Source organism: Pseudochaenichthys georgianus, chromosome 24 (genome assembly GCF_902827115.2).
Source record: "Pseudochaenichthys georgianus chromosome 24, fPseGeo1.2, whole genome shotgun sequence".
Classification (NCBI taxonomy): domain Eukaryota; kingdom Metazoa; phylum Chordata; class Actinopteri; order Perciformes; family Channichthyidae; genus Pseudochaenichthys; species Pseudochaenichthys georgianus.
In genome coordinates, this window is record NC_047526.1 from 5,263,833 (window position 1) to 5,335,921 (window position 72,089).

Below are 72,089 nucleotides of genomic sequence, written 5' to 3' on the forward strand. Positions count from 1 at the left end.
GTGCTGACAGGGAGAACCAGAGCTCGCATTGCGCGTTCCCGCGTGCGGCGAACACGCAGATCCACCTCCGCTTTCCCGAACCGGCTCCAAACCTGGGCAATCAGTTCGGGATGGAGGCTCCAGTCCCCTGCCGAGGACCTCCTCTGGACATGAGGAGGCTGAACAAAGGTCTGCCCCTTTGTTCAGCTCTCCAGGCACATACAGTGCTCTGATGGAGAGCACGTGCCCAAATCAACAGCCGTCTGGCTGTGTTCAGGAGCTGCACTGAGCGTACACCCCCCCTGGCGATTGATGTAGGCCGCCGCAGCTTTGTTGTCTGTGCGAATCAACACATGCTGATTCCGCAGCAACGGGGCAAAATGCTGAATTACTCTCCGTACGGAGATCAATTCCAGCACATTTATGTGGAAAGACATGTGAGCCGGCCACTGTCCTCCCACTGCCTGCGACATGCACGTTCCTCCCCACCCTGAGAGAGATGCGTCTGTGAACACCGATCTCGGTGTGACGTAACTCTGCCCAGGGGAACCCCCTCTGACAGGACGTGGGGACTTTTCCAGTATGTTAAGTCTGAACCCACGGACAGAGGGATGACCACCATGCGCATCTTCTGTCGTATGGGGTCGATGCGGAGGCTGATGAACCACCTCTGCAGTCTCCTCATGTGTAGGAGACCCAGGGGCATCACCACGTGACCTGCTGCCATCATGCCGAGCAGCCGCATCACGGAGAGTGACGTCACCACGCTGCGTGGTATGACACGTTGAAGGAGAGCTGTCAGCGTTTCCACTCTCTGCCGTGAGAGTCGTGCTCTCATGCAGGCTGAGTTCAATTCCACCCCAGGTAAACAATACTCTGGGCTGGAAAAGGACAGCTCTTTTTCCAGTTGATCATGAAACCCAGCTTTGACAGATGCAATATGAGTTGTACCGTCTGTAAAGCTGCTTCCTCCCTGGAGCGAGCCAGCAGCAGCATAAAAAAGTCGTCCAGTTAAAATAGTACTCTCATTCCTCCTCTGTGTAGCGGCTGCAGCGCCGTCTCTACACACTTTGAAAAAGTACGAGGAGCCAGGGAATAGCCGAACGGCAGACGGTTGTACTGGTACGCTATTCCTTGGAACGAAAACCTCAGGAATTTCCTGTGTTTCGGAATGATGGGCACATGGAAGTAAGCATCCTTCAGGTCTATAGAGGTGAACCAATCTCCCTGGTGAACACACTCTAGCACCTTTTTGACCGTCAGCATGTGAAAAGGTCTTTTCATTATTGCCTCGTTGAAAACTGACAGGTCGAGGATGGGTCTCATTCCCCCTGTCTTTTTCGGGATAAGAAAATAGCGGGAGTAATACCCCTGATTTTCTTCCTCCTGGGGAACCCTGGAAATAGCCTCTTTCAACAGGAGTTCCCGTAGCTCTGCTTGGAGCGCAAGACACTGTTCTCGGGATGTTAGGCATGTCACCTGTATCCCGTTGAACTGTGGGGGGGTGGAGGCGAACTGCAGGGTGTACCCTCTGCTGATCAGCCTGTGCATCCATCCGTCCATCAAACACAGGCACTGCCACGCCGAGACACACTCTGACAGCGGGCGCGCCTGTTCGAGATGTGTTGTGGTTGTCATGACGACGAGCCACTCCAAAGCCCTCGCCGCCGCTGCCCGTGAGGCAACCCAAGGTGGGCCCAGAGCGAAAAGGCTGTGCGGAGGCCTCCACACGCTGCGTATCACTTCGCCTCGCATCATGAGACGTGTACACGCTCAGAGGATGGATGGAGGTGTGTGCAGTAATATCCACATGAGGCGTTAACACTGCTCTCGTGGGCTTATTATGACCGTGTATAGGTGGCGTATCTCGGACAGAAGAATGCCGTGAGGTCTGTGGTTTAATAACCGAAGAGTCATAACCATCAGAAATCTGTCGCGAACCATGCCGCCTACTAATCATCAGATTGGAGGCAGTTGGTGTAATTATTGTGCTCCGCAGCTTATTAATCGATAGATTAAATAGCGCAGGCTTTTGTACCGAACCCGGCTGGCTATTAACCGACAGGTCATAGGCAGCTCCCAGGGTGGGGGATATGTGACACACATTTGTAACTGAAGACTCAGACCACATGTTAGGAAATAAACACCTTTTATTTCGATCACACTCCCCCCCAGACCGTCAAGGTCGGCTTTGTTTTTTCGGCGGCTCTCGTGGAGTAGACGCCGAACGGGAGTACCTCACTCCCTTCTTACCCCCCCTCTGTGGTGGGGGCCCGTCGGTGCGGGACGGTGCCCTGGAGGTGCCCTGGAGGTGCGGGTCGGTGCCCCGGAGGTGCGGGTCGGTGCCCCAGCCGCCGCTGACGGACGATTCTGACGCCTCGGCTGCTGTTGCTGTTGGTGTCTGTCCGTCTGCCGCTGTGGCCGGGAACTGGGGCCCGAACAGCCCGTCCGAGCTGATCGGAGCGTCCAGTAAGACCTTCCTGGCTGGCTCTGTGACCGCTGCCTGCTGTAACCAGAGGTGACGCTGGATCTGTGTCATCCATGCCGTAATCCTCGCCTGGGACACCGCCACGGCTGCGCACAGCGTGAGCGCCGTGCTGGCCGCCTTAGCGATCTCCTCCGACTCCTCTGGAGCCATGGTGGTGGATCGCTCGACCAACGTCACCACCAAGTTGGTCAGCAGAGCGATGGTGTTTGCCGCTGCTGACGCCTGGAACGCACACTGGTGCGCCCGGTCAGCCTGGCGGGCGACATACTGGTCCTTGGGGTCGGCCAACATAGGGCGCCGTCCGGCGACCAAGTTGGCCTGCCGTTAAGCTCGGTTCCAGAGCGGGGGTGGTTGGGAAAACCTCATCTGTGAAACCCTCCACCTTGGTGAAGGAGACAAAGGAGGCCACCGGAGCCCTCAAGCTCCTAGGGTTCGCTGCTGCACCTTCCTGATGCCGCCTAATGGCGGGGAAGCGCGGCCAGATCGGATCACTCCTGCCCGTCTGCACCCGGGAAAACACGCCCGCCATGTCGTCCAGAGCCACCCTCTCCCGTACTCGTGGAACGGGGAGACCTCTACATGCTGCTGCCTTGCCGATTATTTCCGGCAGCTCCAGCATGATGCCTCCCAATGCCGGTAGCGCCGTGGCCACGGAGAAGGGGACCACGTGCTCGACCGCCACCTCTGACTCTCGCTCCGACCCCGTCTCCCCCGTCCGGGGAAGAGGGGGAAGGGGAGAGCCGCATGGCGAGCCCTGGAGGGAGGCGGGGAAGGAGTCGTCCGACTCCTGCCCCCCACTCGCCTCCATAAACAGGCTGTCCTGGATGGGCATCTGCCCACCCCAGACGTCTTCCTCACCCGCAGCAGCTAGGGCGTCCGCCCTTTGCTTCCTGTCGGATGAAGGAAGACGCACACAATGAGGACATGCGACCTGCTGGCTGAGAGCCGCGTCCGCGTGCTCTGGCCCCAGACAGGCTGCGCATATCGGATGCAAATCATAGCTCCTGGCTCACAAGCCTGGGACCCTTCCGGTCAAACATGAAAATAAAAATGAGTGGATGTCACGTCCTGGCTCACTCGAGCCGGAGACCCTTCGGTCAGAACACGTGGAACGTGACTTGAAATAACCATGTAACACGACAGGACCTGTAGTGTAACGTGCCCCTGATCTTAGATTGATGATGCAATAGAATCCAGATAGAAACATGACGATGATATGTGAGCTGATATGCTAATGACACCACCACCAGTTATATGCGTGATTACCAAAGTTTTTTTTTGTTTTTTTGTTTTTTTATAGTATCATATGCATTTTGTATCTATTTATTTTTATATTTATTTATTGATTAATAAAAAAATAAAATAAAAAATAAGAATGTGTTTGAAGCCCTAAGGGGAGATAGTTCTAAGAGCACGGGATCCGGGTGAGTAGATGAGAGAGTGATGTTTAGGGAGTGGAGGGGTGAATGATCAAAAGAATCTCCCGCCATGTGGTTTCTGAAGCAGGGCGGGGATCTTAGGCCAGCTGCGCCTGGGACATACGGACCTCGGATGAGCATCGTTGCAGGCGCTGCAGATATGGAGGAAATGGCAGTTTGGGTAAGTGCAGACATTTTCGTTGAAGTTACGGCATATCTGCTTGTCTGAAGTCTGAAAAGTGTGTGGGGGGGGGGGGGCTCTGCATGCGGAGAGAGGCACGGAAGGGAAGAATTGGGCGAGGTGGCCCTGAGCACCGCAGCTGTTGCACGACATGACTTGGTGGCCGCTTGTGGACATGACGAGTAGCTCCGTGTCCAGTATGGACCAGTCCAGGCGGATGTTGGAGTGTGCAATGTGAAGCGCTGCTTTACATGAGAAGCTCTTGTGGGAGGAGTAAAATACGTTTTTCCCGTATTTCAGAAAAAGGTCGCCGATCAGAGCAAGATATGCATCTAGCTCTTGCCTTCTTTCCGGGTAGACGGAGCATATGACGTCACGGTAGATGCCGAAAGCAACCAGGAAATACCCTATGGAGAGGTCTCTGTTGAGACGGGGGTCTGCTGCCTTGAATACGGCAGTGATGCTTCCCCCTGTGGCGATGGATTTGTCACACTCCGGGGACGACAGGATGAGGCTAACTAGGTTAATGTCCTTCCCGTCGAGTATTTTTGCCCGAAGCCGGGGGGAAATATTCGCCATTTGGGGAATGTAAGACCTACCGGAAAGAGTGACTGGGAGGGCGGAAGCCAGGGAATGAGGGGAGGCTACACTGTGAGGGAATGTAGGGGCTTGGACTGGCATTAACCCCGGCGGCGCCATGGCAGGAAGCGCAGCCCTGTGAGTTGATGAAGTGGAGGCTCTGGCTGCTGCCCTTTCCATAGACTGAAGGCGAGCATGGATTTGTTGCATGGATTTGGCCAGGGATTGCAGGGTGTTGGCCAAGCTGGTATCTATGAGCCCAGGCTGGTTTAAGGTGGGAGGAAGTTATCTTTTTGGACGGATGAGCTCCTGGGGGGGGCGACTTCCTTGTCCTCTTACCCCCGGTCTGTCGGAGGGGCCGGCTGGAGCTGCTGGCGTGAGCTGGGGAACGGCGCCTGCTACTTGGTCTGAGAGCTCGCGAAGCTGGGAGAGAGTAAGAATGGGGGAATGCTCTTCTGCTGCAGTTGAAGAGTGAGGAGATCTGCCTCTGCTGAGTGAGAGCTGCTGCGGAATCCCGCACGGGTGCTCGAGCGCCGGTAGCTTGAGGAGGGGGAAGCTGCCTCCGGCGGAGCGTCAGGGCTGGGATTGTGATCCTCCTGGAAGAGTTCGTCCTCGGAATCGTCCGAATTGGACATCTTTGAGGTTAGATTTATCGTACGCGGAGGTTTGTTTGCACTACCGTTGCGCATTGACACCTGAAAGACAGCTGATAGAAAAGGGGAGAGCATATATAGAGGGATTAACAGGTGCGATAATTAGGCTTGTGAATGGAGGGAAGTGATAGGTTGGCTAAGGAGTGGCGCTCCCTGTCATCTAGTGAAGGGAGCGAGTATTGCCATGACGTGCAATACGAAGTGATAGGTCTTCCTGTCTGAACTTGCGCTAAGCTTCCTTACTCGTTATTCTCTACTAATAGTTCATTAAAGACTGTATATCATGGCTATTTTGCACATCCCTTTCAATATTTTCAAAGGTTTATTGACATATCATATACACAACTACGGTGTAGTTATGCAATGAATGAAACACTTGGGTCACAGGTTCCTCAACAGTGCATTACAAGACATCTATCAATATGTGTGTACCTCCACCATTAAACAGTCATATTCTGCACATTTCTTATACTATCTACATACATAAGAGTATAATTAATGTGTATAATATCAGTTAAAATAAGTGCTTCAACATAGTTAACATTGCAGGAAAGCAATATATTAGACGTTAAGTACTTTGTCAGGCGAGGCGAGGCGGTCAGCGTGGATACATGCAGGGTCGGATAACAGGCCAGACAGGATAGTCGAGGGACAGGCAGGATCAGGAAACAGGCAGAGCAGACAGGTCGGGGACAGGCAGGGTCGGAACCGGGTAGGCAATCTAGTTTTGAACGCGGGAGAGACAAGCATGAGGCAAAGTACAATCTGGCAAAGAGTGTGTGTAAGGTGCGGGTTTAAATACTGGCAGAAGCTAATGGGTGCAGAAGAGAAAGAGAGTGAGTTAACGAGTGGGTGTGGAAAACAGGTGAGACAGGTGAATGGAAAACTACTGGTGAATGATGGAGCAGACTAAGACATGTAACCTTCCTATGTGACTCAGGCGCATGCAGAACAGTAATTCTACCACACCTAGCGGAGGGGCTGAGGGATTTAAAGAAATCAAAAGAGACGATCTTAGTAAGATCTGCAATTGGGGCAGTAACCGTAGAAAACTTGACTGTGCCGCTTGTGATAAAGGATCCAGTAACTGGTCTCACAGCCCATAAATCCGTAGTCATATCAAATACATGTCCCACTGCTCTCCTTGGTAGGGATGTAATGTCAGTTTTGGGAATAGCAGGAGTTCCAACTCGAAATGGGATGAAGGCAATAAGAATCTTTGAGAAACTTAACAAGCCTGACCTGTATGTAGTGGATGGAGTGGGTCCTCCGACCTATTTTTACAGTTTTGACCTCATAACCCAGGGGCCAAGGGAGGTCACTAAAGCACTTTGGGAAAAGACCCTACAGGTCTCCTAAGAGCTCTCAAACCCCCTACTTGACCTCAACAAACAGGAGGACATGAAAATCATAAACTTAGTGTCAGACCCGGGCTGGGAGTCCCTGATTTACACTATGAAAATAAGTTTTTGAAGGAGCCATATGTCCAGTTAGCAATTAAAAACGTCTACTGGAGTGATGTTGGCTTCTGTGGGTTATCAGTTGGCCTCCCCCGAAAAGACAGAGCAGGGTTCAGAAGCTGGAGCATTGCCCACGTCGCACTGAGTAAGCCAAAAGGCAGACAGTGGCGAGAGGTGGGAGGATTTGTCTCCACATGTGCAAAGGATCATCTAATTTGAGATTCGGTAACAGGGAGACCTGGAGTTTTCCATTCCACAGATTTTGAATGCCTACAAGATTAAGCTTAACTGGCATACAATAGGGGAAAAAGCAGTGCATTTGTCCTCGCATGACAAACAATGACGAATGCTTGATTTCCACACACTCTCCTCATTAGAAGAGGAGCTGTTAGAACAGCTGCCTGAGGAGCTGTGGTCTCAAGGTCCCGCGGATGTAGGCAAGATCAAAGGCATAGAACCAGTAAAGATAACACCAAAAGGAAGTTTCAGGCCTTATCAAAGACAGTATCCCATTAAACCTGAAGCTGTAAGCGGAATAGAACCCGTAGTTGAGGCATTGATAAAATCGGGCATAATAAGAGAATGCCCTGATTCCCCGTGTAACACTCCTTTATTTCCTGTCAGAAAAGCACTCCCATCCACTGGCTGGAGGATGGTGCAGGACTTAGTCAGTAAATAAGGCTGTGATTCCAAGGGCACCGTTAGTGCCCGACCCACATACATTGTTATGTGAGGTAAAGCCACAGAGTAAATACTTTTCAATAATTGACTTAGCAAATGCGTTATTTTCAGTTCCCGTACATAGAGACTCTCAATTTTGGTTTGCTTTCCAATTTAAGGATAAAAAATATACTTACACACGTATACCACAGGGTTACTGTGAAAGTCCAACTGTATTTTCTCAAGCTATGTCTGTAAACGTAGCACAATTTGATCCACCTGAGGGCAGCCAAATATTACTCTATGTAAACGACATTCTGATATGCTCGAAAACAGTGCTTCTCAAACTTTTTCAGTAATGTACCCCCTTTGAAACATTTTATCAGCCAAGTACACCCTGACCGAACATTTTTGATCGAAAAAGCCTATACAAATAATTCCAATATAGTGATATTCCCTCAGTGTGTGATGTATTAACTCTTTCATGCATGCATTGCAACAAACTAAGGATATTTTCATTTTATGCATGAAAAAACAATAACATAAACATTTTTTAAACTGATTTTTCAACTGAAGTAATATCTGTTTAACAAACCAATGAACAAAATGATATATTATGCAAAACTATAAAATACAATACACACATGTGACATGTTTATATGAGGACCCCCTTGGTGGTTCTAGGAACATTTTATGTAAAATTGTGTTTTCTATTTAACTTATTGTACTAAGATTATTTTTGTAATCATGCATGGTATTTTTTTAATTACCATTTTTTCGTTTTTTTTTAAATCTCACGTACCCCCTGCAGTACGGGTCCGCGTACCCCCATTTGAGAATCACTGCTCTAAAACACAGGAACAATGTCAAAAAGATACACTGGCGTTGTTAGAATACCTATCAGAGCAGGGGCACAAAGTGAGTAAGAGCAAGCTACAACTATGGAAGTTGAAAGTGAAATATTTGGGATATGATCTGTCAAAAGAAGGTAGATCCCTTGATGATGCACGAAAAATAGCTGTCTTACAGGTTCCGAAACCACTGACAAAGAGACAGATGATGTCATTTTTGGGCGTGACTAACTTCTGTTGCAGTTGGATTCCTAATTACGCAGAATTAGTGAACCCTCTGTCAAGACTGATTTATGACCTGCCTATGGCAGCACATGACAAGCTACACTGAACAAAAATATAAATCCAACACTTTTGTTTTTGCTCCCATTTTTCATGAGATGAACTCCAAGATCTAAAACATTTTCTATATACACACAATAACCATTTCTCTCAAATGTTGTTCACAAATCTGAAAAGATCTGTGATAGTGAGCACTTCTCCTTTGCCGAGTTACTCCATCCCACCTCACAGGTGTGGCATATCAAGATGCTGATTAGACAGCATGATTATTGCACAGGTGTGCCTTAGGCTGGCCACATTTTAGAGTGGCCTTTTATTGTGGCCAGCCTAAGGCACACCTGTGCAATAATCATGCGGTCTAATCAGCATATTGGGGCTCAGGTATGTACTCAAAATGGATTAAAGTTTTTCCAACTAGGAATCCAGATGCATTGACAGTGGCGAAAGCATTGACAAATCACATAATCCCAAGTTTTGGAATTCCGGGAAAGATCTATAGTGATAATGGCACACACTTTGTAAATAAAGTAATTCAGGATTTGACAGCTGTATTTGGAATACAATTAAAACGACAATGTTCTTATCATCCACAATCAGCAGGGTTGATGGAAAGAAATAATGGTACAGTAAAAGCTAAACTAAAGAAGATAATGGCCGAGACAGGGAAAACATGGATGAGATGCTTAGCACCAGTGATGCTAAGCATGCACATCCTACCTAGTGCTAGAGGGCTATCACCTTTTGAAATGTTATATGGAAGACTATTATCTGCCTGAGTTAAAACCATTTGTAAGAGAGGACGAGGGTATGAGTGAAAACACAGCAGAGTATATAGCAAAAATGTTGAGAAGAAAAGAGATCACAAATGTTATTGTCCCCTCTGCACAGGAAGTACCTGACTCCACACAGACAGTGAAACCAGGAGAGTGGGTGTTCACGAGAGCGATAAAGAGAAAGACCTGGCACTCACCCAAGTGGGAGGGTCCCTACCAAGTACCCCTGTCTACACCTACTGCAGTTCGAGTGGCAGAGAGACCGTCCTGGATACACCTGACTCATTGTAAAAAGGTACATCAGTTGTCGTCACCTAACTGTGAAGCTGTCGAAACCTAAAAACAGAAGCTCGCCTCTACTGTGGTGAAGTCTGGCTACAAAGGGGGGTGATTCCAATAAGGGTGCTCGTCTCAAACCAGTGAAGAAACCAACAGAACCCAGTAGAATTTTAAAGAGTGGACGTTAGCAGGGAAACAGTAACGGGTCTGAGTGATAGAAACTGACGATGTATCAAAGAGAGAGAATTAGACCCTGGAATCCATTCAGATTGCCAGGGTTGTGTGGCATGAGAGGAACTATGACTATCATGGCAATTATTTCCATCATCACGACTGCACCATTCATCTGGTGGGAAATACAGGCCAGAGAACAGGCAAAACTAGCAATGAGTAATGACTAGGGGTGTAACGGTATCCGTATTCGTCCCGTACCGTCACGGTTCGGCACATGCAGTCACACGGCGAATACGCCTTTTTTTTTACGAGTGGGAAAAAAGTCTGTCCTTCAGGGCAGTATCCACTACACTATATATAATCCAGGGGGCGGTATTGCGCCTAAAAGCTGTTTGCCAGCCGCCCTTAAACAACAAATGAAGAACAAGAAGAAACAACAACAAAACGAACTAAATACAAGAAGAAGAAAAGTTAGTATGGCGATTTCAGATAACACACAGGAGCTAGAACCCACCTGCTTCTTTTAAATCAGCTGTGTGGGAACATTTCGGGTTCCCTGTGGACTACAATAACGATGAAGTGTGCGAGTGGTGGATCCGAAGAGGACGGTGTGTCGGCGTTGTTCGATAGCGGTGCGGTATGCTAATGGTAACACATGCCAAACATGCTAAATCATATCAGAAGGGATCACCCAGATTTGCCAATCACCGGAGCCCCGCAAAAGACAACAGCAGTTCAACAGCTGATCCCCGCTGTTTTTAAGAAGCCAAGAGACATGAGAGCCGTGAGACCAAAATCAATAACGGAAGCTTTTGGCATAATGTTTTTCAACGACTTTGCGCTCTTGAAACACTTTCTTATTATTTATGATGTAATATTTTCAAGACATTCTTTTTAGTTTTACAGCTTGATGAAACCTTTTTGTTTGACATCAGCCATTATAGATAATATGGCCATCTGAGTGTGTGGTGTTGTTTGTGGTTTGTTTTTAACTGTTTAATACAGTTAATTATTCAAAATGTCAGAGTTCCTTATTTTGAAACTGAAACTTGCACTACTGTTCAAAAATAAATAACAACAAACCTGGAATTAAGCATTTGGGACTTTTTTTTGCTTTTTCTTGTTGTACCGAACCGTACCGAACCGTGACCCCCAAACCGAGGTACGAACCGAACCGTGACTTCTGTGAACCGTTACACCCCTAGTAATGACATTACTAGGATTGTGGATTCCACCGGGGAAATTGAACACACTGCTGAGTCTCTAACTAACATCACGGTTCCACAAAATCAGACTGATGCACCTGACATACCGAGACCTTCTGGATACGGAAGTCCACAGACGAGGACAAGGGACCCACAAAGGTGGGTCGCAGGGTTGCACAATTTAACCTGCACCCTGGGTGAAACCTGTGCTGCTATATTTGATTTTTGCATAATTGCCCCCTGTACAGATGTGGCCCACGCTGAAAAGATAAAGTTCACTGACAAGTATCTCTGCATGGTTTATGAGAACACCATGTCTGGGAGATCTTGTGAGTCATGGGAACAGGCATTTTGGACCACAGCAGAGTTAGATTGGGGATACCAGGGACATGATTTTTGCGAAAAAATCGAAAGTCCAGACCCGACACTGAGGAGATTAGTGCTACCTATGCATTGCCAACGGTACGACTTTAATCCAGTACGACTAGTGATAAAAGATGTGAAAGAATGTGATGAAAGGGTGTTTACACTGGGGGCATATTCCGTGGGAACAGATCCAGTGGGTTCTTTTTTTCATAAAGACTGTACCTGCACCAGCTGAACAATCTGCACAAGTGGAAGACATGCCTACAACTGTACAACCAGCCTCACCAATAAGCTATTTGAATGTTACCTCAATCAAAAAATTGATAACTGTTGAAACAGGTTATGAAGACAGGAATGTATGGGTGGATAGGATGATTTACACTGCTGAATGCATTAACATAAATGACTGTTGCTTGCGCCCCCTCCAGACCAGTTTTAGGCACTGTTCCATTTAAGTCATCTCCCTGGGAGGATCCAGTGGGATTTGAATGTGCTTTGAAACTATATTCCTCCCCTGAACCGCCAGTAAATCCAGCATGCATTGCCTTACACTATGAGATGCCGCCATTGGAGATAGATACTCAGTATGTACCACCTTATTTCAGCCCTTATGCTGCTAACTACACTTGTTTTTATAGAGAGAGCGAACCGAGTGTGAGTGTAGGAGACCTGACTTGGTGTAAGGAGACACAATGTCATGGTCACAACAGGAGGGTACGAGGCGTCTTGGTTCAATAGACACACCACTGCTCGAGCTGACATGTGGTGGTATTGTGGGGGTAAGAGATTATTCCCCGTACTGCCCTTTAACTGGGCAGGTAGGTGTGCTTTGATACAACTAGTGATGCCGTTATATGCCCTACCAGTGAGTGCCAAAGACCTCCTAGATCCCGTCAGGGAGCCAAGCAGGATAGATAGCCGTAAGAAAAGGTCCGCCTACACGCCACCTGGGAGTTTTAACCCATCAATAAGGCACTTTCCCACAAAGTTTCCTGAGAACTTAGTTCTAGAGAACTCTTTTAGTTCTCTAGAACTAAAAGATCGAGTTCACACCGAAATTAGTTCCTGGGGGAGGATTAGGCAAATTAAGCCGCTGACGTCACTTCTTCTTCTGCTTTACTGGCAGGCCGCAAACAACTTAAAGTTGCAATCTGCCAAAAAAACGAGAGAAGAAGAAGAAGAAAAACTTCCGCTTCCGCTGTATGCGTCTGTTTACCTTCCGACCTCAGGTATGGAGTTGACTGAAGTTGTGGTTTTGGTGCTCGTGTTATACAGCTTCGTAACTGAGTTATTTAAGCCAATAAGTCAGCCACAAATACAGCATGTTGCGTATTGCATAACCTGTGTGAGCGTCGTGGTGATGATTACAGGGAGGAATGGACTGCCTTACCAGCGACAGCCATTGTCGAGGCTGGGGGGCAAAACACGCGCACAGCCCTTATGAGGCATCTGAACAGCATGTAAATTGTAAATTGACAATAAAGCTGATCTTTTGTACAGTGCATTTGGTTCTCTCTTTTATTTACCATAGTCAACAGACAAAATTACAATAGTGCAAACACACCTTAGTGCAAAGATAAAATGTCAGTATCAAAACAGTGTGGCAATATAATAACAAACTGCCAGGGGCCTATACTGCGAACCTGGTTCAACCTAACCTGGATATGTTTGAGTTAGCCGGTTGGCTTAATCCAAAACATACGCGCTCTCGCTAAACTGTCCTACGACGCTGGTTATCAAGTGGATCGCTCAAGCCAGCCGTGTCCTATCTAGTTAGGTGCGCGTTCACATAAAATGGGTGGTATCTGGAGCATTCGACCAATCACAAACATGGAGAAGCGCACTGACAGCGCAGCGTCATACTTCCTGAATGAAAAGTGAACTTTAATACTAGTCAAAAATGAAGAAGTTAAACTTTAAACATCCATGACTTAAACACTTTATCCAGGATAAAGCCACATAGCTGCACCTGCAAGGTGAATACAGCTGGTAAAAGAAAAAGTGTTTGAATGCGTACATTAACAGGTTTATGATATCACTGCCCCGTCTAAAACACGATCTGACTTCAATTACATTTGTCTCGAGTGTTTCGTCAACTTATGTGTTGCTTAAAATAATACTTCTGCATACAGTATGTGACACTGTGAGTGTTGCACGGCCAGATACGGCTCAGCTGACTCAGATAAGGAGAGATATGATACATTATGAAGTGATATGCCGCGGACTGTACTTAATGTACTCTGATCCGGTTACTTATGTTGTGGCCGATATTTAAGTAAGCTTTCTTAACGCTAATGTTATAATAGTCAGATTGCTCTGAAGATGGGAGGTGATATTCTATTAATGTTCACGTTCACACAGTCGGTGATTTTTGCCGGCCGTCTTTCCTGCGACGGCAGCTTTTCTGTATTTCCTTTCTCCTGTAATATGACTTGATCGCTTTAAACTCCGCACACTGAGCTCTGATTGGTCAGCAGGCGGTGCTTTCACTGAGTTGAGCTCTTAGCCTGCAACCTAACCTGGTCCCGACCAGGTTAGCTGCTTAGCATATATTACCATGGAGATCTAGCCTGCTAAAAAGAGAACCAGCTTCGTAGGACCGGAAAGCCGGAGTTTTCCCTGAATTTAGCCGGCTAAGCGAAAATCCTGCTTCGCAGTATACCCCCCAGGTGTGTCGTATGCACAGTAAATAGGCTCAGCAGTTAACACACCTTTATTATATATCCTCCTGAGAGGAACTCAGTACACTAACTCCTAAGATGTTCCCTTACTGATGTAAAGTAAAGGTTGTAACTGTTTGCAATAAAGTTGTGGGGCACTGAACTGTTCTTTTGAATTTTGATATATGATAGTAATTACTTGTCTTTCAAATTTGAAGGAGGGTGAGCAAGCATCTTGAGGAACATTCATCATTAACTCCTCCAAACAAAATAATATATATATTCAATAATAAATGAATATGTGAATCATAACAGGGATTGACAGCTGATAGGAAAAATTTGATTGTTAATATTATCATATTCATTCAGACAAACATCGATGAGACAGTTAATTAATGTACTTATTGCAGCAGTCTGCATAGATTTGGTACCCCTGCTGGTCTAAGAGTGAAACAAACTCATTCAGTTACAATGCATTAAATTATGTCTGCCACCTTATATATTTATATTTAAGGCTTTACTGATGGGCCACAATAATGTCACCTATGTTATTGAGTTAAAATATCAATATTGTGGCTTTCCAAGTTCACCTGGGGCCTATACTACGAACCTGGTTCAACCTAACCTGGATATGTTTGAGTTAGCCGGTTGGCCTAATCCAAAACATACGCGCTCTCGCTAAACTGTACTACGACGCTGGTTATCAAGTGGATCGCTCAAGCCAGCCGTGTCCTATCTAGTTAGGTGCGCGTTCACATGAAAGGGGTGGTATTTGGAGCATTCGACCAATCACAAACATGGAGAAGCGTACTGACAGCGCAGCGTCATACTTCCTGAATGAAAAGTGAACTTTAATACTAGTCAAAAATGAAGAAGTTAAACTTTAAACATCCATGACTTAAACACTTTATCCAGGATAAAAGCCACATAGCTGCACCTGCAAGGTGAATACAGCTGGAAAAAGAAAAAGTGTTTGAATGCCTACATTAACAGGTTTATGATATCACTGCAATGTTGTGGCCGATATTTAAGTAAGCTTTCTTAACGCTAATGTTATAATAGTCAGATTGCTCTGAAGATGGAGGTGATATTCTATTCATGTTCACGTTCACACAGTCGGTGATTTTTGCCGGCCGTCTTTCCTGCGACGGCAGTTTTTCTGTATTTCCTTTCTCCTGTAATATGACTTGATCGCTTTAAACTCCGCACACTGAGCTCTGATTGGTCAGCAGGCGGTGCTTTCACTGAGTTGAGCTCTTAGCCTGCAACCTAACCTGGTCCCGACCAGGTTAGCTGCTTAGCATATATTACCATGGAGATCTAGCCTGCTAAAAAGAGAACCAGCTTCGGATGACCGGAAAGCCGGAGTTTTCCCTGAATTTAGCCGGCTAAGCGAAAATCCTGCTTCGCAGTATACCCCCCTGATAAGCCCTGAGCCTGTTTTTCAGGTCTCAGGCTCGAAAATGACATTCCCAGAACAAATGACCATATCTTCACTTATAAAAAGGTTAAATTACGCATCTTTTTTCTCAAAGCAAGGTTACATCTGTGAGTTGGATGTAGAAGTGTCAGAATCAATATAGATGTTTTTATTTTAAACTAAATTCAGATTGATCACAGTAAAACAAATTAAGGTAACACTTTATATTAAGGTACACAAATTCACCATCAACTAGTTGTTAATTAACATGCATATTAGCAGTATATTGGCTCTTTATTAGTAATTATAAAACACTTATTAATGCCTTATTCTACATGACCATATTCACCCAGTACTAGGCCATTAGTTGATTGTTTTTCCTCAATAACCCTCTAATTAGGGCTTATTTGTTGCAAGTAAGGACGTTGTTGTACATGAGTTTTGGTCTTAATATGCTCTGCTCACTATGGGCCTAATAAAGCAGTAGTACCACAAGAATAGTAATTCTCCCATAATAACACTTAAAAAATATGATCTATTTTATGTAACAAGACATGAAACTAAAAGTGTTAATTGCGTCTAAATAACTCAAAATGAGGTATTACTGTACATCAGCATGTGTAACAGTTGTAAATATGCAGTTGTGTTTATTTGTAAATCATTTAGTATAATCACACACATTCTGTGTTTTATATTTAACAATTCTGTGTTCTTTATTTATTGATTGTTCAATACCTGACAAGGCCGGAGATGAAATATCTACATACATCGTATAAGAGTATAATATCAGTTAAAATAAGTGCTTCAACATAGTTAACATTGCTGGAGGTATGCACACATATTGATAGATGTCTTGTAATGCACTGTTGAGGAACCTGCGACCCAAGTTTTTCATTCAATGCAGAACTACACCATAGTTGTGTAGGCCTATATGATATGTCAATAAACCTTAGAAAATCTTGAAATCTTGAAAGGGATGTGCAAAATAGTCATTATATACAGTCTTTAATTAACTATTAGTAGAGAATAACGAGTAATGAATATACTTTATAGGGATGCTATTAATATCTAATAATAAAAATAATGAAATTCAATAACGTGCTTTAACCACTAGGTATCCCTTTATATCAGCTCTGCACCGTTATGGTGTAAATACAGCCTATCTACCAATTGGATCAAATATAAAAGTCAGCCGAATTAGTGTTGATACTTCAAGGAGACGTATTGTGTGAAAAGAAATGTAAGATGTTGTTTAATGGCTGATATATTTATGATCCACGTCACGTTTTCAGTTCCTCATGTTTGTCTAGAAGTCTTCTCATCAGGGCTCTATAGATACAGAACTACGGCAGATATGTAATATTTAATGCAGCCGAACCGTGTATTACAATGCCGTTATGTGATGACTTTCAAAGAGAAAAGCAAGCACACTGGGAATAAAGTATTATTTTATTTTTCAAAAATGTTTTCAGTCTGTTTCCGGTATTTGTTAAAGACGATGTGCTGTGAGATGTGAGACTGGAATTGCACAGGGGAAAATAACGTAGGCTATCTTTAGATGCGGATTTTGTTAAACTAATATGTTTGCGCTGTGGACCAACACTATACATTGACGGGGAAGGGGGTAGCAATAAAGATAACACCATTAAACAGTTACACAACATAACAGAAATAATATCGATAGCAGCGTCCCTAGCAACCACCTTGGTAACAATGAAAACGTCGCGATTACCTGTGGTAATCTTCGTAATAACTAGGAAAATAAAGATCATGTACATCCACTGCACATATAATCTAAAATAACAACTCATATTTCTCGCATCAAATGACATCAAAACGCATTTTAATGGCCAAACTAACTTTAAAATAGGCATTTTCCACTGAGAATAAAACGAAGTTCGGCCATGTTTTTTTTTTCTGCAGGGAGAAATTTGAAGATCACGTGACATAGACGCCAGCCATCGGAATGAATGGTGAAAAAAAACGGGGTTTGTCAAACAGAGCACATGGTGTAGTCCAAACGATAGCTGGGGATTCTGGGTAGTGTAGTGTCTTCTGCCATCCTTTACTCCGAAATAAACATTTGTTTCTCCGAATCGAAGGGGAAAAATACAAAAGCATTGCACACAATTTAAACCAATCAATGTTGTGTAATTAACAAGGATAATCTGGTGTTTTTTAGTCGATGAGTAGTGCAGATATCACTGTAAAATCAATCGACAGTAAGAGGAATACTTACTTCCGGGTGTACAATTCTCCGTTATCCAATGGGAATGGACGCTCACATTTCCTTTAAGGGCAGCCGACACAAACGAATGCCGTGCTTCCATGAGCGTCAAATCCCGCTGCAGATGGGAATACATTGCAATCAGTTGAAAGCTATTTGCGTCCCTTTATGATGCTGAAAGAGCCTAGGAGCTTCACAACTGGACGCCACGGACACTCCTGGACGCTTAGGGAGTGATGGTGTGTTGCGGAGGTCTATGCTGCCCTACAAAGGCAAAAGACCTTAACTTCGATTTTGGTCGAAAATGTGGACACATATCTTGAATAAATGTTGTTGTTTTTTGGGAGAAAACAGTGTGTGCTCTTTGCCGTAACTTCCAAAAAGCCTAGAGAAGCCAAGGCAGAATCCCGTAACACCAGTTACGGTTCTTTGTCTTTGTCTCACTGCACTCCAGAACGCTCAAATTGAGTTACGGTCCTCTGCTTTTGTTTTGATGTGCTTCAAATTGAAGTTACTGTTTTACCGCGCTGGAGTTACGGTGTTATGCCTTTTGTCATCAAAGCATTTGACACACACAGTATTTTGAATAAAATGTAAAGCAAATATTGTTGCAGTGGTTGTTTTAACTTATCTTTTAAGAATGGCTCATTGCTCTCGAGGTAAAATGTTGGTGGAGATGGCTTTGAAACGCAGACACCAAGATCAAGGTAAGAAAAATATTAGAATACAAGAAAGATAGATTGATCGATAGATAAATAGACAGATAGATAGCTAGATAGAGGGCCTAGCCAGGGGCGGCGGGTGCTGTAGGCTAGGGAAGGCTAAGCCTTAGCAAATGTTTGTCACTGCATGCTGGTAAAATAAAAATATAATGTATAATGTTTGTGTCTTTGACATTAGCACTGCTATGCAGTGCCCTGTACTACGAAGCCAGTTCAAACCCTGGATATGTTTGAGTTATCTAAACTAACCCTAACAAACGAGATCTCGACGCTGGTTAATATCAACTCGGTAAATCAAGCCAGGGCTTCTCTCACCAGCTGAGAGCACGTTCACGTGAAAGGGGTGGGGTTAGCAACATTTGACCAATCACAAACAGGGACAAGTGTACTGACAGCGCAGCGTCATACTTCATTAATGAAAAGTAAACTAATATTAGACAAATATTAACTTTAAACATCCATGACTTAAACATATAATCCAGGATACAAGCCACCTGCAAGGTGAATACAGAACAACTGGTTACAAAACAAATAAACTACCGAGTGTTTGAAAGCGTAACAGTTGTATGATATCACTGCCCCATCTAAGACACGAGTGGATCTGACTTTAATTACACTTGAGTTGAGTGTTTACTCAACTTAATGTGTTGCTTAAAATAATGCTTCTGCATACAGTATGTGACACTGAGTGTTGCACGGCCAGAAACGGCTCAGATAAGGAGATAATATCTGGCTATATTATGATATTATATGATAGATGATCTGATTGAATGTGATATGAATGATAAGTGCGACACGTCGGCGTCTTCTCTACATACAGCAGTTTAAACTGTATTTCCTTTATCCTGTGATATGACTTGATAGATTTAAACTCCGCACACTGAGCTCTGATTGGTCAGCAGGCGGTGCTTTCACTGAGTTGCCGGAGGCGGGCAGCGTCAGGTAAAAAAAAGTGATTTAGCCTTCCCAAACCTGAGCCTCACGCGCCGCCTATGGGCCTAGCGTAGGCGTAACGGAGCGTCCACACTACAGCTTCAAAAAAAGCTTGGAGCTGGGCGTGTCTGTAGCTTGGGGATTTTATTCCAGCAACACGACCAACAACCAATCACATGAATCTCCCGCCCCCGACATACAAAGCAAAAAATCCCGGGGATTTTATGGGAGCAATATATATATAAACTCCCCAAACAGGCGAAAACCTACCAGTTTCACCCACTGTCTCTGCCACCTCCCTCCATGCCTGTTTCCTCCGGTTTGTATCCCGGTAGGTGAAGAGGGTCTGGTCATACAAAACCGGGTGATTTGCTACGGCGATAGTTAGTTTCTCCTCCAACTTTTTTTGAAATATAGAAATGAACGGCGGGATATCTCTCCCAGCTTAGACGTGGTTTGATTGGCTACGGCTTGAGCTGTCAGATTTTCCGAAACGGGATTTGATTGGCTGGCGCTGGCTACTCCGGCGGAGAAGGCGGAGACGGACCGCTCTGCTACCCACAATTCAGTTCGGCGAAAAAGCGAGGCAACGTGACGTCACCCCATTCAAAGTGAATGGGCAGATTGGAGTTGTTGACGCTGTAGTGTGGACGGGCCGTAACAGTATCCCTCTGCTGACAGCCCGCCAGTATCATGCAGCTCGCGGATCCAGTAATGAGTGACCCGAGAGTAAAACTAAACATATCTATAACTAGTTTAGGTAGCCTAGTTTGAGAGGTAATTAAAATAGATAGGCTACGTGTGATATTCTAACCTGAAGTGTGTGTGTTGCTTCGCTCACCGCTGCAGGTGATCATGAAGAGCTGCGTGTCGACTCGTCAGCAGCAGCTGATCTTTCTCTCCCGTCAGATTAGACTTCACTCGCATTTATGTCCATATCGATCAGATCTAGCTAATTATATGAATACCTGCTTATTAAAAGACACCTAAACAATAACCGTCGCTATGCAACCGGGCAGGGGCGGATCTAGAAAAATATTCATGGGGTGGCAAGAGGGTGGCAGGAGAATTTCAGGGGTGGCATCCCCTGGCAGAAGTATATGCTGATTTAAACTCCGCAGTCATATAAATCAATGTTAACTTGGAAAGCCACAATATTAATATTTTAACTCAATAACATTAGGTGACATTATTGTGGCACATCAGTAAAGCCTTACATATAAATATATAAGGTGGCAGACATCATTTAATGAATTTTAACTGAATGAGTTTGTTTCACTCTTAGACCAGCAGGGGTACCAAATCTATGCAGACTGCTGCAATAATTAACTGTCTCATCGATGTTTGTCTGTATGAATATGATAATATTAACAATCATATTATTCCTATCAGCTGTCAATCACTGTTATGATTCACATATTCAGTGTTATTATTAAATAAACTATATTTGTTGGAGGAGTTAATGATGAATGTTCCTCAAGATGCTTGCTCACCCTCCTTTAAATTTGAAAGACAAGTAATTACTATCATATATCAAAAGAATCAAAAGAACAGTTCAGCGCCCCACAACTACATTACAAACAGTTACAACCTTGACTTTACATCAGAAAGAACAAACATTAAAGAAGTGACTAATGGCGCATTTCCACTGCAGCGGGTAGCCCCGTTTAAGCGTCCTGAACCGTCCTCAAGCGGCCAGGCCAGTTTTTGGTGGCATTTCCATATAGCCTAGTACCGGCTAGCAAGTACTTTTTCCCTCTTTTTCCGGCCCCATAAAATCGTGGTTCTATCAGACCAGGCCAGGGCTGTGACGTCAACACTCGACTGCTGATTGGTCAGAGAGAATCGTCACAAGATCGCGCGCGAGATCATCCCTCGCGTCACATATATATCAAGAAGCAAGCTTGCAGCATTTTGTAAACGGAGGAGCTACAAAAATGGCAACGTCGAAGAAAAGCACACCGTGGTCGACCGAGGAGGTGACGACGTTCCTACATCTCATTGGGGATGATAAAATCCAGCGGGAGCTCGACGGAACAACGCGAAATGTGAAAGTGTTCCAGGATGTCTCTGCACAGATGTCCGAACGCGGATTTTCGAGGACTTTCCTGTGATGTAGGGAAAACGGCAACGGCTTTACTGGAGTCCCTGCAAGGTACGCTCACTTCTAACAAAGAAGTCTATTTTATCCTTACATTAATGTTCGACAACCCGTGCTTTTATGGAGCCCCGAAGAGCTACATAGCTAGCTAAGGCAGATAGCCTAGGCAGATAGCCTTAGCTAGAGCTATTGTTTGCTAACACCATATGTGCCATTGTTTACGTTCAGTTTTTCTTTTCTATAGTTGTTGTTGCTATTTAGTATTGTGCTGCAGTAGTTTGTGGAATTAACAAGTCATTTTGCTGTTCTAGATGATTACATTGGGACTCGTGAGGAGGAACATTCCCGAACAACGGTTGATGGCAGTGTTCCGTCCACATCGTCATCGAATCCAGAACGGACCCCAGCCGAAAAATCGACACCAACTCAACCACCAACACCGAGTGCCATCACGACACCGCAGCGTGTGGTTCTAGGTAAGAAATAGAAATGGCAAAGCAACTGGAATTGTGTTTTGTTTTTTTAAACCTTGGATCATCCATCGTCAGTAATTAAAATAAGCTATACCACTGTGTGGAAATGCTCTGTTTCAAGTAAAGTCTTAGCTAGTAAGCAGCTAGTACAGTTGTGTGTGTGACATCCTATCATATACATATATTTATATTCATTATCAACAGGCTGGACATAATGTAATTCACTTTCACAATCATTGTAAACATCTAGGGCCAGAACTTTCTTTAGTTCACCTTACTGTTGTTCTGTTTATACATGTTATTCTTATATCCTTGTGTGACCTGTACCTGTCCTGTGTTTTTTCCTTATTGCTAATTATTATCTTATTGTCACCCAGGCAAGAGGAAACGAGGAGGAGAGGATCGGGCCCAGCAGGAACGGCACCATGACTGGGCAGCCGATGTGGCCCGTCTCCTCCCTGATACTTCAAAAAACCTTAATAGTTATTGTAAATATTATATATTTTTTATCTAGTTAATTTTTAAATGCAACATTTGTACTTCCTTGTTTATTTATTTTCTTTAAAATGTTCATTTTATATTTACAATTCCATGTATATTTATGCTGGCTGCAATACAGTTTTACATTTTTTATTTGTATTGTTTAATGGCATGCCTTTTTGATACAACATTTGTATTTTTATACTGCCATCAATAAAGTACTTCTTTGACTTATCTTATCTCTTGTTGATAATGAATGGCACCCAACATAAAAAAATCATAAACATACATGAATTTATAAAGCAATAACAAACACCATCAGTTAGGAAAAAGCCCCTTACTTTTATGAGATTTAAAGCAAGAAATTGAGTTTGCTAGCTTGAGGTCCTCCTCTAAAACATTATTACATGTTTATTTTGTAATGGTATTAAGAATACATGATAAATACATAATACATGTAGAAATTGCTCAATTGTAATACCCTCGTTCTACTAGACTCAAACAACACATTCCTTATATATTTCAAAGATGAGAGAACAAAATAAACCTATAACCCATTCAAGCAAGCTTTTAACATGTCTAGAAGAAAGATTGAGGTTATATTTAATATATTATTTTATGTTGTGGATACTTTAGTCTCCATCCATGTTTACAATTGTCCACACTATTTTACACTTGCATTTATGAATATAGTTTTGCTGTGTTTTACACTTTAGTATTTATGTTTATAGTTAGCTTTGATATTCGCTTAATTTATTAGAAAGATTTTCTTTTCATGATCTGATATTTCCTCAAATGTTCTTATTATGGGGCAGTACTTACTGGTGCTTGAAATTCAAATATTTACTAAATATTCAATTCAGATAACATTTGTTTAAAACATTTGACAAACACATGTATATGAAAAAAAAGAGATGTATTTATGTTCAATACAATGAATGCAATACAATGCATATGTAGGTATTCAGGTAGCACATCAAAGACACCTTGAGACACTGCTACCCCAGGCTCTGCTGCTGGTGCATTCCACCCATCATCATAGTCCTCTCCATGACTCTCGCAGACGTTATGCAGAGCACAGCATGTCAGCACCATGGATTTCACAATAAACAAGAACACGATCGCTTCCACATCCTCCATTGTTGTGTGTGTTTTGTGAGTTGTGTCGCATTGAAAATGACGCCACTGCAGTTTTACCCAGCGTCGCTCCGCCCAAAAAGCCGATCGTCCCGCCTACACTGCGTTGCTACCCCAGGTCCTAAACTGTAATGGAAATGCGCCACGGCCTCGGACGGCCAGCGAGGCAGCCCGAGGCCTGAGCGAGGACGCTTAGGGACGCTTAAACGGGGCTACCCCGCTGCAGTGGAAATGCGCCATTCATGTTTTTGAAATACTAACATAAAATACACATTCTGGTACTCTCTTGAGAAGAAAAATATCTATTACTACACGACATATTTAAAAAAATGAATGCCATTTTAGTTTTTTGTTACTTTGTTCTGAAAGCTGAACCTGCTGCTCCTCACTGAAGAGGGAAGAGGCTGTGTGAATTACTTTACATTGTGGATAGCCCCCATTGTTCTGTGTGTCAAAATGAAAGACAGCCCACACACCTATCAATCATCAAACCGTGGGGTCTTATTTCATTACGTGTTGATTTCTATCATTACGTGCTGCATTCACTTGCACTCGGACATTAGAGATTTTCTCTCATAAATGTCCGATGAGCCACAACTTTTTTTTCAAAACAAAGCTGCCAACTGGGGTGGCAGCAGGGGTGGCAAGGCATTTTTCTGAGGTGGCAGCTGCCACCCCGTGCCACCCTGTAGAACCGTCACTGCAACCGGGTGAGGCCACAGAGTATAGCGCAGCATTATGCATTTGTTTACATCCCCACCCGAACCCCGAGGCATTACCAAGAGATCACCGCACAATCAACCCATACAGGACATCTCTTTCTCCACATTAAGTGTTAGACATTATAATTGACTATTCTTGTCTGTCACACACTCTTCTTGTCTATCACATACTCTTTTGTCTGGCACATACTATTCTTGTCTGTCACATAGGCTAAGTGGCGCAGTACAGTAACTAAAGTAGGACTAAGCCAGTGACGTGCGGTGAGGTTCATGGCTGATGAGGCACTGACTCTTTCAGAGTCAGATTTACAAATATTCTATTTTGACCTTAATCAAAATGTTCTGTAATTTTCAAAAGCTTTTTTAGTATGATGCTTCGATTCATTTTAAACAGACCGTTCAACAAAAGGATACCCAAAATCTAAATATTGGATTGTTCTTTCTTAGTAAGATCCCATGTTCATTACAATTGGGGTCTTACCTTGATTGAAGATGAAGTCCATGCTATCCTTCTGGACAACAATCTCCATTACATTTTTGTAAAAGTCCTCCTTATCTTCCTCTAGTTTCAAAAGTCTAGTTTGTTGTTTGCGTCGCATCTACCGTCTCTGCGTAGAATAACAGTAGCAACAAGAACCTGTGGGCTCACTTGCGCCCCCTTCAGTGTGGCAGAGGTTATGGCTGCCTCCCCTGGTGCTTTTTTCATTGCCGTTGTATGATGAGACCAGCGAGCCTAAATATCATATATACGTGAAATAAGTTATTTAGAGACTATGGATGGCGAGGATAAATGTAATAAAGGGATCTACAAACATTACATTGGTGACATGCAGTGAGATGGTGCAGGCATGCGCTTAGGGCCCGCTTTCCAGCCAGTTTCTGTGGGGTGACGCATTCTGAGGTGAGGCAGAGCTCATCTGTGCCTCACCTCACACCACAGTTACTGTGGGCTTACGTGAGGCAGAGCTCGTCCCTGCCACACTTCTCATCGCTCCCATGTAGTTGTAGCGGAGCTCGGACAATTTGCTGATTTTGACTATAAAAAGCGATTGGAATCATACAGAAATCACACTTACAACACAGATCAGTGGAGAAATTTTATTATTATTACTATTTAGTTTTTCTTTAGTTGTTTTTCCGTTACATTGGAGTATGACAGGTGAGGCTCTGCCTCCCCTGACTGCACGTCGCTGGACTAAGCATACTGGTAGTTTCTGTGGACCTGTCTGCCCGTTTTGTGAGTGCACTGCGCGCGTGCGCACTTGTGTGGCATTGTTTGGGATGATCTAATTAAAAAATAGCGTCCCCCCAGTAAAAAAATCCCCACTACACCACTGGGCAAATACATACAGATTCCGCAACAGAGAGCAGGCTACACTACCAGTCAGATGAAGAATGGGACTGGCCTGAAGATACATCGACCAGAAGTGTAGATCTGCAGAAGGTGATCATGCTCCCACGAATGCCTGGTGTCAAGTCAGCTGTCTTCACAAGACGGATTGTGGCTTATCATGAAACCTTTGCGTCAGTTGGGAAAAATACCAACAAAAAGAATACCATCTCTGTTGTCTGGCACGAGGGGATTGCAGGGCGGAGTGCTGCAGAAATAACATCAGCCTATGCAGCAGCATTGGAGAAGGAGCGGGACATCAAGCACATTGTCTACTGGGTAGACAATTGTAGCTCTCAAAATAAAAACTGGTGCCTTTTCTCTTCACTTGTGTCCATAGTCAACTCACAGACCATCTCAACTGAAGACATCAGCCTTAAGTTTTTCCAGCCAGGGCACACATTTATGAGTGCGGACAGTTTCCATCATGGCGTGGAGCAGGAGATGAAGAGCAGACCAGGAGGAGTGGTCTATGATTTTGACGACTTCCTCTCTTGCGGCTTTCACACCAGCGCTTTTCCCTTTCTAGCTCCGAGCTAGAGCTTTTCTGGTTCAGCTCCGGTTTCCCTTTTCTGCTCCCGCTCTGTTCACACCGCTCAGCACCCGACTGGTGCTGCCGCTGCTGCGTCATGACGTCACCGTTTACTTCGCTGATTTGCTCCTCAACGGCATTACCGCGCTCACAACAACGGGGAACTGCATCGGGTCGATGATCGTGTTGCTTTTAATCACACGAAGCCAGATTAAATTAAATAACGACTTCTCCAACCTTATGCTTTTCTCCAGAGTGCCATGGTTCATTGTTTATTAATGTGTTTCTGCGGCATTTACCGACCGCTGCAGTGTTGGGAAAGTTCACTTTCTACATGAACTAGTTCAGTTCACAGTTCACACATTTTAAAATTAACTAGTTCAGTTCATAGTTAATAATTCAAAATGTTGAACTAAAGTTCATGGTTTCAAAAATGAACTAATTTATTGTTTATAGTTATTTTTTCAATACGTTGCTGCGAGCTATTATTTGTCAAAATGATTGCCACAACCCATATAGAACCACAGACAGCAATCAGAGTACTGGCATTTCCATAACGCTTTGCTGCCGCCCATTCAGTCCACACTAGTAGCAGCTGCAGCTTTCATCTCTACAGTATATTTTCAAAAACATGAGGAAAAACGTGCTGCTTGAATGGTCTTTATTAAGTATAATAATCTAAATATTCTTAAAGTACCAAAAGTGAAAGTAGTCATTGTGCAAACATATAACATAGAAACATGTGCCGACATAACTCTGTAGCTACTAACACAACACGAGGTAGGAACCAGGCTGAGGTATGAAACTAAGGTTGTACCTCAAAGTTCAATATTCAAAGTGCAAAACATTTAAACATTAATTATCTTTTCATTAAGTCAGTCGCATTCTTTTTTTTTCCTGACTAGTTTTCCCAAAGAACAAAAAGTTCTATAACTTGGGTCATAACTTGATTCAGCCCAAATATTCAGCCCAAATATTCAGCCCAAATGAATGAGGTAAAAAAAACCCAATAACTTAAAGAGTCAGTCAGAGTCCAAGGCCCATGGACAGTACTGCTATTACTTTCTGTCCAGTGTGAGTGAAAATACTGAGTGAATATCTGTCACCACTGGTTACAGTTCAAATAAATAACTAAATCACAAATAATAATTTGTGAAAATAAAAAAAGAGTCAAAAAGTGTGCTGGGGCAAGGACATTGTTACTTTCTGTCCATCCTGAAAATGCCTTATCTGAATGAAGATCCTCTGTCACTGGTCAAAGTGGTCTGGTCTCTCCCTGGTGGATCTGCTGTTTCGGTCACAGTGGTCTGGTCTCTCCCTGGTGGATCTGCTGTTTCGGTCACAGTGGTCTGGTCTCTCCGTGGTGGATCTGCTGTTTCGGTCACAGTGGTCTGGTCTCTCCGTGGTGGATCTGCTGTTTCGGTCACAGTGGTCTGGTCTCTCCGTGGTGGATCTGCTGTTTCGGTCACAGTGGTCTGGTCTCTCCCTGGTGGATCTGCTGTTTCGGTCACAGTGGTCTGGTCTCTCCCTGGTGGATCTGCTGTTTCGGTCACAGTGGTCTGGTCTCTCCGTGGTGGATCTGCTGTTTCGGTCACAGTGGTCTGGTCTCTCCGTGGTGGATCTGCTGTTTCGGTCACAGTGGTCTGGTCTCTCCGTGGTGGATCTGCTGTTTCGGTCACAGTGGTCTGGTCTCTCCGTGGTGGATCTGCTGTTTCGGTCACAGTGGTCTGGTCTCTCCGTGGTGGATCTGCTGTTTCGGTCACAGTGGTCTGGTCTCTCCCTGGTGGATCTGCTGTTTCTTGCTTCCTGTAAAAACAAAAACAAGATATGCTCTGACTGTTATTTTTATGCAGCTCACCTCTGCACACCAATATACTCATCTCCATTAGCAATACATTGTACTTCTATAGCCCAAAAAACAGGTCACAACAATAATATATATACCTTCAAATATTTTTGTTGGCATTCAAGATCAGCTGCTTCTCAAAGTTGTCATCTCCCAGCCGGTTTCTCCTGGGCCTGAATGAGATGAAAGAAGAAGAAGAAAGAATTAGAAGAGAAGGCATTTTAACATCATGATTATTGTGGCAAACATTGTAACAGTAATCTGTATTAAAGGAATTGTGTACTGAGGCCAATGGCAATTACTGAAATAATTAGATTAGGAATATAATCACAGCTCATCCCTACCTGAATATTTGACCACAATGCTGAAGAGCCTCTCTACCGGAGCGCTTGAGGGCAGTGCTGTGTTGTGTTTTATGAACAGCCTTTTGAGTTTTGGAAACTGCATGTACTCATCAAACCCATCTGTGGTTGGGGCATCCAAATAAGTGTCCACTTCAGATTTTTGAGGAACCTGAGGGTTTCTGTTAAATCTGAAGAATGAAGCTGCAGGATCTTTCTTGTTACTTTCGCCACTGGACTGGGTTTGACCTGAGTCTCTTGCATCCGAGTCATCAGAGTTGGTTTGTTAATTCCATCTCATTTGCATTATATTTTATTTAGGTTTATATTATATTGAGCCTAATTTGCACCATAATCACTAGATTTGATGTAGATAAATAGTAGTTATTATCATTAGTAACAAACTGATTTTATATTGTGATCAGCAACCAAGTGAGCGATTAAATGGAAGTTAATGCCTTTTGCCTTGGTATTACCCCTTGTTATTTTGCAGACAATGCAAAGGCAGAGTACAATAACTTTCGAAAAAAGGTCAAAGGTCAAGTTTGATCTCAAGATTTGTATGTAGGTATTTAACTTCATTAAAAAAACAAAGAATTGCCACATTTTCAATATTCTGCCTACAATTCATTTGGCTGGACAACAAAACAACTTTAACATCATTTTTCTCAGTTCTACACTCTGGCGAGTTAAGGTCTTTTGCCTTTGTAGGGCAGTATGGGAGTGTCGTAACTGTTATCTCTCTAGGGCTCTGATCTGCACTATACTCTTGCTGTCGTATACGGGTTAATTCCCCGTTGTAGGACACATAAAGGAATTCTGATTGTGATAGAAACAATATTATTCTCATCGTATGCTTTTTTAAATAATATGCTGTTTATTTGCTGAGACAGCCCAGCACATTGAGTCTGATTGGCTGGACTCTCTGCTCTTTCCAGAAAGTCCAGGAGTAGCCGTGGCTTGTTGTAAAGAACTGTGACTCATGCACCAAACAGGGAAAAGTGGCAGCACAGCATTCCACAAATTCATGTAACACTATACCTTTTCAATCAAATGTTTCTTTTGTTTTGTTATTTCCCTGAAATAATGTCCGTCTATTTACTGCAACTCACTGAGTGCTGTCACACGATCAGGTTGTGTTGGGGGACGTGCAGTTACTGTATATCTTTTATCCAGAGCACACTGAAAAAAATCAACATTGACTTTAAATGTATTATGTCAAGAGGTTCCACATAACTGTATTAGGTTAGTTGAAAGCAATAATATTAAGTTGAACCCATATCAACTTGTGTTGGTTTAAACGTAATATTATTGCTTTCAACTAACAAAATACAATTTTTTTTATGTTAACATGATTATTTGTTGATAACAAGACTAGGTTATGGTAATTCACTATAGATATGTGTTTTCAGTTATTGGCTGTTTGTTTGTGTGTTGTCCAATCAGATGGGCATGCATTGTGATAATGCATGGCCATCTGCACTAGTAAACAAAGGCAGCCTCCTAATCTAGCATATGAAATGTATTATCTTCATTATTTGAAGGTAAACCCAAATGTACATTGTTTGCCAACATACATGTGTATTGCATATCATAAACGTAGTAAGAGAGAATAAAATAAAAAAATAAAAAAAATAATGCAAATATCAAGAAATCCATCCCAAAAATGGAAATAGAAAATAGTTAATTTATTAAAATGAAAACATTTCCAAGGAATATGCAAAGGTTTGAATAATATGCAATGTTCAGAGATAAAGTCCCAACATAACAGGCTGTTGTCCTGATGGGCAGCATCCTCAGAGAGTGTCTTAAAGTCTTTAACATGTTTTTAAGAATCATTTTGAATTTCACATGAATTGGAGTTGGATACATTACAAACAAATCATCCATGGTTGTCTGTATAATACAGTTTGTTATGGATTGACAACAAAACACATTTACAAAACATTCCCATTCAAAAGGGAAGCAGGTATATTATAATATCAATGCAGTACATAGCAAACCTTCCTGGAATCAGTTTTAACAGGATATACTCCTCGTATGCGTTATTTTGCGTTTTTTAACTAGTGTAGTATAGGCAGATATGCACAGTGTCCCTGAGCTACACACTGTAGGTGATGTACTTGATATGATAAAGCTGTCACTCTTTTCTGCGGATACAGTAACTCTAGGGAAATCTATGTTCATCTCTGTCACCACATCATGTTTTGGACTAGAGATGGCTCGCCATTTGTTCAGAATCCTCTCCAGTGTTTCCGTGTTTGACTTCAAAAGCACTTGGTAGCACTTGGGAGAAAAATGGCAAAAGATGATGCCATAGCTGGATACTAGAATGGCTGAAGTCTGCACAGTGGTGCTACTTTCATTGTTAATGATATATACTGGGATGAAACACACCCATATAAACAAGTACATCAACATGCTGAAGATGATGTTGCCTGTCTCACTGAACTCCTGGGGAACCTTCCTCCCTTTGAAGGCCAAGAGGAAGCCAATCAATGCTAGCAGAGCTATGTAGCTCAACATAACACCAAAACCTATGTATGTGTGCCCCTCCCGACAATGGATTAAGTGTGTCATGCTTTGTGGTTGTGGAGGTGTGTCATCAACATCAGGAGAATCAAAGATCAGCCATAGCAGACAGATGACCCCCTGTAGCGAGGTTATCACGATGACGATCACGAGTGGCTTGTAGAGTTTATGTAGTCGCCTGCTTGTCAGCTGGCCAAAGGGAAGGAAAGCCAGGAAGGTGCGGAAGGCCTTGACGAGTACGCAGGACATGCACAGGGTGAAGCCCAGGGCATACATCATCTGGCGGGCCCGGCACAGATGAACGTTGGGCCTCCCCATGAACCATATCACACTCGCAAAGCTCACTGACAGACCGGCCATCATCACGCAGGACAATCTCACCTCAGCTCTCTTCATTGGCGGGGAATTTCTGTTCACCAGAAAGATAATGAAGGTAACAAACAAGAGCAAGATGCCAAACACTGCGGCTGCCGTCAGGATGATGGGAAGAGGGTCGCTCCATCGCAAGAAGGACTCCTGTCTTTGCTTGCATTGACTCCAACCCGTGAGAGACCACGTTCCATTGGGACACCTTTGGCAGGTACGCAGGTCTGTTCGAGATCAGAATCAGGATCAGAATCAGTTTCCTTAGAATGTACATTGGTATAAATGGTGCATTCAAAGACACAGAAATAATTATACGTAGCAAAACACTACTACTACTACTAATAATACTACTATAATATATGTTAAGACTATTGTAAAAATGCAAAACAAAGACAATATTTACACAAAATACAGTTAAATATAATACAATGGGACAAATACTATTTTCAAAGTGGAGAGCTTTGCGGATTTAAAAAGAGGTAGTGTGGAGCAGAAATGTGCAACATGTACAAAGGGTTGTGCAGGATTTACAATATTAAAAGAACAGGATATATAGATGGTTACAATAAGGCCATTATGGTTTATTTAGTTCTACAGGAGGTACACTTATCTGAAACAGCCCTATGTAATTGACGCAGCTTGATTCAGACAGCCAAAGCAACACCTGTCAGTTAATTGAACATAAATCAGTATCAGTTTCAATCAGGCATACCCCATTCAGCTGAAAAGGTCCCCGCTACACATAGGGTGCAATTGTGACAGCAGGATGCGTTCAGGATCTTCTTAAATGAACCGGGAGCGCAGCGCTCTGAGCATCTAGACAGAGGGATCTGAGACAGAAAACAAGAGAACAAGAGTCACTTTAACTGATCAGACTGTAGAGAGGGTCTACTTGTGAAAGCATTCTTTCAAAATGAGTTTTTGAAATATGCAAAAGGAAAAACATTGGTTGTTTTCACAAAGGACACTCTCCGTTCCCATATTGGATATTCATGGCCAAGGCCCAACCACAGTAACACACTTTAAAAATAAAACAGTGTCTAAAGTCTGCCTTAAAGGTAGGGTAGGTACGTTTGAGAAACCGGCTCGAGATCGCTAGAATTTGAAAATACACAACCGGAGAAAATCTGCCACTTCCTCACAGAGCCCCTCCTCTAACACACACGAACGCGCACGTGACCAATGAGGGCACGAGATAAGTTTGTGCCCCGATGGAAGGCTGACAGGCAGGTAGGCCATCCAATTCCGGATTGGTTGTACTTTTTACAGTGTTATGGTTTCTTCAGAGGACATTTGCTTTTATTTTTCAAAGCACTTAAGATATTCATTGCTATCGGGATGTTAAGAGCATTCCATGGAATATAACAAAAAGTGTATCTCGAGCCGGTTTCTGAAACTTACCTACCCCACCTTTAAGTGTCAGGGTCTTTGGAGGTCCATTGCACATGAAACAAACTAGGCCATGCAAGGTGACCCCATCACATCTCCAAATGTCTGTTTCCAAATGGCCTCTATCAAAGCCTGGAATACAATCCAACAAACATAGCTTGGTCCAGATACTACAAAGCAAGATTAGAGGGTGGGTGAGGTCATTTGAGCTAAAGCCAGAGTTTCCGTGTCAGCAAGGTGGTTCTCTTTTAACCTGGCTAGATCCCAATGGAAAATGCTTTAGACCTGGTTATGTCTACATTTACAGGTACACTATATTTATAGTTCACTTTGTCATTCATCATTATACGCTTACTTGCAAACAAAATACAATGTAGCTTTCATATCAAAAGGTCACCGCTTTGGATTATGTTTCATGCTGAAGTTGAATTTATTCTCTGCCAGCATTCTTCTCTTTTTTGTGGACAAAGGTCGCCTCAGTCATATTTAAGTCATTAGTAGGTGTCAACAATCTTATGGTAGAAGAGTCAAAGATGAACCAAATACCCCCTTTCAGGCATGAACAGTTATGCAAGAATATATCAACTTAAGATAGAACTTCAAATTTAACTAGTTTCACAACTCCATTACCATGTGCCTGATCACTATGATGAGTAGTGGACTGCAGTTTAAAGCTTAAGGCTGGTCAAGTCTTCAGACCCCCTGACCTTTTCTTTCCTAATTACTGTCTTGGGTAAGGACACAGAGAGTGACTCACCTGACACCTGTGGGTGTGAGAAGGCTGTGGACTCACCGTGGTGTTTGCTGTTGAAAACCAGATTAAATCTTTTTTTTCCAATTCTATTTGTTTATTGATGACATGGTAGTTCCCAATCGTTAGGAATCTTCTGTGGTCTCCATCCTTTTCCCATATGATCAGATTATAAGAATCTTCAAAATCACCATTTTTGTCGAAAATGAAACTGCTGTTTTCAAACTCAAACTGAACTTTCTTCAGTTCTTCAAGAAGCTGCAAAGTAAAGGGTGGAATGAATGTCAATCATAATTGTCCTTTTTCAGAGATCAATCGCAGTAGCATGCCGTTACCATACAAATTAGGAGGATCTACACTTTTAAATCAAAATCTGTTCTCATCTGAAGATAATATACATTCTCACCTTCCATGGTGGGAAGTTGATTTCTCCCAGGCACGAAGAACCGTTGCACTTCAGTAGCTTTTTGAGAGCATTTGCGGTGGCCCACACAGAAAGTCTGTGAAGGAAGGCGTCACTTGTGTCCAGAGCCGTTACAAGATGGTCATCATTTTGCTCTTGGGGATCCTTGACATTGCAAGCATTGTCAGCTTTCATTTTCAATTCATCAGGACTGGGACAATAGGATGGAGCTTTGTCTGAGAAACATTCTGGGGTGCAGTTAAATCTCAGGTTCTTGTATTCCTCAATGAAGTGGTTGTATCCTCCTGGAGTCACTGTTAGATTCTTGAGATATTTATCAAAGGATTCATTCTTGCCTGTAACAAATGTGAAGCCCAATATGTCCCCCACCTTGTTGATCCCTTCCATTTGAGCGATGGACCGGCTTCTGGACCAGACATCACTGGCGATCCAGGTCCTCGATGTGTTGGTCCTGATCATCTCCTTGAAGAGGGCCTCCACCAGCACCGGCTTGAGGATCAGCAGCACCACCCGGGCCGTGGAGGAGCGGATGCGCTCGGCGACCTGCTTGATGCGTTGGAATCTCTGTGAATTATCGAGGGAATCGGGCACCACCTCATTGTAGTTCAAGCACACGCTGTTTTCCTCGGCATCCTTGAGGAAGCTCTGGAAAGCTGCACTGCCGTATTCATCGTCCCCGTACACAACCCCGACCCAGTTCCAGCCGAAATAATGCATCAGTTGGCCAATCGCTTTGGTCTGATGCTTGTCACTGGGAATAGTGCGCAAAAAACCTGGGTAGCGCCGCTTATCACTCAGGTCCTGTGCAGAGGATGTGCTGCTCATCTGGTGATGAAAAATGTATTTCTTTAAATACAGAACCTTATTAATAATGAATTATTTGTTGAATTTAAGCTACCAAAAGTTCCTTTATATCCTCACATTTGCACCCAGCAAATGATGTTTCAATTTACCCACAAAATAAAGAACTACAGATTTAAGTAGGCAATAGTTCACGATTGAATCTTTTGCAACTCTGGAACAGGAATTTCCTTTGGTTAAATAATATCGGATCTTATTTGATATACTGAAACAATCTGTAATAGATATTGTAAAATATGTTTGAAGTCTAGTAGAAGATCGATGAGGAAATCATTCCAATTTAGTTGTGGTGGGTTGAGGGAACATTTGTCCCAGTATGTGCTTAACCTTAACCTCTTAGCAAAATGACTGGTGGTAAAAACAGGTAACCTCATGCCTTACCAACTGCAACAAATTCCCTCTGGTAACAGATACAAATAGTTTTCCAATCAGATTCCGCCCTGTGCAGCAGAGCTGCCCTCAGAAATTAATCGATTCTGCTGTTGAAAAAACATGTCCGATGATTATGATTGTCTTCCTTACTAACAGAGGCTAAACTAGCTATAGCCAGCAAATATCGCAGAATTAATCCAAGTTCAAATTCTGATATTTATTTCAAATCGCTTTTAACACATTTGGATTTGAAATGAAGGGCTTTAGACCCAACCCTTTGCCTTGAAATGATGAGCAGCTTTTCAAGTTGAATTGTGTACGTATCGTAATTAGTTATTGATTATTTGGATATTTTCAGTGTGTGTGTGTGTGTGTGTGTGTGTGTGTGTGTGTGTGTGTGTGTGTGTGTGTGTGTGTGTGTGTGTGTGTGTGTGTGTGTGTGTGTGTGTGTGTGTGTGTGTGTGTGTGTGTGTGTGTGTGTGTGTGTGTGTGTGTGTGTGTGTGTGTGTGTGTGTGTGTGTGTGGCAAGGAAGCCTGTTGAATCCTGTTCGGTTTATTTGTGTGTTACTGCTTCTTCTCGTATATGAGTAAATGTGATTGGTTGTTGTGATTTTGCTCTTGTATCTTTGGTATTGACTTGTTTGGGCCATATGCAATGTCTATCTGTTCTGCAGCATCCTGTTCATACTGAATATGAAAGAATATTTTTTAAAGAACACGTTGTGAATTTTGGAAATAATAACATAAAGTTAATCACAGACACAAATATTCAGGACTGCAGCGACACTTTATTCCCCCTCAACAATGGTAGCTGTCACTGTGAGAAATGGGTAGTTACCGCAAATGTTTGGAAGGCGGTCTAATTGGGAAGTCAAATATATTTCCAAAACTTAAACATTGACTTTAATTAAATGTATTGTGTGTTATTTCTCATAACTGCATACGGTTAGTTGAAAGCAATAATATTAAGTTGATATTTTATATGATATATATATTTTGTATAGTCGACGTTTCCGTTTTTTCAGTGTATTAAATGCCCACAATTAATTCTTGAAATGAATTAAAACAGTTAATGTAGCAGCAAAGTGCATTAGAAGATGGTTTAGAACTGAATTGGTGATAATGAATGAAAACAGAAAATAACTTACTGAATACTTAACAATAAAATGTTGCTAATCAGACAGAATGTGAGACTTACTAGAGGGATCATGTACACACTCAGCAGTCGGGCCACAGCGATGGACACCTCAGAGTTCTGAGCCCCTAAAATAATCTTCACCCTGGGCCTGAAGTCCGAGTAGTCACAGTTCACATTCAGAGAACTGTTGACAGCGAGCATGTACTCCACGTTCTGCAGCGCCGTGCTGGCGAAGGAGCACGTGTCGCACATCATGTATCCCAGACGCACTCCTGGGAGGAAGCCAGCCGCATTTATCTCCTCGATTTCATGGATCATAGCCAAGGACCTCATGAATGACCGCAGATCAAAACTGAAAATGTACAGTGTAGAAAAACATTAAGTGATCAAGAAAAAGCAGGCATATCTTTCTATAAATATAAACCTGTATTCACATTTTGACAAGAGGCATTTCAGCTTTATGAAGGAAGCTTTGAAAAGAGGTGTCGGGGTGAACCTCCAGCAAGAAGTTACTCAAGTACTGCATCATAGTAAAATGTTGAGTACTAGTACTTTACCTCAGAAATTCCATTTAATGCTACTATATACTTCTACTCCACTTAAAAGGGAAATAATGTTATTTTACTCCACTACATTTATTAAACAGCTTTAGCTACTTTTAACAAAATGCATCTCTAAAAGTTACTCTAGTGGACTAACCTTTTAAGTCAAAAAAGAGTCCAAATATTTAAATATTTTTATAAAAAGTCAATTAGAACTTTGTTTCTGAAAAAATGTAAACATTGACTCTAATTCAATTTAAACTTGAAATTAGGTTAGTTGAAAGCAATCATATTAAAGGTGGGGTAGGTAATTTTGGAGAAACCAGCTCGAGTGCGACCAGCTCGAGTGCACTGGAATTTGAAAATACACAACCGGAACAAATCTGCCACTTCCTTACAGAGCCCCTCCTCCAACACACACGAACGCGCACATGACCAATGAGGGCACGAGATAAGTTGGTCGTGCTTTTTACAGCGCTACGGCTTCCACAGATGACATTTTTTGATGGATTTTTTGTCAAAGCACTTAAGATATTCATTGTTAAGAGCATTCCATGGAATATAACAAAAAGTGTATCTGAAGCTGGTTTCTCAAACTTACCTACCCCACCTTTAAGTTGAACCTAATATGTGTTATTTAAACTTAATATTATTGCTTTCAACTAACCTAATACAGTTATACATACTTGCCACCCTTGGGACCTCAGAAATCGGGAGCATTTCCGCGGGGGGGGGGGGGTGCTAGTGGATCATCGCCGGAGCTGTATTAGATACATGCAACAATAACATGCTTATTGTAGTGATAAGTGCACTGCCTTGCGGCCTGTAGCACCATCCTTGATGGAGCATATGTGTGGGCTGGACCTGTATTTTTACAGGAAAGGGGTGAGCAGATGGTCGTGTTGTCGATTCTTGTTCAGTTTTCTGTGACAATCTTTCTCACCCTCTCAGACTTTGAGTTGCGCGCGCTGCTAAAGAGACCACACAATGGTGTAGCTGTATTAAAGTCTGAGTGGAAACAGTCCTGAGTAAATCTGATTTTGTCAGAAATCGGGAGAAATGCGGGAGAAATATAACCACGGGAGGAAACCGGGAGAGGGCAGTGAAATCGGGAGTCTCCCGCGAAAATCGGGAGGGTTGGCAAGTATGCAGTTATATCTCACAGGCTCCGCCCTCTACTGGACTCTATGGGTACTACCCCTTGACCTTACTCTGTGAGCGTTCACCTACTGAGATATCTTTAAACGTACCCGGCCCCTCTGGGCGGGCCTACCTGAGTGTGCGCGCAAGCCCACCCTTTATAAGGTGGCCTCGCCTCCTGACTGTCATCCTTTTCTCTTCAGCGAGCAGGATAAACAACTGAGAGCGAAAGAGAGAGAAGAAGATTGAGAAAGAATGGACAACTCCACCCACTGTACACAGAGAGTCCAGTAGAAGGCGGAGCCTGTGAGAGATATAACAATGGGTTACGTATTGTAACCCTAGTCATATAAATACAGGCGAAGCCCTCTATAGGGGTCCTCTCTGTCCTATGCTGCTCGCTGAAGAGAGGTGTAGGTTAGTTAATCAGGTTAATGTTATTTGTTTCATGTTTAGTCAAGTCTCTTTTTTCACCTGTCTAGTCCTGTCATTGCACTTCCTGTTTTATTTTGGTACGTACCTTTCCCTCTCGTTTCAGAGCTCTCCTTCCCTTGTGTGTCTTCCTCCCCATGTGATTGTCAGCCCCTCCCTTGAATGTTGGCACCTGTCTCCCATTAACTCTTGTGTATATAGTCCTCGTCTATTCTTGTCCGTTTTGCCTGTCCCTGTTTGTCTACACCTCCCTCATACTGTAAAGCGTCTTTGAGTTCCAGAAAAGCGCTATATAAATATAATTTATTATTATTATTATGTTGCCTGCCCATCTCTTCTTGTCCATGTTACCTGCCCGTTTTTAAGTCCACTTTACCTGTTCGTCTTTTGTCCTGATTAGCTGCCAATGCTTGTAAATGTGTTCATGTCTGTCTTGTTAATGTTTAGTTGTTAATTGCTTTTTTCTTCTCGTCTGCTTTTTAATAAAACATTTTTTTGTCTTTTTAACTGCACTTGGGTCCCGATTTTCCCCATCCCTGACACAATCATAAATATTCAATGAGATTTAGGTGGTATATCTTTGTGAAAATCTCATACATTTTTTAAAACTTTAAACATTCTCTGAGATTATAAAGTCATACATTTTAAAGAATCATCTTAAAACTCAAACTCTTCTAGTTTAAAGTCATACATTTAAGAGAAAATTACCCCAAACATTTCTATATGTTTCTCAATGAACCACATTGTTTCACTCACCCGTAGATTTGTGAATTTCACCTCAAAACATTTTTTTTTTTATATCAAGATTTAAGTAATTTTTCATGTGGGAGTCTTCTCCACTCCCTGACTTTTAATTATTTTACTCTTATTACGTACAATGGTCCAAATGGCAAAATAGCAGTCTATATCCAGTGGAAATTAAAAAACAACAGCATATCTTTTGCACAAATAAATAACACACACTGAAAAAACCAAAACGTTGACTTTGTTTAAGTGTTTTATGACAACATATTTCACGTATAAGAGTAGCATTTTGAAGCAATAATATTAATATTTTTGATTTAAACTTAATATTATTGCTTTCAAATAACCAAATACAGTTATTTGAAATCTGTTGACCTAATACATTGAATTAAAGTCAACTTTTCAGTTTTTTTCAGTGTATATTTAAAAGGCAAGATATCCCTTCTGAATATCTAATGGAACAAACATATGTGTTTTTATACTCACTCTGAGCAGTGGTAGCTTTCAGGTCTAATCCTTTTATCTGGAGCCTTCACTTTATGATGACACGGCATCAATATACCAATCACAACATCTCCAGAGGCCTGTGCTCCACACATGGAATGAGCAAAGTCACATTCCCCCCCACAGGCCTGCAGGCTGCTCAGAGCTATCAGGGCCGAGAGGAGACGGTACATCTTGATTCCCTGAGTGACAAAGTCTTTCTGGGATGTTTAGGAACGCTTGTCTCTCAAAAGGCACTTGGGAGGTGTAAGAATGTTAACGTGCAGGAAACCTGTTTTAAAGAGGTACTAGAAAAAAATATTGCTTCATCAAATTTCACCTCCAGACACGCCCTCATGTGCTGGCACAGGGAAGCAAAGTGACAAATAAAAAGTGTGGTTGGCACGATTGTTGGGTAGAATAGAGAATGTCTCTGTTGTTCCTGAAGGTCTGTGCAGAGGCCCTTAAAGTTAGTGTATAATGAATAAAGCAATCATTCAACCAACTGTTGGTTGACCACACACACACAGACTGTAATACCCCTGATGTGCAATAACACTGCCCGTAAACAAAACTTTGTCCAATATACCCTCATGTGCAACATACCCTTGTGCATTCACACTTCATTTTTTCTTCCAATTTATTTTCAATCTTTAAACAGTACCACCTACTGTTTTTATGGTAAACATTTCTTTTTACCATGGTGTACTCATCTGTCCTTTATTGTGTTTTTACTATTAATAACGTGTGTCTACTTTTATATGTAATATATACATACGTCTACTCTTTCTAATAAACTGCACCTTACTCTTGCTGTTGTAAATGTCCTCGTTGCGGGACAAATTAAGGAGTTCTGATTCTGATGGTTATTTTTTATCTCAATATTATTCTCATGACTGTTTGCTTTTTTAAATATGCTGTTCATTTGCTGAGACAGCCCAGCACTGAGTCTTCTTGGCTGGGCTCCTTGCTCTTTCCAGTAAGTGTTCACCAAGCATGCACACAACAGGAACAAGTGGCAGCACATCAGCATTCCACACATTCATTCATATTTCCACTGTACTACGACGCGGGTTATCAAGTGGATCGCTCAAGCCAGCCGTGTCCTATCTAGTTAGGTGCGCGTTCACATGAAAGGGGTGGTATCTGGAGCATTCGACCAATCACAAACATGGAGAAGCGTACTGACAGCGCAGTGCGTCATACTTCCTGAATGAAAAGTGAACTATAATACTAGTCAAAAATGAAGAAGTTAAACTTTAAACATCCATGACTTAAACACTTTATCCAGGATAAAAGCCACATAGCTGCACCTGCAAGGTGAATAGAGCTGGCAAAAGAAAAAGTGTTTGAATGCGTACATCAACAGGTTTATGATATCACTGTCCCGTCTAAAACACGATCTGACTTCAATTACATTTGTCTCGAGTGTTTCGTCAACTTATGTGTTGCTTAAAATAATACTTCTGCATACAGTATGTGACACTGTGAGTGTTGCACGGCCAGATACGACTCAGCTGACTCAGATAAGGAGATATATGATACATTATGAAGTGATATGCCGCGGACTGTACTTAATGTACTCTGATCCGGTTACTTATGTTGTGGCCGATATTTAAATAAGCTTTCTTAACGCTAATGTTATAATAGTCAGATTGCTCTGAAGATGGAGGTGATATTCTATTCATGTTCACGTTCACACAGTCGGTGATTTTTGCCGGCAGTCTTTCCTGCGACGGCAGTTTTTCTGTATTTCCTTTCTCCTGTAATATGAGTATGAATTGATCGCTTTAAACTCCGCACACTGAGCTCTGATTGGTCAGCAGGCGGTGCTTTCACTGAGTTGAGCTCTTAGCCTGCAACCTAACCTGGTCCCGACCAGGTTAGCTGCTTAGCATATATTACCATGGAGATCTAGCCTGCTAAAAAGAGAACCAGCTTCGGATGACCGGAAAGCCGGAGTTTTCCCTGAATTTAGCCGGCTAAGCGAAAAACCTGCTTCGCAGTATACCCCCCTGCTCTCACATTCCCGCATTATGTTTTGTGGGAACCAGTCTTTATTTGTTTCCCACTCTATCCAAGCTGCAAGTTTGGGGCAAGATACAATAAATAAAGCTTCTTCAGTTGGGTCCTTATCACAACTGATCAAGATGGCCAAAAGATTCTCTGCTCAGAGGGCCTTGCAAATGATTTTGGAAGAGAGAGAACCATTTGATGATGATGTAGAGGAAGAGGTTTCAGAATGTGAGGATCACATTTCTGAGAATTCTGAGTCTGACAGTGACTTTGAAGAAGAGGATGAGATTGAGCATCAGCAAGCTATACACAAAAAAGACGAGTCATAGGATCAGCCGGTCAGCGGGCAAAAAAACAGGTAGCACTTTAATTCATGAATGTGATCTAACAAATGTAAAATGGCAAATATTAACCATACAGTATATGCTGTTTATATTGCTTGTAATTGGGATGAAGTAAACATCTATTGAGCATTTCAACATAAAATAGTTTGATTGTGTTGAATTGAAGCCCAAAAAGGCAGCGGGTCCACCAGACCCACAAACACCCCCTGCGAGATGGAGTTCATGACTTTATGAGCTGTTCATGAGCACTCATGAAACATTCATGAACAACTATGTTCACTTGTCATGTTCATGAACCAACATTCTTAAAATGCTCATGAACCATTTTAAAGAGCAGTTCATGAGATTGTTATGAACATTGTTCATTCATATAAAGTTCCTGTGTTGCTCATGACAGACTTTTATGAGCTATTTATGAACTTTTCATGATCCAGCCAATCACAACATTATAATTAAAACCCCAAAAAGTTTGCATGAGCATTTCATGAATTTTGGATGATTGTGGCAAGTTCAGAATATTTTGGAATATTCATGAGCATTTTATGAACTTTTGATGATCAGTGTGATGTTTTTAAAATACCTCTTGAATATTCATCTACTATTTGAACATTTCTTTCTTTTTTAAAACTTTTAATCTTAAAACAAAACAATAGTGAATTTGAAACTGAACATTATCTGTATTTATTTTGGTGACATTCATATCATTTTATGGTTTATCTGTACTGTTTGAGAAGCAGTATGAGTAAGTAGCGCCAAGGTGGAACCTTTGGCAGGTGAGCAGTGACATCTGGGTTACCTTAGGGGGGACACTTCCGCCCCCTCCTCAGAAGCAATCCAGACGATCAACCGGATCCTGTGTATAATTATTGCTGCTCCACTTTTCTGTTTTCTACAGGTCAGTACATGATGAAAATGATCGATGTTAACTTGTGTGAATTAGATATGATGTTGGAGATGTTTAGGAGAGTGTGTCAGAAGGTTTTGATCATGTTTGACATAGTAACGGTATTTTAAAAATACTAAACTGTCGGCAACAATAGATGCCATTTTCGCGGGCTTCAGCCGCACCTGGGTAAATGTGACCTGAGCGAAGGCTCGCAGGCAGGTTATCTGCTGCGCACGGGTAATATGTTTTGTTTACCTGAGTGTAGTCTTGCAGGCACATTGCCTTGTTTTTTGTTTATTAACATTGACAGTGTATTTTTGTGATCTCCATAATATGTTATATTTGGTAAAGATAGATATATTGATAGAAAGTATTATTTGATAGCGTTATGTGTTTATAGATAACAACCTGTCCTTCACTGCAAACATAGCTGCTACAACCCACTGCTCCAGATACACGCTTTACAACATCAGGAGGATGCGTCCCCAGCTGACCCAGAAAGCGACGCAGGTTCTGGTCCAGGCTCTCATCATCTCACGCCTAGACTACTGCAACTCCCTCCTGGCTGGTCTACCTGCATGTGCCATCCGACCTGCAGCTCATCCAGAATGCAGCGGCTCGTCTGGTCTTCAACCTTCCTAAATTCTCCCACACCACGCCGCTCCTCCGCTCCCTCCACTGGCTTCCGGTAACTGCTAGAATCCACTTCAAGATAATGGTACTTGCGTACCATGCTGCGAATGGATCTGGCCCTTCCTACATCCAGGACATGGTTAAACCGTACACCCCAGCGCGTGCACTCCGCTCTGCATCAACCAAACGGCTCGCTGCACCCTCGCTGCGAAGGGAACCCAAGTTCCCATCAGCAAAAACACGTGGGTTTGCTATCCTGGCTCCAAAATGGTGGAATGAGCTCCCCATTGACATCAGGACAGCAGATAGCTTACACACCTTCCGGCGCAGACTGAACTCATCTCTTTCGACTCCACTTCGAGCAATAGAACTATTAACAAAGCACTTACCTAAAGCCAGTTGAGTAGCACTTGAAATGTTTTTGCTCTATGAAACCTGATGTACTTATATGATTCTGTTTTCTTCAAGTTTGTATTTTGTTGGTCGAACGCACTTATTGTAAGTCACTTTGGATAAAAGCGTCAGCTAAATGCAATGTAATGTAATAATTTATATTGACTATGTTGAATTTCTCCTTGAGATACCGTAATTGACTGTGACAGACGGATAACTTAAATGGAGAAATGTGATGTTTGTAAAGTTCAGCTATTTGAATGTAACTGTGTACTTTGAATTTTGAATAAGAAGCATTCCAGACGATCAACCGGATCCTGTGTATAATTATTGCTGCTGCACTTTTCTGTTTTCTACAGAAATCATTTATTGTTGCTGTGGTACCCAAGCTTTTGGGACCCGTAACAAAAAATGTTTTGCAGCTGAGTGTCAAGAACTGCTTCAAATAGTGATAGGATTAATTGTAGTGCTCCACCTGTATACATGTTTGTTTGTTTGTTAATTTGAGTAAAGTTCCATTGTGATTGACATAATTGTTGTTTTCTATGGTTGCCAATTGACCCACAGTCAATGGTTCATGTACATGAACAGTTCATGAACAGTTCATAGCCAGCCATTGAATTATATTCAGTGACTGGGTATGAACTGTTCATGAACGATTCATGAAGTTGTTATGAACAGTTCTTGATATGTGCATGAACAATTCTTGAAATGTTCTTGGTTGAAAACTGAATATCCCAAACATTCACTGAAAACTCCATTTCATGAATTGTTCATGAACCTGCCTAAAACCATATTCCATGAATTGTTCATGAACCATTCCAGCACAGGAGTTTCATGAGTAGTTCATGAACTGCCCTAGTGCCATTTAATGTTCATGTCACTTTCATGAACAGTTCATCAACTTTGTTATGAGCTGTTTATGAGCTGTTCATGAATATGATTCACTAATATTTCATGAACTTTTCATGACAAGTTCATGAACAGTTCACTATCATCTCACTGGGGACTGGCTGAGTAACACAAATATGAACACCACACAAGGGTTAAGTTATGTTGTGACAAATAATCATTCATTCAATGTTGAATAAAAAGCTTTCTGGGTTCATGTTGAGTGTTGACACTGTGCAACCCAGTCTCATGGCATTTCGTGTTCACCAACACGATTTTTAATCTATTGATTCGTGTTCACCAACACGATTTGCCCCTTTTTTTCGTGTTGCACAGCACGATTTTAAAAGCAATGTATTTCTACTGCCTGCAGCACGTCTTTTTCTCCGGTCGGGTCGTGGGAGACCGGAAGCTGTGTGGTTCATAAAAACATGTTCTTACTCAATATCAAGCCACAATTATTAATAGTTATTATAATTTCAGACTTTTGTTGCCGTCTGTGAGGAAAATAAATGGGGCTCAGAGCCTCAGGATACGGAAATCTGTATTTTTAAATATTTCTTCCTTCTAATTTGTTATTCTTTTCAAAATAACACACTGTTATTTACTCACCAATAACACACAATTATCCTTGCTTTTATTTATTGGTTTAATTCCATAATCTCTGGCTTTTTTGGTGTCCGTCAGGAACTGAATTTCAAAATAAAAATAACCGGAAACAGACGTAGGCCTATGAGGGAAATTTCGAGCATCATTGCGATTGTCAACATTTCTGAGTTTAGGATGGCCGAAGACACTGCACTACCCATAATCCCCAGCTATCGTTTAGGACTACAGTCCCCTTAAGGTTACGCAGAGCTTCAAACAGCTGTTTGAAATGGAACGAAACCACGCCAGACTATCCAAAACTGGAATCGAACACCCCCCCAGAACTACACATGCTGGCTATTGTGTTTCGCAAAATGTTCTATGGGACGTCTCTACTGAACGTTTTCGTTTTTCCCACAATTAGAAGTTGCCAGTATTAAACACATTGGTGTTATCAAATGTAAAACATATAATTAATAAATGGGTGAAAATCGCTTGTGTCCATAATGCGCAGCATTAATATATTGCTACTTTGTAATTCTACTCCACTACAATTCAGAGGTTAACCTGGTATTTGTACTCCACTGCATTTATTTGAGTTACTTTGCAGATTCTGATTAATTATGTGAAATATAAACAACCCTTAAATCAGACTTTAGTTACACCTGAGTAAAATTCAGGGAAGGTGATTGTCAAGTGCCAACAATCAGGAGAGATATTTGATAGTTGGTGCTTGAGAAGACTAAACATGTATCTGCAATTTACATGAATGGAAACAAGTAATAAAGTATATTCATTACTCGTTATTATCTACTAATAGTTAATTAAAGACTGTATATTATGGCTATTTTGCACATCCCTTTCAAGATTTTCAAAGGTTTATTGACATATCATACACAACTACGGTGTAGTTATGCAATGAATGAAACACTTGGGTCACAGGTTCCTCAACAGCGCATTACAAGATATCAATCAATATGTGTGTACCTCCACCATTAAACTGTCATATTCTGCACATTTCTTATTCTATCTACATACATAAGAGTATAATTAATGTGTATAATATCAGTTAAAATAAGTGCTTCAACATAGTTAACATTGCAGGAAAGCAATATATTAGACGTTAATTACTTTGTCAGGCTTAATATTTATCTGTAGATAGATACCCCCAAAGACCTTAATCTGTTATTTAATGTTTAAATAAAGGTTAATCCGTTTTTCTGTTTTGCACCTCCTCCTATTAATATCTTTGTACATCCTGCACTAAACTGTTTTATTGTAGAGATCACTTATAGTATCTTCTTGATTTTTATATTCTATATTTATACTTTCCCCCTATGAAAGTATGTACTCTTAATATTTTTTTAATCAAATATAACACATAAAAACAATAATTCAATAACGTGCTTTAACCACTAGGAGGTACACACAAGGTACATACAGCCATAATAACTTTGTATTATTAGTGTGTATGTACAACTAGTGCTGCGTACCTGGACTCACATTCAGGTTCAGGTCCGGACTCAAGTCCAGAGGTTCAGGTTCAGTCCGGACCTGTAAAAAAACACCTGTAAAAAAAAACACTTTTTTCCACTTAGTCTACAAATGACTTATGACAGCAACTACAGTGAACTACTACAAAGTTCAAACATTTATTTCATTTACCAAACTAAAGTAACCAAACAGTCCCTGAGCTGACTGAGCCTATCCCTAAAACTTTGCTGAATGGTAGAGTGTAGAGTAGACTATACGCATTACACTGTTACACAGCTACTATACAGTATACACTGTAGTGACTGTACAGTCAGAGTGTACTGTACTGTCTGTACACCATGTCTTTTCTACAACTCTACATGTTTACATTATACAGTACATACTACATACATAGTGATGTACATACATACTGTTAGAAATTAAAATCAATGTTGATATGGCGTAATTTTGAATTAAATACACTATTTAATTTAAATCAGTTTTATTCTGAAAATCCGGAAGTTTACACTATTTACTTAATACTTTTATTCTGAAAATTCTTCACTTCCGGTTAGCATTAGCATGTGGCGAAATGCTACGTCTTCAAACCGTGAATCGAAGGTGAAATGACATGTGATGTTGTACACTGAGCACACTGGGATTAGCACTCATTTATTGACACTGAATAACGTTTATCAGGGAATGTTTAAATACCCACAGACACCAGAATATACGTAAGTGCTAGTTTTTTTGCGAGTCCAAGTACTGGTTCCTGACGTTCCGGTTTTAACCGGACTTGAACCGAAACTTTTTACAAGTCCAGTACCGGTTCGGCGTACCGGTACGCAGCACTATGTACAACATCTGAAGATGTATAGTTTTATTCATGCTTTCACATCATTTTACAGCATATTGCTATACTATTTCAGACTCAGTATTTACATTCTTACATTCAAAGAAAATCAGTAATATCTTTAACAACTACAGTCCTTTTCTATCAGCTGTGCACCGTTATGGTGTAAATATAACCTATCTATGAATTAGATCAAATGTAAAAGTCAGCCGAATTAGTGTTGATACTGCAAGGAGACGTATTGTGTGAAGAGAAATTGAAGATGTTGTTTAATTGTTGATATATTTATGATCCACGTCAAGTATTCAGTTTCGGCGGCATTTCTTCCAGTTTCTCCAAAGGTCTTCTCATCAGGGCTCTCTAAATAAAGAACTACGGCAGATCTGTAATATGTAATGCAGCCGAACCGTGTATTACAATGCCGTTATGTGATGACTTTCAAAGAGAAAAGCAAGAGCACTCGGAATTAAGTATTATTTTATTCTTTTAAAATCTTTTCCGGATTTCATATAATATAAACACCAAATCCCAGCATGCATTGCGGCTAACACATCCAATCAGCGAGCTTAAAACCATAGCTGAGGATCTTGGGTAATCGCTCAAAATGCCTACGTCTGTTTCCGGTTATATTTATTTTGAAATTCCGTTCCTGACGGACGCCAAAAAAAGCCAGAGATTATGGAATTAAACCAATAAATAAAAGCAAGGATAATTGAGTGTTATTGGTGAGTAAATAACAGTGTGTTATCTTGAAAAGAATAACAAATTAGAAGGAAAAAAAGATTTAAAAAATACAGATTTCAGTATCCTGAGGCTCTGTGCCCCATTTATTTTCCTCACAGACGGCAACAAAAGTCCGAAATTATACGATTTAAAATAAAAGCAATAACTGTGGCTTGATATTGAGTAAGAACATGTTTTTATGAACCACACAGCTTCCGGTCTTCCTCGACCCGACCAGAGAAAAAGACGTGCTGCAGCCTGCAGGCACGAAAAACACATTACCAGTAGAAATACATTGCTTTTAAAATCGTGCTGTGAAACACGAAAAAAAGGGGCAAATCGTGTTGGTGAACACGAATCAATAGATTAAAAATCGTGTTGGTGAACACGAAATGCTGTGAAACTGGGTTGCACTGTGATAATGAATAGCTCTGTGTTTCAGGAGGATCAGGATGGACATTTGAGATTGATCAGGACAAGGATGCCCTCTGCTGGCAATTTACATGTCTGTCTGTGAGGGGCTGACTCAAAACCTAGTGCTGGCGGGGGTGACTGGGGAGGTGTGAGTGGGGGTGCTGTTGAATCTGTGATAGGTGAAGGGTGTTGGCTTATCAAACCTACAAGGAATTTGCTTTGGTGTCTGGTGGTGCGGACATAAACAATCTAAGAAAATAAGTTGCAATAGTAGGTCAAAAATATAAATATGATAAAAATAAGTATTTTTGAGAAACTATTTAGCATTAAAAGCATTTGGTAAAGAATGAACATGACAAATACCACATTATCTTCAGAAAATGCGGGTAAGTACTAAAAACAAATAATAAGAGGTGAGTCTGCTGTGTACAGAAATTCATTTCTGAAAGGGATGTAAAGATATTAGGTCACATACAGTAGAGAAGCCATTGAAAACATTTTTGAAATTTCAATACAAATATTAATATTAAATAAAGGAGGTACTAAAATCCAATATAAAAACGTGTGTCTGCACTCAACAAAAATTGAAACGTTGACTAAAATAAATATAGTATGTAAACAGATAACACATTATTGCATTAGGTTAGTTAAAGCAATAATATTAGCCTACGTCTAAATAAAAAACAATAGGTTCACCTTAATATTACTTCAACTAACCTAGTACAGTTATGTCTAACCTGTTGACATAATCCATTTGATTAAGTGAACGTTTATTATTTCAGTGTGCTGTGTACAGATTAGTTTTCATTTCTGAAAGGGATTTAAAGACTTGAGGTCACACAATAGGGAAGCTATTTAAAAATAACACAGAATATTTCATTAAAATATTAATATTAAATAGAGGAAGTACCTAAATCCAATATAAAGAGGTGTGTCTGTTGAGTACAGACTATTATTTCTTTAAATACAGTGTAGTATGTTGAAGACATACACTGTCATGTAGTGTTTGTCCTGGTACAAACACTACATGACAGTTAAATGAAGCTTAGCGCAAGTTCTTTCACACTGAGGCCCAATCCCAAACCACGCCCTACACCCTACCCCTACAAACTACCCCTCCGTGATGGAGTGAACTCCGCGGAGTGACACTCGCAGCTCAACGAGGCTCCCTCCTGTCAGATGGAGGGAGTAAATACAGCAGCAAGCTTTGGGTCAAACTCCCCTCTCTCCGGCAGAAACAGGAAATGCCGTAACTGTATGTACGCATACCTTGGAAGTTTACTGACATTAATGGCGCGTTTCCACTGCAGCGGGTAGCTCGCTTTAAGCGTGCCGAGCCATGCGGGGCCCGTTTTTGGTAGCGTTTCCACTTGGCCTAGTTTTGGCCCGGGGCTACTTTTAAACCTTTTTTCTGGCCCGACTAAATCGTGGTTCTAGGGCCAGGAACAACCAGGCTGAGTCGGGCTGAGTATGCTAAACTAGAGAGAGAATCGCTGGCAAGGGGGCTACAACTACAACAAGATGAACATATTTGACCGTGATTTAATTGTAATAAACGTTTCAAAATGATGCCGAAGTAGCAACATACTGATACCAGTTAGTAAAAACCATGAAGTAATGCTTTGACAAGTCTGCAGACAGACGGCAGGCGAGAAACCCTTTTAAAATCCATCCATCTTCTCCCGCTTATCCGTGGTCGGGTCGCGGGGGTAGCAGTTCCAGCAGAGAGCCCCAAACGTTCTTTTCCCTGGCGACATCAACCAGCTCTGACTGGGGAATCCCAAGGCGCTCCCAGGCCAGCGAAGAGATATAATCCCTCCACCTGGTCCTAGGTCTACCCCTTGGTCTCTTCCCAGCTGGACGTGCCTGGAACACCTCCCTAGGGAGGCGCCCAGGTGGCATCCTAACTAGGTGCCCGAACCACCTCAACTGGCTCCTTTCGACGCGAAGGAAGAGCGGCTCAACTCCGAGTCCCTCCCTGATGACCGAACTTCTCACCTTATCCCTAAGGGAGACACCAGCCACCCTGCAGAGAAAACCCATCTCCGCGATCTCGTTCTTTCGGTCATGACCCATCCTTCATGACCATAGGTGAGGGTAGGAACGAAAATGGCCCGGAAGACAGAGAGCTTTGCCTTCTGGCTCAGCTCCCTTTTCGTCACAACGGTGCGGTAAAGCGACTGCAGTACCGCTCCCGCTGCTCCGATTCTCCGGCCCATCTCACGCTCCATTGTTCCCTCACTAGAGAACAAGACCCCGAGATACTTGAACTCCTTCACTTGGGGTAAGGACTCATTCCCTACTTGGAGTGGACAGTCCATCGGTTTCCTGCTGAGAACCATGGCCTCAGGTGCTGATCCTCATCCCAGCCACTTCACACTCGGTTGCGAACCGATCCAGTGAGTGCTGAAGGTCGCAGACCGATGAAGCCATTAGAACCACATCATCTGCAAAAAGCAGTGGTGCAATTCTTAGTCCACCGAACTGCAGACCCCCTCCCCCACGACTACGCCTCGAAATCCGATCCATGTATATTACAAACAGGATTGGTGACAAAGCGCAGCCCTGGCGGAGGCCAACCCTCACCGGAAAATTGTCCGACTTACTGCAGAGGACCCGGACACAGCTCTCGCTTTGGGAGTACAGAGATTGGATGGCCCTGAGTAGAGACCCCCTCACCCCATACTCCCGCAGCACCTCCCACAGTAACTCCCTGGGAACTCGGTCATACGCCTTCTCCAAGTCCACAAAACACATCTCAGCCGGATAAGCGTACTCCCAGGCCCCCTCCAGGATCCTTGCGAGAGTAAAAAGATGATCCGTCGTTCCACGACCAGGACGGAATCCGCATTGTTCCTCCTCAATCTGAGGTTCGACAATCGGCCTGACCCTCCTTTCGAGTACCTTAGAGTAAACGTTCCCGGGGAGGCTGAGTAGTGTGATGCCTCTGTAATTGGCACACACCCTCTGATCCCCCTTTTTAAAAAGGGGAACCACCACCCCGGTCTGCCACCCCTTCGGTACTGTTTCCGACTTCCACGCAACGTTGATGAGACGTGTCAACCATGACAGTCCCTCAACACCCAGAGCCTTCAGCATTTCCGGGCGGATCTCATCCACCCCCGGGGCTTTGCCACTGTGGAGTTGTTTGACGACCTCAGTGACCTCCCCCGGGAGATTGGTGTTGATCCCCCGTCATACTCCAGCTCTGCCTCTAACATAGAGGGCGGAGTTGTCGGGTTCAGGAGTTTCTCAAAGTGTTCCTTCCAACACCCTAACACTCCATCAGTTGAGGTCAACAACTTCCCATCCTTACTGTACACAGCTTGGATGGTTCCCTGCTTCCCCCTCCTGAGGTGTCGGACAGTTTTCCAAAACAACTTTGGTGCCGCTTGAAAGTCCTTCTCCATGTCTTCTCCGAACTTCTCCCACACCCGCTGCTTTGCCTCTGCCACGGATGAGGCTGCTGCCCTTCGGGCCTGTCGGTACCTTGCAACTGCCTCGGGAGTTCCCCGGGATAACAAATCCCTGAAGGCCTCCTTCTTCAGTCGGACGGCTTCCCTGACCACCGGTGTCCACCAGGAGGTTCGGGGGTTGCCGCCCCTTGAGGCACCTAGGACCTTGAGACCACAGCTCCCCGCCGCGGCTACGGCAATAGAGGCTTTGAACACCGACCACTCTGGTTCAATGTCCCCAACCTCCACAGGAATGCCCGAAAAGCTCTGCCGGAGTTGCGAGTTGAAGGCCTCCTGAACTTGGGCCTCCTCCAGACGTTCCCAGTTCACCCGAACTACACGTTTGGGCTTACCAGGTATATCCAGAGGCTTCCCCCGCCACTCGACCCAACTCACCACCAGATGGTGATCAGTTGACAACTCCGCCCCTCTCTTTACCCGAGTGTCCAAAACATACGTCCTCAGGTCCGATGATACGATAACGAAATCGATCATGGACCTTCTGCCTAGGGTGCTCTGGTATCACGTACACTTATGAGCATCCTTATGTTCGAACATGGTGTTTGTTATGGCCAATCCATGACTAGCACAGAAGTCCAGTAACAAACCACCACTCCGGTTCAGATCAGGGGGGCCGTTCCTCCCAATCACGGCCCTCCAAGTGTCTCCATCATTGCCCACATGTGCGTTGAAGACTCCCAGCAAGATTAAAGAGTCCCCTTCAGGAGCCCCATACAAGACTCTTTCCAGGGTCTCCAAGAAGGCCGTATACTCTGAACTGCTGTTGGGTGCATAAGCACACACAACAGTCAGAGTTTCCCCCCCGATAACCCGCAGGCGTAGGGAGGCGACCCTCTCGGCCACTGGGGTAAACTCCAACAACGAAGCACCTAACCTGGGACTTGTGAGTATCCCCACACCCGCCCGGCGCCTCACACCTTGAGCAACTCCGGAGAAGAATAGAGTCCAACCCCTATCCAGAAGTAAGGTTCCCCCGCTCCTTTTAAAATGCGTGCTTTCTAAATGGAGCTTGGCTAAGCTAATGTTATATATGCTCCGACCGTCCACACTCACAACAACGGCCTATACAGACATAAATAAACCAGCGACTGTATTCTCCATGACACAGGCAATCTGTGGTTTGTACTTGTTTAACTTGTGTCTAGTTTCTGAACAGATATGAGGAGCTGTGAGCTCTGAGTGCTAAGAGCTAACGGCTGTGTTGTTTTTCTGGGGCTCTCATTGAAAATGACGTCACGGCTCCGCCTACACTGCGTTACTATAGTAACTACCCCAGTTCATAAACTGTAATGGAAGCGCAGCATTAAAGTGAGCGGGCCTAATAAGGCCTAACCAAACCGAGCGAGGCCTGCAGTGGAAACGCGCCATTACATACCTAGTTCACCTGGCTCAAGACATTTTTTTCATGAAAAATACAACAATTCTCAAGTGGTGGCTCATCAACCCAGGAGCCACCACTTGAGAATTGTTGTATTTTTTATGAAAAAAATGTCTTATGTCCATCTTTAGAAACTCTGAGTCCGCGGCTGACCGTTTAAAGTTTAAACATTTTCACAGAGGAGAGGTACGTACCTGTCAGCCAATAAAACACGTGTATTTCCATGCAACTCTCCGATTGGTCTGGTGCAGAGCCCTAGAGAGATAAGAGTTACGACACTCCCATAGACCTCCGTTGTAAAAAATGGCGGCGCCTACATCCGGGGTATGGACATCGAAATAGTTCCAAATATTGTCATTTGGGCGTTGGACCTCATTCACTTACATTACGGCGCGTCGATTAGTTCCAGAGGTAAGTTGCTGAAATATCGAACTCTTTTGAATTGTCAACTGTCTATATTGTATCAGAGGCCCTTTATGATGCTTATACTGGTCTTCATTTGTATATGCACAGCGTAATTATCTATATTTTATCTTGGTTGTTACAACCAATTTTGCTAGCATTGCCAATTTTGCTAGCATTGCCTGCTAGAGCGCGACTTCGTCAGCTTTGAAGGTAAGATTTCAGTAATGAATCGCTAGCAGTTTATATATCAATGATGCTGGGTAACTAACAAGCAGGATTTAGATTGATTGTGTTTTTATTGTTATTTTGGTTTTTATCTGCTGAACCTGACCATGTCAGCCATCCTTAGTCGGCTTTTTCTGTATGATATCAATCAATCAATCAATGTTTATTTATATAGCCCAATATCACAAATGTTACATTTGTCTCAGTGGTCTTCACAGTGTGTACAGAATATCAGTATGACAATACGACACCCTCTGCCCTTAGACCCTCACATCATACAAGGAAAAACTTCCAAAGAAAACCCAGTTTAAAGGGAAAAATGGGAGAAACCTCAGGGAGAGCAACAGAGGAGGGATCCCTCTCCCAGGACGGACAGACGTGCAATAGATGCCGTGTGTAAATTGAAAAGATAATACATTTGCAAAATAGGTTATCCAAATGTTTGGAAATGCATGTGTGTATAATAGGAAGATGAATCCACGAGGATATCCATCCAGGACCACAGCCACGGCTCAAGATCCAGCGCTCGCGATCCAGGACACAGGACCGCAGGATCATCCATGACTCCGGATCCCAGCGTATATAGACACCAAAAAGAAAGACATTTGGGGAAGCTGGGTTAATCGGAACATGAGAGTACACAGGTATAGACAGAGAGGATGTCCCCCGACAAACTAAGCCTATATCAGCAAAACTAGGGGCTGAATCTAATCAGCCCTAACTATAAGCTTTATCAAAAAGGAAGGTCTTAAGCGCACTCTTAAAAACGGATAGGGTGTCTGCCGCCCGAACACAAACTGGAAGCTGATTCCACAAATGTGGAGCTTGATAAGAGAAGGCTCTGGCTCCCATTGTACTTTTAGAGATTCTAGGAACAACCAACAACCCTGCATTCTTGGAACGCAATGCCCTAGTAGGACAGTAGGGTATAATGAGTTATTTAAGGTAAGATGGCGCCTGCCCATTAAGGGCTTTGTAGGCGAGAAGAAGAATTTTAAATTCTATCCTGTGTTCTATAGGGAGCCAGTGTAAGGCAGCCAGAACAGGAGTAATGTGGTCCCTTTTCCTAACTCTGGTTAGTACACGAGCCGCAGCATTTTGAATCAGCTGAAGCGACTTGACTGACTTCTTGGTACTCCCTGATAATAAAGAGTTACAATAATCCAGCCTAGAAGTAACAAATGCATGGACTAGTTTCTCTGCATCGTTTTGAGGCAAGATATGCCTGATTTTTGCAATGTTACGTAGATGGAAGTAGGCGGTCTTTGAAATTGATTTTATGTGGGCATTAAAGGATCAATCCTGATCAAATATAACACCAAGATTCCTTATAGTCTCACTGGAGGCCAAATTAATGCCATCCATAGTTAGTATATCTTTAGATAATTTGTTTCGTAGATTCTTCGGGCCAAGTACAATAACTTCAGTTTTGGTCGTGTTTAAGGTCATCCACGTTTTTAAGTCCTTAAGGCAGTCTTGAATTTTATTTAGATGATTAATTTCATCAGGCTTGATTGATAAATATAGTTGAGTATCATCCGCATAACAATGAAAGTTTACAGAATGATTCCTTATAATATTGCCAAACGGAAGCATATATAATGTGAACAAAATAGGTCCGAGCACTGAGCCCTGTGGCACTCCATGGCTAACTTTGGTTTGCGTGGAAGATTCATCGTTAACACGTACAAACTGAGAGCGTTCAGATAGATAGGACCTAAACCAGCCTAAAGCAGTTCCCTGTATGCCAACTAAGTGCTCTAGTCTTTGCAATAGGATATCATGGTCGATAGTATCAAATGCAGCACTGAGATCGAGCAAAACAAGAATAGAGACAAGTCCCTTGTCTGAGGCTATTAGAATATCATTTGTGAATTTAACCAGAGCTGTCTCTGTGCTATGATGTGTTCTAAAGCCAGACTGAAAATCTTCAAATAAATCATTGTTTTTTAAGTAATCACACAACTGTTTTGCGACCGCTTTCTCAAGAATTTTTGAGAGGAACGGAAGATTAGAAATAGGTCCATAGTTGGCTAAAACCTCTGGATCGAGGTTGTGCTTTTTAAGAAGCGGTTTTATCACTGCTACTTTGAATGATTGTGGAACATAGCCTGATAATAAAGACATATTCATAATATTTAATAAAGAAGTGCTAATTAATGGAAGAACTTCCTTCAAAGGAGGTGAGCAGCATTGTGTTGAATGACATGCCACTTAACATATCTGAAGGGAGACTGGAATACTATATATATATATATATATATATATATACAGTAGTTGGCTAAAACCTCTGGATCGAGGTTGTGCTTTTTAAGAAGCGGTTTTATCACTGCTACTTTGAATGATTGTGGAACATAGCCTGATAATAAAGACATATTCATAATATTTAATAAAGAAGTGCTAATTAATGGAAAAACTTCCTTCAACAGCTTAGTTGGAATTGGGTCTAACATGCACGTTGATGGTTTAGAAGAGAGAATCATTGAATGTAATTGTTCAAGGTTAATGGCTGAAAAGCATTCTAGTTTACTATCTAGTGTAACATTAGAACTTACGCTTCCGGGAGCTGTTGATAACACTATACTGGTCAAAGGTAAGAGGTCATTAATTTTGTTTCTAAGAGTAACAATGTTATCGTTAAAAAAGCACATAAAATCTTTACTACTGAGTGCTATGGGAATAGAAGGCTCAATGGAGCTGTGACTCTCTGTCAGCCTGGCTACAGTGCTGAAAAGAAATCTTGCATTATTCTTATTCTCATCTATTAATGAAGAGTAGTAGGCTGCTCTCGCTTTACGCAGTGCTTTCTTATATTCATTGAGAGTAATATGCCAAATCAAACGAGATTCTTCAAGTTTAGTGGAACGCCATATCCTTTCAAGTTGTCTAGACTTTTGCTTTATTTTGCGGGTTTCGGCATTATGCCATGGAGCTAATCTATGTTGTTTTATTTTCTTCTTTTTCAAAGGAGCAACAGAGTCTAATTTTATTCGCAGCGCATCTATAGCACTATCAACAACATGATCAATTTGGGGTGGTGTACATTTTGTATACGTTTCCTCCCCTACATGCAGACATGCTATCGAGTTAAGTATTGGTGGAATCTCTTCCTTAAATGTGGCTATAGCACTAACAGATAGGTTTCTGCTGCAAGAGCTTTTGACTAATGCTTTGTAGTCTCGTAATAGTACTAAAAAAGTTACTAAGAAATGGTCGGATAAAGCAGGATTATGCGGTTCGACTAATAGTTGCTCAATTTCAATACCATAAGTCAGAACAAGGTCGAGAGTGTGATTATAGCAGTGGGTTGGTTTATTTACACTCTGACAGAAACCAACAGAATCTAATATAGAGTTAAATGCGACAGTAAGGCTATTTTTATCATCGTCAACATGAATATTAAAGTCACCTACGATAATTACTTTATCTGTTTTAAGAACCAAAGTTGATAAAAACTCAGAGAATTCTGATAAGAATTCTGAATAAGGACCTGGTGCACGATACACTGTAACAAATAAGATTGGCTGCAAAGTTTTCCAGGTCGGATGCGTAAGACTAAAAACGAGGCTTTCAAAGGAGGTATAATTTAATTTTGGTTTAGTATTGATAAGTAAACTTGAGTCAAAGATTGCTGCAACTCCACCTCCTCGGCCCGTGCCTCGACCAATATGAGTGTTGACATGGCTGGGTGGAGTGGCCTCATTTATGCTGACATATTCTTCATGTCTCAACCAAGTTTCAGTGAGACAGCATATATCAATATTATAATCTGATATTAAATCATTTACCAATATTGCTTTAGATGCTAGAGATCTTATGTTTAAGAGACCACATTTAATCTTCCTGTTTTGTTGCACTGTAGTAGTTGTTACATTTACTTTTATTAGGTTATTATGTATGACACCTCTATTAGGTTTTACCTTAAATTGTCCTTGGGCAGACACACACACCGCTAATATTGGGTATTTTATTGGGTTCGGGATTCCTATGGATGACTGCCTAGGAGAGAGCGCAGAGAAGCGTGTAAGACTGCGACTCCGCCTCCTGGTCTCAACTCCAGTTTGTCATGGATTAAGTCCACAAAGCCCTGAAATGTTTGCCGAAATGAGATCTGCACCTTCCAAAGTAAGATGAATGCCGTCTCTCTTAATCAGACCAGGTTTTCCCCAGAAGGCTGTCCAATTATTTACGAAGCCCACATTGTTTGCTGGGCACCACCAAGACAACCAGCGCTGAAATGATGACATGCGGCTATACATGTCATCATTGATCAGATTGGGGAGGGGACCAGAGAAGATTACGGTGTCCGACATTGTTTTAGCATAACTACACACCGACTCCACATTAAGTTTGGTGCATTCTGATAAACGAACATCATTACCACCGACGTGAATAACAATCCTACCGTATTTATGTTTATTTTTAGCCAGCAGTTTAAGATGCGCCTCAACGTCGCCCGCTCTGGCCCCCGGAATGCATGTGACTGTGGAGGCTTCGGTCTCTAAATTCACGTGTCTCATAATAGAGCTACCAATAACCAGAGTTGGCTTCTCAGCGGGTGTCTCGCTGAGTGGGGAATATCTGTTCGATACGTGAACGGGTTGGTGGGGACCTGCGGGTTTCGCGTTATGCCCCTTCTGAACAGTCACCCAGCCTCCCTGCTGCTCGGGAGTTGCCGGGGGACCGCTAAGAGGAGCTACCTTTTGCCGGTAGGCACATGCTAACATGGGCTTTACTTTAGCTGAGTTACTTTCTAAGATGCGGAGCCGGGCTTCTATGGCTAAGATTCCCGCCTCCAACCTAACAACTATACTACATTTAACACATGTATCCTTACCAGTAAAGGAGACCGGGAAGTAACCAAACATGAGACAGGAAGAGCAGGAAATAGCACCAGAGGGAAAGAGGGAAAGAGCCATGGCTAGCTATCTAGCTAAAGTAGCTACCGTTAGCAAACCCGAAAAGAGTGTAGGCAACTGTGGAGTTACAGTTACAGTCGCTAAGAGAAGGAGAGTTGTGAGTGCTTAATCTGTAGTAACGTGTGATTACAACGTCAGGCAGTTGCCGCGATCAAGAGTTTTAAAACGATCGATTAAGTTTAAAGAGCTTACGAAATGAAGGACAATACTGTTCTTATTACGATAATATATATACTATTATTAATGGGAAATCATGTAATTCATGACAATATGCCCGCAGTATTTATAAATCGTGGTTTATTACAACTTTCCATGCTCACTTCCGATGTTACACGACACGCACGTCACGAGTAGAACACCTGTTGAATAATACACTACCTCTGTGGCTGATGTCGGACTCTGGAGACAGAATCGAGTGACAGACAAGACTCATTTGGCGGAGATCCGATGCGGCAACAGAACACAGACTGGTATACATTTGACTTTAATTCATAGAGATTCTCAAAAAATAGTAAATAAATAATAATACATCGTAATGTAGCAGGCAAACTTGGCTCAGGCAACAGAACAGAGACTGGTATATACATTTGACTAAAATTCATAGAGATTCTCAAAAAATAGTAAATAAATAATAATGACTCTGTTGAAATAACCAGTTTAGATACATGTAGCTGGTCAGGCTGTTGTAAATTGACCAGCCAGTATATATTAGGCTGGAATGGTTGGCTGGAGAGGGGTTTTGGACACTTCAGCTGGCCAGGAGGGCTGGTTTATCCATCTATCACCAGCTTATGTTTAATAATAGTATTGAATATACCCTGCTGGGAGCTTACCAGGATTCCAGGTGACCAGCATACATTAAATACTGGTATGATTATTTAAACAAGAGATCATAAATATATTACAAAGATTCATTGTGTCATGTATTCTGGTATCTACAAAATAAAGACATTGTATAGTGTTCATAATAGTATTTTAATTTAATAAATAGCTAGTTAATATAATAAAATACACAGTAACAATACAATAATTATACAAATAACAACCAACCTGCAAATCAACCTACACATCAAAATAAATATATTATCTAAAACCGGTGCATTTGATTTAAAATAAAAGTAATACATAGAATTCAATATTTAAATGGTAACAAAAACCGTAACACTATGTATGATAAGAACAAGGCAACAAAGAAAGTGTTTGTTGTTTTTCCTTGTTCATGTCTATAATGTTTCCCGTTGTGTAGCGTCCAGCCTTTCCCAATCTGGCCTGCACTTCTGTCTGTTGAAGCCACTTCTTGAAGCAAACTGAAAAGAAATGTACAGATATAAGTACACTGTAAAAAGAAAACTTAATATTTACGTTAACATTTGGGCTGCTGTGGTTGCCAGAACCGTTAAAGTATAATACATTACAAATTACAGTTGGTTGGCATAGAGTCTAGACGTTACAGTCAACAATTGCTTATGGTGAATTATAATGGCAAAAACAAATAGAGCTAGTGTACACGGTGCAGCTGTATTATCTGGGAAATAGAAGAATAGGATCAGGATTCGGTATTGGCAGACAATCAATATCAAATGAATCGGATCATTATTAGCATCTGATCACCTTTGTCGACTTGCAGCCTAAATACAAAGATAACTCCACTCCTCTCCTACCACTCTTACCTCTAATAAGCCTTGGTAGAACTAGTGTCCGAGTCATAGGGTCCAGAGGCCTGTACTACGAAGCCGGTTCAACCTAACCTGGATATGTTTGAGTTAGCCGGTTGGCCTAATCCAAAACATACGTGCTCTCGCTAAACGGTCCTACGACGCGGGTTATCAAGTGGATCGCTCAAGCCAGCCGTGTCCTATCTAGTTAGGTGTTCACATGAAAGGGGTGGTATTTGGAGCATTCGACCAATCACAAACATGGAGAAGCGTACTGACAGTGCAGCGTCATACTAGTCAAATATGAAGAAGTTAAACTTTAAACATCCATGACTTAAACACTTTATCCAGGATCAAAGCCACATAGCTGCACCTGCAAGGTGAATACAGCTGGGAACAGAACAAGTGTTTGAATGCGTACATTAACAGGTTTATGATATCACTGCCCCGTCTAACACACCGTCTGACTTTCATTACCTCTGACTCCAGTGTTTCCTCAACTCAACGTGTTGCTAAAATAATACTTCTGCATACAGTATGTGACGCTGTGAGTGTTGCACGGCCAGATACGGCTCAGTGACTCAGATCAGGAGATATGTGATACATTATGAAGTGATGTGCCGCGGACTGTACTTAATGTACTCTGATCCGGTTACTTATGTCGTGGCAGATATTTAAGTAAGCTTTCTTAACGCTAATGTTATAATAGTCAGATTGCTCTGAAGATGGAGGTGATATTCTGTTCATGTTCACGTTCACACAGTCGGTGATTTTTGCCGGCCGTCTTTCCTGCAACGGCAGCTTTTCTGTGTTTCCTTTCTCCTGTAATATGACTTGATCGCTTTAAACTCCGCACACTGAGCTCTGATTGGTCAGCAGGCGGTGCTTTCACTGAGTTGAGCTCTTAGCCTGCAACATAACCTGCTCCGGGGCAGTTTAGCCGTTCAGCATAAGTTACCATGGAGATCTAGCCCGCTAAGAAGAGAACCAGCTTCGTAGGACCGGAAAGCCGGAGTTTTCCCTGAAGTTAGCCGCGAAGAGAACATCCTGCTTCGTAGTACAGGCCTCAGGACTGACTGAAGACATGTGGAACAGAGGACAGGCATGGTTCCATGTACAGGAAACTGGAACTTTGAACAGGTGTTTTCATCTTTTCTGCCTGAAGATTCACAAGTTCTTGATCAGGTGTTTGATGTGGGCTGGCATGATCCTTTCTGCAGCGATAAATAAAGAAAACAAAGACATTTTTTTTAATAATGGTAACAACAATAATATTAGTATAATTATGTATAATTATGTATATAGCACTTCAAAAATAAAGAACAAAACAATATCAACAATAAAAAAAACAAATTATTACAGGAATGTTGAGACAAATAAATGTTTTGTCGGAAATGACCTTCCAAAAGCAAAATTTAAACTCAATACCATAAATAACTGGGTACCAAAGTGCTTTACCTGATAGAACACGCTCCACACGGAGCAGCAACCATCCGGCTCGGCCTTTTGCTGCATATCATACTGCATATTGCTGCATCTCCTCCCTCTCCACTGTTTCCAGTACATCTCTACTGTCCAATACAACTTAAATTCCCCAAAAAATCCTATTAAAAAAAGTTAAAAACAATGACTGGCTGTTGGCATTGAAATGGATTAGAATCTCACCTTTTTCCTGGATGTCAGGAAGGCCATGGAGTCGTTCCCTTCAAGTCCGCAACCAGTCATAGGAGTTCAAATGCAAAGCCTGAATGATGACAAGAGCGAGAGACATACATTTTACAATTATATTTTTAATTCATACCAGAGCAGTGTGTACAGGCCCTGTACGACATGCAAAGAACAGATCAAATCCCCTGACAGACTCACACACTTTGGTGATGTCCTCATCTGATAATGTTTCATTTTTTAGCAGCATAGTAACATTACTCAAAGTATATGTCAGACCCAACTCATTTACAGTATGTTTTGCATCTCCTCAACAATGGTCTGTATAGTTGAGTAGAAAAAAACTGTCCCTACAATTTCAGGTAGATTAACACACATTTGTAAGAAAAGTTTACAATGAAGCACAAAACCCCTCTTTGTATTAAGCGAGCTGCCACATAAAGTGCAGCTTAACATGCTAACCTTTGGTGAGCTACAGTAAAGCTAACTTCATGCTCAACACAAAACCTTTAACGTGCATTAAATTGACGATTTTAAACACAACTTAACTTTCTCTACTTGTAAGATAACGTTTAGTTAACTTACCCTTAAATAACTACATCACGTTTTTCAGTGGAAACACAAACTGCAGAAAACGTTAGCTGCTAACTGTTGTTAGCTAAGACAGCTAGCTCTTAAGGAAAGTAACATAGCCTCATGGCAAACGTAAGGTTGAGTTAAGAAAGCAAAACGAACCTTCGAGAAAGCGTTTACTCTCTCTCCTTAGCGGGCATTGTTGATTGTTCGAAACACGATCTCTCGATGTGCTGCCCCACACATCGTCGGTTTCATCGACCCCGGGTTACCTGGTCTAGCAAACGTCCGCCTCGTACGACGCACTTGTTTTGTCCATATACGCAACATTTGATCATTTTTTGGCCACAAAAACATCCCATAACCAGATGTTGAGACGGCCCTACATCCCCATACAACATATCGCTTGCCAATTATTCTTGGCGTCTTATTGCTGTGCATCCTTTGTCGTAATATTTGGCCCTTCAATGCATTCAAACGGGACTGAGCTCAGCTGTGTTCCACTCATGACGTCACCGCCGGAAATGGCCGAAGTTGATGTTTCCGGCGCAACGAACGATTGTTACTAACTGACAACTTTTGTATGCTGTTATAATCGTGATTTATTAAAAATAGATCAATAATAAAAAAATCATATGGCACATTCCACAATACAAATGCAACCTCTATCATATACTAAACCCACTAACAGGTGCTAAAAGCATTTCGTAAGCTCTTTAAGTTAATAAGCTATCAGCAACAGAACAGGCACACGGGATACCCGGAGATGACAACAACAACAACAACAACAACCGGAAGTTACAACGTGCTCACCGCAATAGGTTCCTCCTTCCGCTTTGCAGTGCATTAAGAGAAAAAAAACAGATAACGGCTGGTCATCCAGATAACGGCTGGTCATCCAGATAACGGCTGGTCATCCAGATAACGGCTGGTCATCCAACGCGATGAATTCGCTGATATGACTTAACTGCTAGCACTAGTAGAAATGAGATGGCGTTTGTGATAAATATTTCATTTAATATTTCATTGCATTTTGGGATATAGCCTACTAACATTTCATTATGTGACATGTTGACGGTACTTATTTTTTGTTTGTACTGTTCCGTGTTAACTCATCTGTAGGCTACTGTACAACTAGCCTAGCGCTACTTTTTAATGCTTGATGGCATGCTAGGATAGATTCCTTTGTATTACACTAGTTTAATGATTGTTCTTCAAAGGTATTATTCAGTCTTAAAAAAATAATAGCCCACTGAATAGGCTACTCTACAGCAGTGAATGAAGGATGAGCCTAAAACATGGTCATGCATCCAAAATGTTTATTTTTAACAAAATAAACACTTTAAAAAAGAATAAGCACTTTTTTTTTATTCAGCCTCATATGTCAGCCATGGCTGTTGCTGCTGCTGGCGGAGGCTGCTGCTGCTGAAGGAGGATGCAGCTGCTGGAGGAGGGTGCAGCTGGAGGAGGGTGCAGCTGCTGGAGGAGGGTGATGCTGCTGCTGAAGGAGGGTGCTGCTGCTGCTGCTGCTGGAGGAGGGTGCAGCTGCTGGAGGGTGCTGCTGCTGGAGGAGGGTGCTGCTGCTGGAGGGTGCTGCTGCTGGAGGGTGCTGCTGCTGGAGGAGGGCGCTGCTGCTGCTGGAGGGTGCAGCTGCTGGAGGAGGGTGCTGCTGCTGCTGCTGAAGGAGGGTGCAGCTGCTGGAGGGTGCTGCTGCTGGAGGAGGGCGCTGCTGCTGGAGGGTGCAGCTGCTGGATGAGGGTGCTGCTGCTGCTGCTGCTGAAGTAGGGTGCTGCTGCTGCTGGAGGAGGGTGCTGGTGCTGGCAACGGCTGTAGGACGTGATGCCTCTTGATTGTCGGCCTCTTCATAGCTGACCCCTGACTGACTGGCTCCTGGCACACTGATCTCTGGTAAGGTGGCCTCTTGATTGTCGGCCCCTGACATACTGGCCCCTGGCAGTCTGCTGACATCTGTCTCACTCTCTCTGTCTGTTATGTCCCTTTAATTGCCTTGGAACTCCACCTCAATATCTCCCTGAATCTCTTTAACAATAACAAGGCAATCTTGCTGTTATATGTGCACCTATTGTCATTTAAGGGTACACTACACTCCTATAGTGACATTCATCTAAGTTCGTCTATTGGCAATGTTAAAGTATGAAGAAATCTGTACATGATCTACATGTGGTATATGAGTCTTCAGAGAATCCCTGAACCCTGGTAGTTTTGAAGCTGTATAATCTGAAGGTTGCATTAGGAGTGTAGTCTATCCTTGAATTATATAACATGGGAAACATTGTTAGCTTCATATATCATACCAATGTTTGATGTGCCATAATAGGTGTGGTCATCGTTCTTGACATTAACAGCTGGAGGCATATTCCTTGACGTGGATTTTCTCCTTTTCGGCTTAGGCCGATGTATAAATACTGTTGGAACAGCATCTGGCCTCAACCTCAAATTTCCTCCTGATTTGTTGCCAATATATTGGTCGTCTTCAAAGTGTACCTGTAGGTAAGTAGGTAGGTAGGTTTGATAATAATAATAATAATAGCTTTGATTTATATAGCGCCTTTCAAGGGACCCAAGGTCAGTTTCCACTGCACACTTCAAATGTCATTGAAGAGACATAATTCTCTACACTTGGAAATATGATGCCCTTTAAAATGTTAACAAGTCATGTCACCTCTGTGAACATTACTTACATGACAGAGTTTTCTGCTGTTGTTGTGCTCTGTCAGACACAGGTTTTGTCTGTTGACCATTGCCATCCATCTCTTCCTTGGCTCTACGTCCTTAGGGAAGCCATACATCCGGAACCCCTTCTCGGATCGATTAGAGCATCCAAATGCTGCACATCCAACCATGGTATGACAACTGATCTATTAAAATGCAATATAAACGAAAGTGCCATAATATTTGTTGTGCAAACATTTTAACATGAATATTGCTATGTCCTCTGTTCAGTCTGCTCTCAACTGTATTCTCTCCCCTTATTCACCACTGTTCCTATTCTTGCTCCGCTTTTTAGGGACCAGGAAACAGATGAAGAGGATGTCCCTTTCACAAAGGAACCTTTTTGTTTTTTTCAAAATGGTCAGGCTCCTGGATGCCCTAGAGTTCTGTATTGCTTTTTTCTAAATAGTATTGCTTTTTTATAAATAGTTGCTTTTTTGTAAATAGTTGTTTGTAAATATGCCCCGCCCCCCACAATTGTTGTTCGCACTGTTGTTCTTTTATTGTCTCGTCGCTGGATCACCTCCCCCTGGCAAAGTGGCCTCGTCATTTTAATTGTTATTGTTGACAAACCTGTTTTTGTTTGAACCATGGTTCAACAGGAGCTTCTGTAAATATTTTTGTAAATACTTTGAATATTTATCATAGTAATCATTTTCAGTCTCCCACTCTCTCAATTTAATTTATCGTTTCTTTGCCCCACCATATGTTTTGTTGTCCAAGGGCACTAATTTGGTCTGTGTTGAAGATTGTTTTACACTTTAGATTAATCAAATTGTGTTTTTTGGCTGAATTAATCTTTTTCTGTTGAACCCTAACCCTCTTTGTTCTCCTTCTCATTCATTTTACTTTGTTTTGTTCTAACACACAGCACTTTTTCCATACACTGTTCTTAATACTTGTTCACACATTTGTTCGTCCCTTTTACTTTGTTCTTCCTGTTGTTCTTGTTCAAACACATATATCAATTGTTCATCCACTGTTGTGGTAACATGATATTCATAGTCTTAACATGATCATGCTACCCATGCTAACATGAACACAAGCGTTTCCCTCCAAAAATGTAAAACGTATCTAAGTAATAGGCTACCAAGCTTTCCGTTGTCACCCTGCCTCTCCAAATGCAAAACTGTCAATAAAAAGCATGCAATAATGCAATTACAGCTGAAAAAGTACTTGGGTGTGTGTGTTTTTTTAATATATATTTACCATTCAATAACGCAATCGCTGCTGTCTGTCTGTCCCATAGAAGAACATGACAGCGCAGCGCAACTATACTACGGACGTGACTGCCCTGGCAGTGACATCAACATAGCCTGCTTGTGCTACCACACTTTCCCCTCAAAATAACGAAACTTGCAAATAGTGCCAATCCATACAAAGTGTAACCACATCATGTAAATATGAAAGCAATCTTCAAAAAATAACAGCGTTGGTTTAATCTACTATTTTGACCATGTTCGTGCTGTTTTTGCCATAGAGAAGCATTGCCACGGAAGTGCGTTTGGAACTATCCCGGCATACATAAACCATGTGACCGGCTGGCGGCGACATCAAAGAGTGTCGTGACCGGCTGGCGGCGACATCAAAGAGTGTCGTAACTCTTATCTCCCTAGGGCTCTGGGGCCTCATTTATAACACCGTGCGTAGGATTCACGTGGGAAGGTTGCTTACGTAGTAGAAATCCAAAAAATAGGTACAGAAATGTTCCGACATTTTCCGATTCACCAAACATTGCATACCGGTGAGGACAACCCAGTCTCACGGCATTTCGTGTTCACCAACACGATTTTTAATCTATTGATTCGTGTTCACCAACACGATTTGCCCCTTTTTTTTCCTGTTGCACAGCACGATTTTAAAAGCAATGTATTTCTACTGCCTGCAGCACGTCTTTTTCTCCGGTCGGGTCGAGGAAGACCGGAAGCTGTGTGGTTCATAAAAACATGTTCTTACTCAATATCAATCCACAGTTATTGCTTTTATTTGAAATCGTATAATTTCGGACTTTTGTTGCCAGTCTATGAGGAAAATAAATGGGGCTCAGAGCCTCAGGATACTGAAATCTGTATTTTTTAAATCTTTTTTTCCTTCTAATTTGTTATTCTTTTCAAAATAACACACTGTTATTTACTCACCAATAACACTCAATTATCCTTGCTTTTATTTATTGGTTTAATTCCATAATCTCGGGCTTTTTTGGCGTCCGTCAGGAACTGAATTTCAAAATAAAAATAACCGGAAACAGACATAGGCATTTCGAGCGATTACCGAAGATCCTCAGCTATGGTTTTAAGCTCGCTTATTGGACGTTTTAGCCGCAATGCATGCTGGGATTTGGTGTTTATATGATATGAAATCCAGAAAACATTTTAAAATAATAAAATAATACTTAATTCCGAGTGTTCTTGCTTTTCTCTTTGAAAGTCATCACATAACGGCATTGTAATACACGGTTCGGCTGCATTGTATATTACAGATCTGCCGTAATTCTTTATTTATAGAGCCCTGATGAGAAGACCTTTGGAAAAACTGAGAAAATGCCGCCGAAACTGAATACTTGACGTGGATCATAAATATATTCAACAATTAAACAACATCTTCAATTTCTCTTCACACAATACGTCTCCTTGCAGTATCAACACTAATTCGGCTGACTTTTACATTTGATCTAATTTACAGATTAGATATTTATATATTAGATATATAAAAGGACTGTAGTTTTTAAAGATATTACTGATTTTCTTTGAATGTAAGAATGTAAATACTGAGTCTGAAATAGTATAGCAATATGCTGTAAAATTATGTGAAAGCATGAATAAAACGTGTCCTACACTAATACAAAGTTATTATGCCTAGAGGTTAAAGCACGTTATTGAATTATTGTTTTTATGTGTTATAATATAACACATAAAAACTATAATGTACTCTTAATATTTTTTTCATCAAATATTATTTGAATATTTGAATAAAAATATGAAGAGTACATACTTTCATAGGGGGAAAGTAGAAGGTCTGTGATAGAAATATAGAATATAAAAAATCAAGAAGATACTATAAGTGATCTCTACAATAAAACAGTTTAGTGCAGGATGCACAAAGATATTAATAGGAGGAGGTGCAAAACAGAAAAACGAATTAACCTTTATTTAAACATTAAATAACAGATGAAGGTCTTCTTTTAAATAAGAAAAAAACCTTGGGGGTATCTATCTACAGATAAATATTAAGCCTGACAAAGTACTTAACGTTTAATATATTGCTTTCCTGCAATGTTAACTATATGTTGAAGCACTTATTTTAACTGATATTATACATATGAATTATACTCTTATGTATGTAGATAGAATAAGAAATGTGCAGAATATGTTTAATGGTGGAGGTACACACATATTGATAGATGTCTTGTAATGCACTGTTGAGGAACCTGTGACCCAAGTGTTTCATTCATTGCATAACTACACCGTAGTTGTGTATATGATATGTCAATAAACCTTTGAAAATCTTGAAAGGGATATGCAAAATAGCCATAATATACAGTCTTTAATTAACTATTAGTAGAGAATAACGAGTAATGAATATACTTTATTACTCGTTTCCATTCATGTCAATTGCAGATACATGTTTAGTCTTCTCAAGCACCAACTATCAAATATCTCTCCTGCTTGTTGGCACTTGACAATCACCTTACCTGAATTTTACTCAGGTCACGTGTAACTAAAGTCTGATTTAAGGGTTGTTTATATTTCACATAATTAATCAGAATCTGCAAAGTAACTCAAATAAATGCAGTGGAGTAAAAATACCAGGTTAACCTCTGAATTATCGTGGAGTAGAATTACAAAGTAACAATGAGGGTGGGTATATATTAATGCTGCGCATTATGGAAACAAGCGATTTTCACCCATTTATTAATTATATGTTTTACATTTGATAACACCAATGTGTTTAATACTGGCAACTTCTAATTGTGGGAAAAACGAAAACGTTCAGTAGAGATGTCCCATAGAACATTTTGCGAAACACAATAGCCAGCATGTGTAGTTCTGGGGGGGCGTTCGATTCCAGTTTTGGATAGTCTGGCATGGTTTCGTTCCCTTTCACACAGCTGTTTGACGCTCTGCGTAACCTTACGGGGACTGTAGTCCTAAACGATAGCTGGGGATTATGGGTAGTGTAGTGTCTTCGGCCATCCTAAACTCAGAAATGTTGACAAACGCAATGATGCTCGAAATGTCCCTTATAGGCCTACGTCTGTTTCCGGTTATTTTTATTTTGAAATTCAGTTCCTGACGGACGCCAAAAAAGCCCGAGATTATGGAATTAAACTAATAAATAAAAGCAAGGATAATTGTGTGTTATTGGTGAGTAAATAACAGTGTGTTATTTTGAAAACAATAACGAATTAGAAGGAACAAAATATTTAAAAATACAGATTTCCGTATTCTGAGGCTCTGAGCCCCATTTATTTTCCTCACAGACGGCAACAAAAGTCTGAAATTATACGATTTAAAATAAAAGCAATAATTGTGGCTTGATATTGAGTAAGAACATGTTTTTATGAACCACACAGCTTCCGGTCTCCCACGACCCGACCGGAGAAAAAAGACGTGCTGCAGGCAGTAGAAATACATTGCTTTTAAAATCGTGCAGTGCAACACGAAAAAAAGGGGCAAATCGTGTTGGTGAACATGAATCAATAGATTCAAAATCGTGTTGGTGAACACGAAATGCCGTGAGACTGGGTTGGTGAGTAAAGTGCGTACAGCACTTCCTACGCCGGTTTCCCTTTATAAATCACAATCGACTCGAAAGGCGGTGCAGCTTTTGCGGGCTTCACGTAACGCCCATATTTGCCTATAGATAGTCAAAGGAACGCCCATTCATTCATTCATTTTGACTGACTTTATGAAGAAGATCGCAGGAAATGACGAAAGAACAGCTAAAAAAGACATCTCACACCGTGTCAGATTTTGGTTATTTTGGAGAGGTTGAGATAAATCATATTGTTTGGTGGATGCCGTCGGAGGAGGTCGGATCGTCACCAAAATAAATAAATAAGTGGTCCGAAAAAGGTTCTTGACAAAAGAAATACACATAGCCTTCCTCAGGCAGTGTGTACCGGGGACAGGAGACACCTCCTTGATGAGAGACTGTAAGAAATGACCGGGGAATCCCTGCGGAGTGGAGTCATGACGACTGGATCTGAATTATGTTTTCGTATTTGGTGGTTTGTGTCCCAGCTGTCGATCAGCTGTGTGCAGCGTCTCCACCGCAGCAACTCTATATCCACCAGTTAAAGGAAATACAACTAATGTGTTGTGTTATATTAGCTGTACAATTGACCACATATGGTGTTCTTACAGGGTATATGCAGGAATCCTAAAGTCAAATTGAATACCTTTTAAGACCTTTTTTAAGACCCTTTCCATACATTTTAAGACCTCATCGCAACTTCGAGTTCTAACCGGTTACATTGGCGACACACTTTATCTCACATTTACTATTGATTGTAAGATAGCACAACTAAACAGAGTGCAGACAGACTACTGAAGCCTCCTCTCCACATGAACTTCAACCTCTCTGTGAAGGTCAGGGTTAATGCAGCATGCTGCTTTGTTGCTTCTGTGTTCTTTCATTCCAGTAGAACTCCTCAGAAACCATTAGAAACCAGTATTTGACCAATAAACAAAACAATTGACAAAACTTTGAAATATTAAATATTAAACTTCATGAGCTTCAGCAGGGTAATGCCATATAGGAGCTCCCTCACAAATACCCAGGGGTTAAATTGGGCTGGGGCTGTCCGGGGCCAAGCCCGGCACATAGGACGATGCTCTGACGTCATCCCCCTCTCACATTTGTCATATGTTTACAAAAAACAATATATATCTTAAGACTTTTCTCGTTCTTAATATAGACTAATATTTAGGGTAGATATGTGTTGACCGTACTTTAAAATAGCAGATCTCTGTGACCGGATATAGTTTGGCTTAGACCCCGGCCCCACATACAGAAAAATGCAAATGCAAAAAGTAGTACGTATGTAGTACATATGCCAGGCCTGTAAGTGGCGCTGCTGCCGCCACAAAATACACCAAAAGCAGCGAAGAAGACCCTGGAGCATGGTTGTCATGGTCGCCCTTCGGTTTATTCTCCGCGGTGGACGGCGTGTTCTCCTGCTGTATATCTCTCAGGTAGTCCACCAGCAGATAAACCCCCCCCCCCACAGAGCGGAGCAAGGCAACGCAACTTAAAATAAGAAGCAGCATTTTATGGCACGCTATGCATGGGGCCGCCTTGAGGGGGTTTCCCGACATGTTGTTTCAGTAAATTAAAG

At 42.0% G+C, this 72,089-nt stretch overlaps 1 protein-coding gene across 1 annotated transcript; it reads right to left on the bottom strand.

The window, feature by feature from the left end:
• Positions 1 to 30,001: 30,001 nt before the first annotated feature.
• On the bottom strand, positions 30,002 to 39,899 carry olfcb1 (olfactory receptor C family, b1). The gene is made up of 6 exons (XM_034076179.1): positions 39,510 to 39,899; positions 36,226 to 36,517; positions 33,777 to 34,619; positions 33,413 to 33,628; positions 31,943 to 32,060; positions 30,002 to 31,454 (listed from the first exon to the last, which is right to left on the bottom strand). Exons 1-6 carry the CDS (start codon positions 39,698 to 39,700, stop codon positions 30,352 to 30,354), a joined length of 2,763 nt encoding a protein of 920 aa, XP_033932070.1. The 5' UTR covers positions 39,701 to 39,899; the 3' UTR covers positions 30,002 to 30,351.
• Positions 39,900 to 72,089: the final 32,190 nt, after the last annotated feature.

Excerpts from the sequence above, each read along its gene's own strand:
- olfcb1 (XM_034076179.1), bottom strand. The coding sequence starts at position 39,700 with ATGTACCGTCTCCTCTCGGCCCTGATAGCTCTGAGCAGCCTGCAGGCC. Across the intron at positions 36,518-39,509 it reads GAAAGCTACCACTGCTCAGA|TTTTGATCTGCGGTCATTCA; the intron begins GTGAGTATAAAA and ends GTACATTTTCAG. Across the intron at positions 32,061-33,412 it reads TTTCAACAGCAAACACCACG|ATCCCTCTGTCTAGATGCTC; the intron begins GTGAGTCCACAG and ends TTTCTGTCTCAG.